Source organism: Prionailurus bengalensis, chromosome B3 (assembly GCF_016509475.1).
Source record: "Prionailurus bengalensis isolate Pbe53 chromosome B3, Fcat_Pben_1.1_paternal_pri, whole genome shotgun sequence".
Lineage (NCBI taxonomy): Eukaryota > Metazoa > Chordata > Mammalia > Carnivora > Felidae > Prionailurus > Prionailurus bengalensis.
The window spans coordinates 73,131,201-73,193,382 of record NC_057355.1 but is presented as its reverse complement, the minus strand read 5'-3'; the positions used below and the strand labels follow the sequence as shown (position 1 = coordinate 73,193,382).

Genomic DNA, 62,182 nt, shown 5'->3' with positions numbered 1-62,182 from the left:
GATAAACATGCCCTAACATATAAAGGGAGACCTATAAGACTCGTGACTGATCTCTCTTTTGACACTTGGCAGGCCAGAAAGGCATGGCAGGAGATCTTCAATGTGATGAACAGAAAAACATATGCAGCCGAGAATCCTTTATCCAGCAAGTCTGTCATTTAGAATAGAAGGAGAGATAAAGGTCTTCCCAAACAAGCAAAAACTGAAGGAATTCGTCACCACTAAACCAGCCATACAAGAGATCCTAAGGGGAATCCTGTGAGACAAAGTACCAGAGACATCGCTACAAGCATAAAACATACAGACATCACAATGATTCTAAACCCGTATCTTTCTATAATAACACTGAACATAAATGGACTAAATGCGCTAACCAAAAGACATAGGGTATCAGAATGGATAAAAAAACAAGACCCATCTATTTGCTGTCTACAAGAGACTCATTTTAGATCTGAGGACACCTTTAGATTGAGAGTGAGGGGATGGAGAACTATTTATCATGCTACTGGAAGCCAAAAGAAAGCTGGAGTAGCCATACTTATATCAGACAAACTAGACTTCAAATTAAAGGCTGTAACAAGAGATGAAGAAGGGCATTATATAATAATTACAGGGTCTATCCATCAGGAAGAGCTAACAGTTATAAATGTCTATGCACCGAATACAGGAGCCCCCAAATATATAAAACAATTACGCATGAACATAAGCAACCTTATTGATAAGAATGTGGTAATTGCAGGGGACTTTAACACTCCACTTAAAGAAATGGATAGATCATCTAGACACATGGTCAATAAAGAAACAAGGGCCCTGAATGATACATTGGGTCAGATGGACTTGACAGATATATTTAGAACTCTGCATCCCAAAGCAACAGAATATACTTTCTTCTCGAGTGCACATGGAACATTCTCCAAGACAGATCATATACTGGGTCACAAAACAGCCCTTCATGAGTATACAAGAATTGAAATTATACCATGCATACTTTCAGACCACAATGCTATGAAGCTTGAAATCAACCACAGGAAAAAGTCTGGAAAACCTCCAAAAGCATGGAGGTTAAAGAACACCCTACTAACGAATGAGTGGGTCAACCAGGCAATTAGAGAAGAAATTAAAAAATATATGGAAACAAACGAAAATGAAAATACAACCATCCAAACGCTTTGGGATGCAGCAAAGGCAGTCCTGAGAGGAAAATACATTGCAATCCAGGCCTATCTCAAGAAACAAGAAAAATCCCAAATACAAAATCTAACAGCACACCTAAATGAAATAGAAGCAGAACAGCAAAGGCAGCCTAAACCCAGCAGAAGAAGAGAAATAATAAAGATCAGAGCAGAAATAAACGATATAGAATCTAAAAAAACGGTAGAGCAGATCAACGAAACCAAGAGTTGGTTTTTTGAAAAATAAACAAAATTGACAAACCTCTAGCCAGGCTTCTCAAAAAGAAAAGGGAGATGACCCAAATAGATAAAATCATGAATGAAAATGGAATTATTACAACCAATCCCTCAGAGATACAAACAATTATCAGGGAATACTATGAAAACTTATATGCCAACAAATTGGACAACCTGGAAGAAATGGACAAATTCCTAAACACCCACACTCTTCCAAAACTCAATCAGGAGGAAATAGAAAGCTTGAACAGACCCATAACCAGCGAAGAAATTGAATCGGTTATCAAAAATCTCCCAACAAATAAGAGTCCAGGACCAGATGGCTTCCCAGGGGAGTTCTACCAAACGTTTAAAGCAGAGATAATACCTATCCTTCTCAAGCTATTCCAAGAAATAGAAAGGGAAGGAAAACTTCCAGAATCATTCTATGAAGCCAGTATTACTTTGATTCCCAAACCAGACAGAGACCCAGTAAAAAAAGAGAACTACAGGCCAATATCCCTGATGAATATGGATGCAAAAATTCTCAATAAGATACTAGCAAATCGAATTCAACGGCATATAAAAAGAATTATTCACCATGATCAAGTGGGATTCATTCCTGGGATGCAGGGCTGGTTCAACATTCGCAAATCAATCAACGTGATACATCATATTACTAAAAGAAAAGATAAGATCCATATGATCCTGTCAATCGATGCAGAAAAGGCCTTTGACAAAATTCAGCAACCTTTCTTAATAAAAACGCTTGACAAAGTCGGGATAGAAGGAACATACTTAAACATCATAAAAGCCATTTATTAAAAGTCCACAGCTAACATCATCCTCAATGGGCAAAAACTGAGAGCTTTTTCCCTGAGATCAGGAACACGACAGGGATGCCCACTCTCACCGCTGTTGTTTAACATAGTGTTGGAAGTTCTAGCATCAGCAAGAACTTTTTGTTCTTGTCCTTTTTGACGACAAAAGGAAATCAAAGGCATCAAAATTGGCAAAGATGAAGTCAAGCTTTCACTTTTTGCAGATGACATGATACTATACAAGGAAAATCCGATAGACTCCACCAAAAGTCTGCTAGAACTGATACATGAATTTAGCAAAGTTGCAGGATATAAAATCAATGTACAGAAATCAGTTGCATTCTTATACACTAACAATGAAGCAACAGAAAGACAAAGAAACTGATCCCATTCACAATTGCACCAAGAAGCATAAAATACCGAGGAATAAATCTAACCAAAGATGTAAAGGATCTGTATGCTGAAAACTATAGAAAGCTTATGAAGGAAATTGAAGAAGATTTAAAGAAATGGAAAGACATTCCCTGCTCATGGATTGGAAGAATAAATATTGTCAAAATGTCAATACTACCCAAAGCTATCTACACATTCAATGCAATCCCAATCAAAATTGCACCAGCATTCTTCTCGAAACTAGAATGAGCAATCCTAAAATTCATATGGAACCACAAAAGGCCCCGAATAGCCAAAGGAATTTTGAGGAAGAAGACCAAAGCAGGAGGCATCACAATCCCAGACTTTAGCCTCTACTACAAAGCTGTAATCATCAAGACAGCACGGTATTGGCACAAAAACAGACACATAGACCAATGGAATAGAATAGAAACCCCAGAACTAGACCCACAAACGTATGGCCAACTCATCTTTGACAAAGCAGGAAAGAACATCCAATGGAAAAAAAACAGTCTGTTTAACAAATGGTGCTGGGAGAACTGGACAGCAACATGCAGAAGGTTGAAACTAGACCACTTTCTCACACCATTCACAAAAATAAACTCAAAATGGATAAAGGACCTGAATGTGAGACAGGAAACCATCCAAACCCTAGAGGAGAAAGCAGGAAAAGACCTCTCTGACCTCAGCCGTAGCAATCTCTTACTTGACACATCCCCAAAGGCAAGGGAATTAAAAGCAAAAATGAATTACTGGGACCTTATGAAGATAAAAAGCTTCTGCACAGCAAAGGAAACAACCAACAAAACTAAAAGGCAACCAACGGAATGGGAAAAGATATTTGCAAATGACATATCAGACAAAGGGCTAGTATCCAAAATCTATAAAGAGCTCACCAAACTCCACACCCGAAAAACAAATAACCCAGTGAAGAAATGGGCAGAAAACATGAATAGACACTTCTCTAAAGAAGACATCCGGATGGCCAACAGGCACATGAAAAGATGCTCAACGTTGCTCCTCATCAGGGAAATACAAATCAAAACCACACTCAGATATCACCTCACGCCCGTCAGAGTGGTCAAAATGAACAAATCAGGAGACTATAGATACTGGAGAGGATGTAGAGAAACGGGAACCCTCTTGCACTGTTGGTGGGAATGCAAATTGCTGCAGCCACTCTGGAAAACAGTGTGGAGGTTCCTCAGAAAATTAAAAATAGACCTACCCTATGACCCAGCAATAGCACTGCTAGGAATTTACTCAAGGGATACAGGAGTACTGATGCATAGGGGCACTTGTAGCCCAATGTTTATAGCAGCACTCTCAACAATAGCCAAATTATGGAAAGAGCCTAAATGTCCATCAACTGATGAATGGATAAAGAAATTGTGGTTTATATACACAATGGAGTACTACAGGGCAATGAGAAAGAACGAAATATGGCCCTTTGTAGCAACGTGGATGGAACTGGAGAGTGTGATGCTAAGTGAAATAAGCCATACAGAGAAAGACAGATACCATATGGTTTCACTCTTATGTGGATCCTGAGAAACTTAACAGAAATCCATGGGGAAGGGGAAGGAAAAAAAAAAAGAGGTTAGAGTGGGAGAGAGCCAAAGCATAAGGGACTCTTAAAAACTGAGAACAAACTGAAGGTTGATGGGGGGTGGGAGGGAGGGGAGGGTGGGTGATGGGTATTGAGGAGGGCACCTTTTGGGATGAGCACTGGGTGTTGTATGGAAACCAATTTGACAATAAATTTCATATACTGAAAATAAAATAAAATAAAACTGCAAATCACATACCCACACCCAAAAAAAAAAGAAAAGAAAAGGATAGAAAGATATATCATGTGAACATTAATCAAAGGAAAAATGGCTACATCGGTACCAGATAAAGTGGATGGACTTCTGAACAAAGAAAATTACCAGAAACAGAGAGGAGCCTTACATACTGATAAAAAGGATAAATTTCCAAGAGGACATAGCAGTCCTAAATGTGTATGCACCAACCAACAGAGCTGAAGAATGAGTGGAACAAAAACTGACAGGACCAAAGGGAGAAATAGACAAATCTACAACTGTAGTTAGAGAGTTTAATACCCTCTCTCCACAAGTGAGAGAACAACTAGCCAGAAAATCAGCAAGCATGTAGAAGAACTCAATAACACCACAACCAGCCATATCTAGTAGCCAGCTCTACCCATCAACACCCTAGCCAATGATGGCAGAATACACATTGGTTTCAAGTGCCCATGAAGTACATACCAAGTAAGACTGTATCTTGAGCCATAAAGCAAACCTCAACAAACATGATGTAGAAGAATTAAAATCATAAAGAGCATGTTCTCTGACCACAGTGAAATAAAACTGTAAATAAATAACGGAAAGATAATAGGAAAATTTCCGAATACTTGGTAACTAAACAGCATACTTCTTTTGCTTTTTAATGTTTATTTATTTATTTTGAGAGAGAGAGAGAGTGAAAGTGCATGAGCCTGTGCATGGGAGGAGCAGAGAAAGAGGGAGAGAGAGAATCCCAAGCAGGCTCCAAATATCAACGTAAGAGCTGGACTCAGGGCTTGATCTCACAAATTGCAAAATCATGACCTGAGCTGAAATCAAGAGTTGGACGCTTAACTGACTGAGCCACCCAGGGGCCCTACAATACACTTCTTAATAATCTAAGGGTCACAGAGAATGTCTCAAAGAAAATCAAGTTTATACTGAATTGAATGAAAATGAAACTACAGCACATCAAAATCTGTGGGACATGGCCCAAGTAGTGCCAAGAGGGAAATTGATAGCACTAAATGCAAATATTAGAAAAGAATAAAAGTCTCAAATCAACCACCTAAGCACTCACCTCAAAAACCCAGAAAAAGAAGAGAAAAACTAATCCAAAACAAGCATAAGGAAGGAAATAATAAAGGCAAAAATTAGTGAAATTGAAAATGGAAAAACAGTAAAAAAAAAATCAATAAAACAAAGAGCTGGTTCTTTAAAAAGATCAGCAAAACTGACAACCTTCTAGCAAAACACGGAAAAAAATGGAGAAGACATGAACAAGTTAACTAAAGATAGGGCATCCTATGTGATTGGTTAGGGGTGAATATCTGCCTTTTTCCAGTTGGTCTCGTGTTGGATGGGCTTCCAGAACACGGTGCTAAGTGAAAGAAGCCAAGTATGAAGGGCTGTACAATTCCATTTATGTGAAATGAACAGAATAAATAAACCCATAGAGACAGACTGCAGGTGACCAGGGGTTGGGGGAGGGGAGAATGGTAAGCAACTGCTTAATGGGTATGTGGTTTCCTTTCCGGGTGATGACAAGGTTTTGAAACTAGATAGAGGTGGTGGTTGTACAACATAGTGGATGTACTAGATGCCATTTAATTATTCATTTTAAAAGAATGAATTGTTTGGCCTGTGAATTAATCTCAACAAAGCTATTATTGAAGTTGAAGTTGATAAAAATCTAAAGATCAAATGTAACTTCAGATACATATGTGCAGATACGTATATGTGCATATATATGTATACATACGCATAGATGTGCATATATACACATACATATGTGTGTGTACATATATAGATCAGGTTTTGCATAGTTAATTGCTTCTATCTGGGAAAAGAGTCAATTTAGAAAGCCCCTCGATGGAGAAAGATTCCTCAGCTTCAAGATAGGGCACGTGGGTGGAGCCCCAGCTGCAGAGTTTGGGTATTGGTGCCAGGAGCCTGTTGTGCACTGTGCCTCTATAGCACAGAGGTAGGTGGCCGAGTCGCTGGGCCGAGAAGCTGCAATGTATAAAGTACTGTGTTTTGACGGTTTATCCAGCGAGGCTTTAATTCTTCCACTTGTTTCTTCTCTCTGAGCTGACTGAATCAACAACAGAACTGTGAGTCCTTTGCCAGGGTCCTGCCTAAACCACTGAAGGGAATAAAAAGTGCTACCGGTGTAACTGCAGTTGAGAACCACGCTGTCTCCCTCTTGGACATTCAGAGCTTCCGGACTCTGCATCACCTCCTGTTTACTGCTCACCCCTGTTCAGAAAGAGAACACAGAGAGAGGGACGGGTTGGCGGCTAACTATTCCTGGGAAATTACTTCCCAGTTTACTTTTTCAGTCTACATAGAACATCACACCGGTACAGCCCCCTATCTTTCTTTCTCTTCCCTGAGGAGAAACGGCTCAGGATCTGTCTGTTCTTTGCCCATTTCCAAATCCCTTTCACTCACAGTCCAGTTGTAACCAAAGGATGAGCAAACTCAAGGATTTGTCCATTCCTTCTGTCACTTAGAGCCACTGAGAACTCGTTCTTGGGTCTGTAATACTGACAAGAGCTCAAAAGATAAAGAATCTGCTTTGCTACCTTATATGTTCAAGCATCTGTAGGAAACAGGGTGAGCCCAGCCAATCAGAGACAAGTCATATGCTCACACGCACACACACTCACCCGCACGCACACACACACTCACACGCACAGATCTGCCAAGAGTAGGAGGTGGAGATGGAAACAGTGCCATCTCAGGAGCCACCCCAGCATTGCCAGAGAAATAGTCATTTCTCCTCCTCTTCCTGAATGACAACAATGTTTTAAATATCAAATGCATCGACTGCAGCAAAATCCACGCATAGAGAAAAGTGTAGAGTATAAATGCTTATACCAGAAAAGAAGAAATCTAAGTTTTTACTATATAGTTGTAGCTGCTTTCTTCAGATTCCTATAACTGCTCCCTCCTCTTGCCACTTTAGTCCAGAAGTGCTGGTTGCCCTTAACTCACACTTTCTTGAAAAATCCTTTTATATCGTTTCTCGCCCATCAGATGGCAAAGAGTTAAGAATGATGAATAATATTAATATTTCGTGTGTGTGATAATGTCAGGAGGTGGGTACTCATCTCTCATAGCAGAACTGTAAACTAATTAAGGTTTACAAGGGTTATTTACCTATTACTGGATCCCAGAAATTCCACCTGCCTGAGAATTTTTTTCCAGAATCGCCCTTAAAAAAATATGTATAAAGTTGTATGCAGCAGCAAAAAAAGTAGAAAAATTTAAATATCCTTCACTACAACTAGTCAATACATTATGGCACATCTATATTAGGATACTATACAGTTACGGAAAGGGATTAAACTTAAATTTTCTGACTTGCAGAGAATTCTCTGATGTTCAGTCAAATGAGAGTATTTTACATCTAAGTGTGGTCCCATTTATGTTTTTAAACAGTATGTTTATTATGAATATGTATTTAAATGAGTTGAAGGAGTTGAAATGTGCTCACAAAATGTTCATAGTAATTGAGAACTTGTGAGGGACAAATCAAGGAGGGTCACTTTCTATTCTAAATGCATAAAGTTGCTTTAATATTTTTTAAAGTTTATTTATTTTGAGAGAGAGAGAGAGAGAGAGAGAGAGAGAGAGAGAGAGCATGAACAGGGGAAGGGCAGAGTGAGAGGGAGAGAGAATCCCAAGCAGGCTCCGTGCTATCAGTGCAAAGCCCCACGTGGGGCTCAAACTTGAAAACCACAAGATTGTGACCTGAGCTGAAACCAAGTCAGAGGCTTAACCACCTGAGCCACCCAGGCACCCAAGTTGCTTTAATATTTTAAACTATTAAATCTTCATTTATAACTTATTTAATCATAAAAATAGAGAACATAACAGCCGTCTAGAAAAATAAGGAAAACATTGAAATAAATATACCAATTGTTTCTTTTTAGCAAACTTTCAAAATTCATTCATTTCTGAAATGCATATGCTACAGTTGGAAAATTGAGGGAACCCAGAACCCTTCTTTTTCCTTATTTTTTGTCCTTTCCTTCTTCTTTTCTTTTCCATTTTCCTCCATGAAGCTCATGTTTTATGTGTAACGTCCTCTTTAAATAGAGGTTATCTCCCCTCCCCTGCCAGAGAAACAGGTATACAGCATTCTGTCCCACTGTGCATCTCTCACAATGCAGTAATCCACAGTGGTATCTTCCAGGGTAACCTGGTGCAGGTTCAGGGGACTGGAATTTCTGTCCACAGGGATGGGTGGTAAAGCTACTTTATTAGTCACATTGTTCTTTAAACCTGAAATCAGATACTATGGGCCTTGGTTCTAAAATTGTAAATATCAGATGATGTACTCTTTTCCTCTAATGGTGGGGTGGGAACAGAGAATGCTTACTTCTTGTCTTTCAGCACTTTCCAAGGAGTTGGGCTCCGTGGTCGTAACATTACATAATCCCTAGGAGTGGAAAAACATAAGATTGTCTCCACACCCCCAAGGCAGACTTTTAAGGTCCAGGTATGGTACCTCCTAGAAGTTTCCTCTATGAACCCCATTCTCTACTTCAACTTTCTCTCCTTTCCATCCTACAGAAAGAGCAAAATGTGGCAGGAATTATCTAGACTCACTTGTCAAGAGCCAGGATGCCATTGCTTTCTTCCATTTTCCTTTGGGCTCACTGAATATAAAAAATTCTTTACAGCAAAGAAATCTCTTATGTGATCACAGAGGGTTATGGGTTGAATTGTGTCAAAATTCATATGTTGAAGTCTTAATCCACAGAACCTCAACATGTGATTTTACTTAGGGTCTTTTCAGAGGTAATCAAATTAGAATAATGTCATCAAGATGAGCTCTAACCCAATATGGCTGGTATTTTTAGAAAAGGGGAAATTGTATGCGAAGACTTCATAGGGGAAAGATAAACGTGAAGAGACACAGAGAGAAGGTGGCCATCTACAAGCCATGAAGAGAGATCTAAAATGGACCCTTTCCCAACAGGCCTCAGAAGGAACCAACCCAGTAGACACCTTGCTTTCAGACTTCTAGCCTCCAAAACTGTGAAGCAACACATCTCTGTTGTGTAGGTCATCTGTGGTCCTTGTTATGACCGTCCTAGCAAACCGATATACTCGATATGACATAGCCCCTCATACTAAGGATGTGACTTCCTTACAGAGTATACAGATGTGATCTGACTCCTGCTCTAAGTATGGTTGAGTGAAGGACAGGAAGACAAGTGAAGGCGGCAGGCCCCTCTTCTAATTCCTTGGTTTCAAAGACCATTCTTTCCTAGGTTCAGGATCTGCAGCATAGACACATCCATCATCCTCAAACTTCAAGCGGACATGAGAGTCCAGGGCCTAGAGTTCAGCCTCTGTATTGGAACCTGGACTGGGGGAGATAGGAGGACAGACACTTAGCAGGTGTCACACTGAGGAATCCCAGACCATTGGTCAGCCAGTGAGAAAGTAGCTTGGTTGATACACTTCCCTGGTTTAGTTATGTCCCTGGAATAAGGGTGAAAACATGACACAGGCATCCACTCTCACCCAGGGTTTCCCTTGAGAAGTAGTTATGAATTTTCAACTCTAAAAGGATGAGTCAGAAAGAGGAAAATAAGAACTGTAAGGACAGCATCAACCCAGAATGCTTTTCTTACTGCGTTTTCACACTCCAAGAGAAATAATATGTTTTACCACTGATCTGATGAGCTGGGGAGCTCAAAGAGTTTTCTTTACATTCAGGAAAGCCACCAAGTAATAACTAGTTATGAGAGGACCGAGAAAGTTCATCTAAATGACAAGAATGAGTAAATTAGACTCTCATACAGAAAGTGACATGCTCAAAGTGACTGGACAGGTGTAAGATCAGAGCCTACTCTAGAAGCCAACTTTTCTCATTCTCTAGTCTCCTCAAATACTTCCAGGGATCATGTATCTGTAGGGGGCGGGGGTGGCATTTAGAGACTTCACATGTTGGTATAAACAAAACAAGACACATGGAATGGCACCCATCTTTATATTCCACAAACCCTGCTCAACCCCCCACCCCCACCCCATTCTCTGTGTGTATGTCTCTGGTCACTGACAGAGTTGACCTCAGAGAAGAACAGGAAGAAGAAAAAAGAATAAAGGCTCTGTAAGAAAGGAGAGAATGACCTTGATAACTTTTTCCTGTTATCTTCTCAAATTTAAGAGAACTGAATGAAACAGATTGAGTAAGATAATTTCCTTCCCACCAAATAAATAAATAAATTCTACTTTTCTCTAGCACTGTAAAAAATGGTCAAAAATAGATTATTTAGGCTTGAAAATGGCACAGCCACTTTCCCGTCCTCCTCTGTCATCCTATTTTGAGTGGAAAGAAAACGTTTCATAATGGGTTGGGACAAAGCCAGGAATCGCTGAACATTGGAGGCTATGCACAGACTGTTCTGCTTCTAATGAAGAGAATAAAATATATCATTTGTCACAGTTTTTGCAGAGCCTCAGTACTGAATGCTAACCAACCACTTTCTGCCCCAACTGATCAGGGATGTTATTGACAATGGAACATCCTCCTCTTGTGACTAAAGACATGAAGGCCTTCTTCCCATGCCGGGCAAGTCCACCAATCTGCTCTAGTAAAGTCACTTTACAGACGTGGACGAGGATTGCTTAGATGTGCTTATGACATCACAGGAGAACTTCAATTTTGGTCATTTGTGGTTTCAGAATGGTCTCCACGTGGGACAGGACGGTTTTTGCAATATTAACAGAGTTTTTGCCTTTGTTCATTTTTAAAAAACCACATGATCTTTCCTCCATTCAGGCAGTGGGGTGACTGGCTCATCACGTCAAGAACAGGACATACAGCTGGAAAAAGAAAATAAAGATGCCTTTCTTGCCACTTAATTGCAACAGTTTCAGCCCTATAGGCATGTGAAAGGATCTGGCATCGACTGTAGATTTAGGGGATGATACGATGATATAACACAAGTTTACCTACTGAGACAAAATCAACATTTTCTAGGTGGAGCAAACATTTTTCTAAGGGGAGAGGAAAGAGTATCAAAGACTAGCAAAGAGGCTTAAATCTGGATGGGTGCTTTGGAGGGATGCTGGATCTTATTCCCTTAAAGACATCATGGAAAGAACCCAGCAAAGCCTCTGGGCCATTTTCAGTTATTAAATCAAAGTGCAGCCTTGTTTATATCTTCCATTGTCATCTCTCCTTTGCTCTCTGAACTTGAGTCTTGACCCCTGGCTACTAGAAGGTCAGCTTGGCCTGCTCTGTTCACTTCCTCCTGCTTTTTCCAGATGCCCTCCATGGGGGGTGGGCAGGCATCTGGATGGAAAACACCAGGGAACCCCGAGGGGCCTCCTCAAGGCGGGGCTCTCCCCTCCCTGAGGGTCCCCACTCAGAGGCGCTCTCAGTAGCCTCTTGCTCTCTCTTCTCTCCTGGCTGGAGCACTGGCAGGACAGCTCAGGCCCTGCTGCCTTCAGCAGCGTTACTTGCTCAGGAGAGCACTCACTCCTCCTTACCGTGCCTAATGGAGAAACTCAGGCAGCCCCACTGACGCTCCTCCTCAGTCCACCATCTTTCTCCAATTTTCTTATCTTCTTTTTAGGCAGGTGTAAAAATAGATCACAATCTGCTTCAGAAGCAGATATCCAAAGACAGAATGTCATGCAATTTTCCTCTTTATTTATTTATTTTTTTCAGGTGACTTTGTTTTTAATAGTCATTTTAGGCGGGGATCTTGACTCCTCAAGTGACTTTTGGGGAAAGGGGAACACTTTTTCTCGTCTTGGCTCTTCCCATTCTTCACATCAGCTAAGTGGGGGAAGATTGGGGGTTGGAGGGTACACAGACTGTTTGCTTTCTGCTTAAATCCTAGAGGGAGTGTATGGCTGCAAGCCTTTCTTAATAGAAAATGGTGGTGGATGCGTAGTGCTTTTTTTTAATTTAATTTTTTTAATGTTTATTATTGAGAGACAGAGAGACACAGAGCCTGAGCAGGGGAGGGGCAGAGAGAGGGGGAGACACAGAATCTGAAGCAAACTCTAGGCTCTGAGCTGTCAGCACAGAGCCCAACGCGGGGCTCAAACTCACAAACCATGAGATCATGACCTGAGTCGAAGTCGGACGCTTAACTGACTGAGCCACCCACGTGCCCTAATGCTTCTTGGTCCTTAGTTGTTGTTGTTGTTTAATTTTTTTAATGTTTATTTATTTTTGAGAAGAAGAGAGAGAGAGAGAGCGCGAGTGGGGGAGGGGCAGAGAGAGAGGGAGACATAGAATCCGAAGCAGGCTCCAGGCTCTGAGCTGTCAGCACAGAGCCCAATGTGGGGCTGGAACTCATGAGCCATGAGATCATGACCTAAGCTGAAGTCAGATGCTTAAGTGACTGATCCACCTGGGTGCCCCCCCTTGGTCCTTAGTTTTGGGTCCTAGTTGCCACATTCGTGACAATGGAGAATGCCCTACATTCCTCTAACTGGAAAAAGGATATTTAATTCTATAGGTGACTCTAAATAAAGATTTCTCATTCTTCAAAAGACAACATGAAAATATATACTCATATAGTCCTATAATTATATTTTATATAAATATATAATATTTAGGGGCGCCTGGGTGGCTCAGTCGGTTAAGCGTCCGACTTCAGCCAGGTCACGATCTCGCGGTCCGTGGGTTCGAGCCCCGCGTTGGGCTCTGGGCTGATGGCTCAGAGCCTGGAGCCTGTTTCCGATTCTGTGTCTCCCTCTCTCTCTGACCCTCCCCCGTTCATGCTCTGTCTCTCTCTGTCCCAAAAATAAATAAACGTTGAAAAAATAAAATAAAATAAAATAAATAAATAAATATATCATATTTAACCTATAGATTATAAATATATAAATATATATTATATATTCCAATAATATTAGGAATAGTAAGAATGTTCCATTACTATTAGGTAAGTTTCAGAGACAAAATTAAATAATAGGCCTCACACCAACCAAAATTCACCATGAATATCAGAAAGGAAAGCCAGGCTAAGAGGATATAGCAGAAGATTAAACATGGTCATGAAATGATTATGAGTCATTTTGTGGTCTCTACTGGAAATTATTAGGAGAACTCTAAAGGCAGACATTAGAGAACTATTGTGCTATGTTTGGTAATAAGCATGTCTTTATCAGTGTTGTAACCAGCTTTCTTCAATGTGAAGTTAAAATGTTGTAAAGAATCCTGAGAGAGTAAAATGATTAGAATAAATAAAATATATTTAAATTTTGGAACAAAGGAGAAAATATTAAGGAATTATGGCCTTTAAGATATAGAAGGATTTTAATTTTTAAGTAAAAAGAAAGAATGAATAAACTTTTATCCATGATGGAGAGTGGAATAAGTTGTGGCCTTTTTTTCTGGTTAAGTCGACAACCAAAGGCTTGTCTATGTCTTAACTCTTCTCTGCTGCTTTTTAAACCATGGATGAATTTCCTTTTGTTGTTGCAAAAAGTTACTACTTTTTTTATCATTAAAAAAGAGATGATCTGCTAACTAAAATAGGGTATGGTTTCATCAGAAATAAGGTGTTAGCTGCATTCAGGCATTCCAAGGTGGGGTTCGATATTCCCTAAGCACCTCTCCTCTAAGTAAACCCCCAATACTTGCAGGTCTGCATCACCCATCCTCCTGAAATCCAGCAGTCACCCAACTGCAGTGTTTTTCAAAGCAAGATCTCCAGTCATTTGAACCCAAATCATCTGTGACTCCCTAAAAAAAGTGGCCCCCAACCTCATGCCAGACATATTTACTCCAAATCTATTGATCAGAATCAGATCTGTATGAACTGAGAGATCATGACCTGGGCCGAAATCAAGAGTCGGCTGCTCAACCAACTGAGCCACCCACGTGCCTCCAGATCTGCATTTTTGAAATAGAGTCTCCGTGTGATTCTTAAATGTACAGAAGATTTGAGAAGTACTGTCCAGTTGGTCAACAGTGGAGCTTTTACTTTTTTATTTTTTCATCTCATTTTACGAGGCCTGAAACATTTACTTTATATCAGAAATTTCTTCATCTTTAAACATACCTAAGCCTCAGTTTCTTCATCCAAGGATGCATTCATTTTACTTCATGGGTTTTGGATTATTAAATGAGTAAGTAGAGTGCTGGGCAATGGACTTGGCATATGTTAAGCATTCAATAAGTGATAATTAAGATGCTGGTGACAATGGGGATGACAAAATGAGGGCAGGTTGAAACAAGCATCCCGTCGTACTTTCCCGATTTCTTTACCTGAATACGTTGGGCAAACTGGAAAGCTATAAATACATCAGGCTAAAATTGAACAAAACCAGGTGATGTGGATAAAAGAACACTTCTGTCTCTCTCCCTAGATCAGGAAGCTTCCACTTCTGCCTCCCTTGTTTCTGGGCCTTCCCTCATCCCCTCCACACAAAGGAGCTAATTCTGTCATTCACAGTCCATTTATGAGAAGGACATTAGTCATTGCTCTAGCTTACTTTTTTTAATTTTTTAATTTTTATTTTATTTTTAGAGAGAGAGAGAGAGGGAGAGAGAGTGTGTGAACTGGGGAGAGGGCAGAGAGAGAGAGAAAATCCTAAGCAGGCTCCATGCTCACTGTGGAGTGGGATATGGGGCTCAATCTCATGACCCTGGTGGGATCATGACCTGAGCCAAAATCAAGAGTCAATCACTCAAGGGGCGCCTGGTGGCTCAGTCGGTTGGGCGTCCGACTTCAGCTCAGGTCAGGATCTCGCGGTCTGTGAATTCGAGCCCCGCGTCGGGCTCTGTGCTGACAGCTCAGAGCCTGGAGCCTGTTTCAGATTCTGTGTCTCCCTCTCTCTCTGACCTTCCCCCGTCCATGCTCTGTCTCTCTCTGTCTCAAAAATGAATAAATGTTAAAAAAATTAAAAAAAAAAAAGAGTCAATCACTCAAGAGACTGGGCCACCTAGGCACCCCATCATTGGTCTAACTTAAAAGGCAGGCCCCCAAACTCCACTCATTCTGTTTATGTCCCTTGCATTTTTAAATCTTTGCCTACCAGTAATAATAAACAGATCTAAGTATTCCCAGGAAGCCAACCCTGCCCCTAAGGCTGGCAAATAAGTCAAGGAAAGTAAATAATAAAGACTGTAAAAAAGAAAAGAAAGAAAGAAAGAAAGAAAGAAAGAAAGAAAGAAAGAAAGAAAGAAAGAAAACTTTCTTCTTGGAGGCAGCATGATAATGGATGTAGAAAATCCAAACAAATTCAGAAATGATTAGAATTAACTACTTCATTTAGCAAGTTCAGTGAATCTAAGGTCAATGCATAAAAACCAGCTGTATTTCTATACATTAGCAACAATTGGAAAATAAAATTTTTTAAATTGCATGGAATCTCTTATACCTGAGTGTAAATCTGACATAGGGAGTGCAAGATCACGGCATTAAAAATTAAAACCATTGCTTAGAGAAATTGAAGTTGACCAAAATAAATTGATAGTCTATATTTATGACATGAAACTCAATATGGCTAAGATATCAATTCTCCCCAAATTGATCTCATAGAATTTAATGCAATACCAACCAAAATTGCAACAGAAATTTTGTGGAAATTGAAAAGGAGTTAGAATATAGGAATTGATTCTAAAGTTTGTGTGGAATTGCAAAGGACCCAGAATAGATAAAATAATGTGGAGAAGAACAAAGATGACGGGAAAACACAACGAGCTTCAAATCTTCCCATAAAACTACACTAATGAACACATTATCATATAGGTAGAATGATGATAGACAGTGCAGGAATAGACCTAAACATGTATGGTCACTTGATATGTGACAAAAATGCGACTGCAGTTCTATTAAGAGAAAGGATGATCTTTTCACTTAATGGTTATGAAGCAATAGGAACCTTGACACCTATTGCATATTATTACAAACATTGATTTGAGTTGGAATAGGTACCTAAATGAAAAAAACATGTCCAGGGGCACCTGGGTGGCTCAGTCGGTTAAGCCTCTGACTTCAGCCTAGGATCATGATCTCACAGTTCGTGAGTTTGAGCCCCACATCAGGCTCTCTGGTGTCAGCACAGAACCCACCTCAGATCCTCTGTCTCCCTTTGTCTCTGCCCCTCCCCCACTCCTTCTCTCTCTCTCTCTCTCTCTCTCTCTCTCTCTCTGTCTCTCAAAATAAATAAATAAACTTAAAAAAATGTCCATGCCTTGAAATAGGCAAAGATTTTTCAACAGGGCACACACAAAAAAATGCTAACCAATATAAGAAAAAATGATTAGCTGGACTTTATTGAAATTAGGAACTTCTGTACATTAAAGGACATCATTATGAAAGTGAATAATCAAGCAGTGGGTTAGGAGAGAATCCAAGGTATATAATTTTGACAGGAGCTCATAGCCAGACTATATAAAGAATGCATGTACATGGATAATAAACATACAAATGAGCAAAAGACTTGGATAGATACTGGACAGAAAAGAACATCCAGATGGCCAATGAGCATATAAAAAGTGCTTAGCATCATTCTTCAGGAAAAGCAAATTAAAACCACATTTTTATGAGATATCACTATATCTCACCAGAATGACTTAAATTAAACATATAAAGAAAACTCATACTACTTCTTGGTGAGAATATGGAGAACCTAGAACTTTCATACTTCATACTTCACTCATAAGATTTTAAGTTGCTTCAATCCTTTGGAAAAATGTTTGCCAACACTAAAGCTAATTATATGCCTACTCTATGACCCAGTAAGTCCATTCCAGTGGAATTACACAAAAATAATAAGTTCATATGTCCACCAAAAGACATTTAAATGAGTATTTCTAGGGGTGCCTGGGTGGCTCAGTCGGTTGAGCATCCAAGTATTGATTTTGGCTCAGGTCACAATCCCAGGGTCATAGGATCGAGTCCCACATCAGGCTGCAGGCTGAGCATGGAGCCTGCTTAAGATTCTCCTTCTGCCCTCTCCCTCACTCACTCTATTTCTCTCTCTAAAACAAAGAAAACTTAAAAATTAAAAAAATAAATGAATATTTCTAGCAGACTTTTTCATAATGGCACCAAAGTATAAACAGTCCAAACAACCTGAATGTCTATTTCAAGGAGAATGGATAAATACATTGTTGTATATTCATACAAAGAAGCTACCCATCAATAAAAAAGAACAAACAACTGGGCACGCAGGGCAACATCAATGAATTGCAAAGACATTATGTTGAGTGAAGGAAACCAGATTTGAGAACATATACTGCATGATGCTGTATGATTCGAGTCATGTGAAGTTCAGGAATAGATGACAGAAATCAGAATAGCGGTTACCCAGGGCAGAGAGTAGGAAGAAGGGCTGTTGAATTTGCAAAGGGCAGGTGAAAATCTTCTGGAGTAACAGCAATGTTTGATATGTAGATCTGGATGGTATTACATAGATATAAACAAGTGTAAAGTCTCCTTGAGCTATAGGTTGGAGTTTTGTGCACTTTATTATATGTGTTACACCTCAATTACAGAGAGAGAGAGAGAACAAAGTAACAGCATTTTAAAATATTGAAGTAAATGTCAGTACCAGCCCTTGAGAATTAAAAGGTCCATCAAGGAGGCAGGACTGAAGTATGTGGAGGAGTGTTTTTGATTTCGTAAATATATGAAGTATGATTTTGTTTTAAAAAATAACACTTATTTTTAAAAATAAGGGAAGAGAGACTGCTGAGAATTTCAGACAAGATGAGGACTGGAAACCAACCACTGGTTTTATCAATATCAAAGCCACGGACATGAAAGCAAGAGTTTCTCTTGGAGTGATGCTAACAGAGGCCAGATTCAAGTGGAGGTGAAGAATTGGCATTGAGGAAATGGACGTAGTCAGTACGAACAATTCTTTCCATTAAGTTGGTTATTAAGGAGAAGAGAAATGTAGAAATGTGGCTGGTGGAGATGTGGCCTTCAAGAAAACTATATTAAAATGGGAAAGATATGGGGCGCCTGGGTGGTTCAGTCAGTTGAATGCCTGACTTTTGATTTTGGCTCATGATCTCAGGGTCCTGGAGTTTGAGCTCCGCGTGGGGCCCAGTGCTGCCATTGAGGAGCCTGCTTGGGATTCTCTCTCCCTCTCTCTGCCCCTCCCCTGCTCATACACATGCACTTTCCCTCTCTCACTCTCTCTCTATCTCTCAATAAATAAACTTAAAGAAACTAAAAGGAAAAGCTTCGCTAATAGAGATTGACCAAATAAATTATTATAAGAGAATATAAAACTTTTTTTTTTTAATTTGGGGGAAGAGTGTGTATTCCTGGACAGGTTCTTTTCAAGTGACCCAAGACTGGAAACCAAGGCCATCCATATCACAGCTGTCCCTTCTGTATCCATGTGAGGGAAGCTTCAGGCTGTTATAAAGAGCAGACAGACCCAGGAACACACAAAGGGGACTGTCCAGGATACCAGGACAGAATGAACAGTCATCTGTGCCATCTGGCTACATCAAGAGATTTTGTTCTCCATAGGACCACTTGGAAAGGCTGTGAGTTCTAAGTAGGTACTTCTTCGAGGAAGAAAACCAACAGAGATGTGTTGATGTCCAGAGCTCAACTGCAGGTTTCTGGTTCAGGCTGCAGGTGCCTGGGAGCACGGTGTCTCCACAGCACAGAGTGGCTGAATCTTCAGGTTTAGAGGCTGTGATGTGCAGAGAACTTCCCTGCTTTAATACTGTGGCTTTTAATCTTTCTTTCGGCTTTTCCTCGCTAACTGAATACAGGAGGAAGAGGAGTTCAGGGCCTTTCCCAGGATTCTGCCTAAGCCACTGGAGCCCTGTAAACAAGCTGACCGTGTAACTGCAGTTGAGGCTGACACTGTCTCCCTCCCGAAGTCTCAAGGTCTGAGGGCTCTGCTTCACCCGGTCTTCTCCACACAACCCTGTTCAGGAAAACAAAATCAGAAGCGATGCAATGCCTTTGGTACAGTAGTTTTGAAAAATTCCGACAACACACCTGTGTGAGCTAAGACTGAACCCCTATCGCTTCCCCCCGGCTTTGGATAAACGTGTCCCTGTGGTTCTCGCCTCTTGCCCTCCAACTTACAGCCAAGCTGAAGCCACAAAACTATGAATGCACACTCCAGCACGTTCCCCATCCTGACATCTATCTGAGTCTTGGTACAATCCGTAACGATTCCAAACCTTCTCTGAGGTGCTGTCTCTGGGTCTTGGCTCTTGTTCTCTGATGCAGGAGAGAGCCTTTCTGTTGGTGGCTTAGCCAATCAAAACTCAGTTTCATGCTTTTGAAGTTTCAAGAATTCAGGAAATGAGAAGAATGGAACCACCGCCGCCTCCTGGTCACAGACAGAATCTTACAGTACCCGCCTCATACTGCCCTACAAAGAAAAGATTGACGGAAAGATTATATTCAACGGGCATAGTGTCTATGAGGCTCAACATTATAGTCAGAAAAGCCATCTCTTGGGGCGCCTGGGTGGCGCAGTCGGTTAAGCGTCCGACTTCAGCCAGGTCACGATCTCGCGGCCCGTGAGTTCGAGCCCCGCGTCAGGCTCTGGGCTGATGGCTCAGAGCCTGGAGCCTGTTTCCGATTCTGTGTCTCCCTCTCTCTCTGCCCCTCCCCCGTTCATGCTCTGTCTCTCTCTGTCCCAAAAATAAATAAATGTTGAAAAAAAATTTTTTTTAATAAAAAAAAAAGAAAAGCCATCTCTTATTTACACTTTAAAAAGATTTTTTAATGTTTATTTTTATTTATTTTGAAAGTGAGAGAGAGAGCGTGTGCGTGGGCACACAAGAGTTGGGGAGGGACAGAGAGAGAGGCTGAGAGAGAATCCCGAGCAGGTTTCAGGCTGTCAACACGGAGCCCAACTCAGGGCTTGAACTCAGGAACTGTGAGAACGTGACCTGAGCTGAAACCAAGAATCCAGTGGCTTAACCAACTGAACCACTCAAGACGCTCCTCTTGTTTACACTTTTAATTGTTTCATTGTTTCTTGAATGGCCTTTAAAGCTAAACTGGTACCAGAGGCTATAAAAGAGTTGGTCCTACATGTAACAGATTGTGTTTCTCTTTAACATACACAAGAAACTCAGCAGGTGACACTTTAAAAGGACTAGAGCTGAAAAGAGGGAGATCAAATAGGGTGTAGCTTCATCTGGAAATCCCACTGAATGGAAATAGGGAATATAAGAAATCCACGTCTTCAAATAATTTTATGCCTAGCTACAGGGACCAGGTGTGACCAAAATTCACAGTCACAAACATGGTAGATCTTTGGAGGGTGGGAAGGAAAACGTAACATGGGGAAAAAAGACCTCTCCACTTCTAGACCTCAAAGGGATCAGAAAGTCACTGCGTGTGTGTTGGGAGAGAGTAACTATTATTTATGTACAGCACATTTTATATAAGTAAATAACATACAGTAAAAGTAAGTCTTCCTTCCTCACTTATCTTTCAGTACCACAGTTCATCCATACAGGTGGGTATTCCTACGATACACATGCATTCACTATTTTTAGAAAAACCTATATACTCCATGCCCTGCTTTGTTTATTTTCCTGCTGGAGTCCAGCTCCAGCAGGTCCAGGGGTTCCCGAAGGATGAACAGTGTGGGCGAAAAAATGAAAATAAACTAAAACAAAAATAAAAATGGACACAGACAACAGGAGTGTGTTGGACTGCCCGCTTTATTGTGGCAAACGTGGCATTATATTTGCTAGCAATTTCCTTATAGTGTGCGTCATCTGTGTTTTCTGGCATTGCCTAATTCTAAAATTGTTCCTTTGTGTAATCACCCATTAAGGAATAACATGATTGTTTTCTTGTAATGTTCCCTCTTGCCCTTTGCTTATTGATTAACTTCTCTCATTGTTTTCATTATGTATCTATGTTTATCTACAATCTATAAAGCATCTGCTTTGCTGTTTTCATGAAAGCTCATTTATCTCTCAACACCTCAAGTGGAACAGTTGCAGGGACATGACCTCTTAGTTGTTTCCCTGAACGATTCGTGGCTTGAAGAACAAAAGTGTTCGCCTCTGTCTGAGGTTCCAGGAGGGGGCCAAGAGGGCCTTAGAAACCCATACCTTATACATTCTCAGAGAGACAATGCACCTAGGAACTAATGAACCATTCTGTACCTTAACCAACTAGGTTCAATCATCATCTGGAATGCCTCCTGGGGGCCAAGTGGGCCTAGGGGTTGGAGTGACCTGTGCCCATAGATACACTCCTTAGTTACCAGAGTGGGGCTTTCAAATCCATTTGTTCCTTCCTTGGCTGGGAAACATATGACGCTATCCTTCCTTTAGGTAGAGGAGTCTTCATAGGGGGTGGCAAAGGCTAAATGTAGGGCCGCACAATTTCCTTGTGGAACCTTATTTCTTTCCCCAATGGTTCTTTTCCCAGGGGGCCTGTCGAGGGCAATTCCCCAACAGACAACTCCCCAGGTACTTTTATTAAGGCCAAATTACATAAAAGCGGGAGTACAAGAAGCTTCACTGTCCGTGGGCCGCCCTGCAGTCCCGATCGTCCACCGCCCGGGCCCTGCCATCAGGCTGGTTGGATAGCTCGGCTTCCAGCATTTTCTCCCATGCAAAATGGCTACATAGCATACCCTTGCACAGACAAATCATATTTTACTTAAGCAGTTTTGTATTTTTGCAAGTTTAGATGATTTCCAGTCTTTTACTGTCACAGATTTTGCTGAAATGAATTTCCTCAAAGAGGTTTGCCAGCATGATCCAGTATATCAATAAAAATTATTGAAAGTTATAAAAGCTACGAAAAAAAATCCATGCATCTTTCATTTAGTAAGTATTGCCAAGACGCCTTTAAATAAGCAGTAGTAATTTACATAGTTACAATGTATCAGCATCTGTTTCTCCATTCCCTTGCCAGCACCTTATATAACTAAACTGTTTTATCTTTCTTAATTTAATAAGTGAAAAATGCTAATTCAGAGTACCATCTTTAATTGCTCTATTATTAGTGAAACTGGGATTTTCAAAATAATTTTAAAATCTGTTCGCATGTCTGACTTTGAAAACTCTATTCAAAATTTGTTCCTTCTGAAGTCAGAACAACAGGAATCAAACTCCAGGTCTATAGTTTATTTGCTGTGAGATTTTGAACACGTTTCTTACTGACTCTGTTACTTAGTTTTCTCAACTGAAAAATGGAGAAACAATAGTCATACCTTCTAGAATTGCTGTATCATATGCATTGATATAGATTACATATATGTTTATACAGTTATAAACATATAAAATCAAATAATGGCTAGTGTTAGGATGTCCTTGGAACCACAGTAGAGGGGACAGCCATCTTGCCAGGGCAACCCAACGAAAAGCCCCTAGTAGCTGCCAGAACGAATTGGAGGTCAACCAATCACCAAGCCACAGCACGACCTGATGCGAAAAAGGCCCACCTGGACCTAAACCCGGAACCGCTGCAGCTTAAAAGCTCCACCCCACCACACCTGGGGGCGCCTTCCCTGATCTCGATCTCTCTCTCTCTCTCTCTCTCTCTCTCTCTCTCTCTCTCTCAGTCACGGAACCTCGCCCGAGACCTTAGTTCCCAAATAAAGCCTTCGAGTGCTAAAATTTTTTAGCCTCTGACTCCTCTCTTTACCCTTACGCCTTCAGCCTTACGCCTGACCCTAACATTTGGTGCCGAAACCCGGGGGGAGGTAGTAGCTCGCCTCCCTTGGCTGAGCTCCCTCCTTGCCAAGCCAGAGGCCAACCGCCCTACTCTCAAGCGCCTACAGGAGCCGGTAAGTAGGAGCGACCCCTCCTTCCCTCCTCCAACCACGGCTGACACCCACGAGAGACGTCTCGCAAGTCAGTCTCCATTCCTCCGCACGCCTCAAGGCCCGCTCGCCAATAGGCCCTTATTGCAGCGTGAGGGACGCCTCGCCCTGCCACGCCAATGGCGAGTAACGAGTCTAAACCTCCTCCGTCTCTTATCCCCCCGCCCAATGTCTGTTAAAAAACTTCTGGCTCCTGGGCTTAAAAGGCGAACTTCGTCGTAGCCGACTCACCCGCCTTTGCACTGTAGTCTGGCCTCAGTACAAATTAGATAATGATCCTCAATGGCCTCCCGAGGGGTCTTTACAATACCAAATCTTAACTGATCTGGACAATTTCTGCTAGCGGCTGGGAAAATGGGGAGAAATACCCTACGTCATGGCCTTTTGGGATCTCAGGTCTCGCCCCAACCTATGTTCCTCCTGCCCCTCTGCATGCATGCTCCTTGCCCGCCCACAACCCCCCAACGACGCCACCTCACCAACTTCCCCGATCTCCAACCCCTTAGAGGATCTAGCCCCGCCACCCACCGGCCCTCACCCCCCTCCTTACTCCCAACCCCCAGCTGTCCCGCCCTCGCCTCCCATATCATCCCGAACTCGTGCTCAGGCCCCTCCCAGCAAACAGACCCCAGCAGCCATCTTACCTTCTCCGAGGTGGCAGGACCTGAAGGCCTAGTTCGTGTTCACGTCCCCTTCTCCCTCCAAGACTTATCCGCCATTGAAAAGCAGCTAGGGTCATTCTCGGCTGACCCCACCCAATACACTAAGGAATTCCAATACCTTGCCCAAGCCTACAGTCTCACATGGCATGACATCCATGTAATCCTCACCTCTACCCTCACCCCTGAGGAGAGGGAGCGAATCCAGGCTGCAGCCAGGGAACATGCAGACCAAACCCACATGACCGACCCCGCTATGCCTGTAGGGGCCAATGCTGTCCCCGCGGCCGACCCCAACTGGAACTACCAACTTGCAGGCAATGGTCACTGGCGCCAGGACCAGATGATCCAGTGCCTACTAGCAGGCATGAGGGCAACCTCAAACAAATCAGTAAATTTTAACAAACTTAAAGAAATATACAGGACCCTGATGAAAACCCCGCAGCCTTCCTTAGCCGGCTCACAGAGGCACTTACCCAGTATACAAGACTAGACCCTATCACCCCCCCCCCCCCGGGGCCACAGTATTGGCCACCTATTTTATTTTCCAATCAGCCCCTGATATTCAAAAAAAACTAAAAAAGGCCGAAGATGGTCCTCAAACCCCTATGGCCGACCTGGTAAAGATGGCTTTTAAAGTTTTTAATGGCCGAGAGGAAGCTCAAGAACAACGGCGACAGGCTGGTCTCCAACAAAAGGTACAATTACAGACCCAAGCCTTGGTAGCTGCCCTGAGGCCAGCCACAATAAAGCCCTCTGGACCACGGCCCCCTCCGGGGCCATGCTTTAAATGTGGCCAAGAAGGCCATTGGTCTCGTCAGTGTCCCCATCCCATAAAGCCTACCAGTCCATGCCCATTGTGCCAGCAAATGGGCCATTGGAAATCTGATTGTCCTCACCCAGGGGACGACAGACTCGCAAGGCCCCCACGTGGCGAGGCTTCACCCCGATTGGACTCTGCCTTCCAACTGCTGGAGATGGAGAATGACGAGTGACAAGGCCCAGACTCAGTAACTCCAGTGACCGACGCTGAGCCCAGGGTAAAACTCCAGGTAGCGGATAAGTCCATCTCCTTTCTGTTGGACACGGGGGCTACCTATTCCGTCCTGCCGAGCTATTCCGGCCCCACCACGCCGTCCTCTGTTTCGGTCATGGGCATAAATGGCACCCCCTCCGTTCCCCCATGCACACCGGTACTCACCTGCTGCCTGGATGGCTTCCACTTCTCCCACTCCTTCCTAGTCATCCCCTCCTGCCCCGTCCCCCGTTGGGCCGAGACATCCTCAATAAATTAGAAGCCTCAGCCACCTCCCTATCCGCCTTACAAAGGCAGATCAACTCCCTAGCACAGGTCACTCTACAAAACCGACGAGCCCTAGATCTCCTGACAGCAGAAAAAGGGGGAACATGCCTGTTCCTGAGGGAGGAATGTTGCTACTACCTCAATGAATCAGGCTTAGTTGAAACCAATATAGAACACCTAAAGGAAATCCAAAAAACTCTATCCACCCACCCAGGATCCTCAGACCCCCTAACCTCCTGGTGGCAATCACCCCTCCTAACTTGGCTCCTCACCATAGTCACCCCACTAGTTGCTATCTGTATAATACTTATGCTCTTACCTTGTTTTCTCCGTTTTGTACAAAAACGAATTCATGAAGTTTCCCAGGTGGTCCAGCCATATTCCCGCATTCCAACCTCAGACCCCACATACCATGACGTCGCCCTTACACCCGCAGGAAGCAGCCAGATCAGATCCGTCGCCCGTTATCACCAATAAGAGGTTGGAATGTTAGGATGTCCTTGGAACCACAGCAGAGGGGACGGCCATCTTGCCAGGGCAACCCAACAAAAAGCCCCGAGCAGCGCGCCAGAATGAATTGGAGGTCAACCAATCACCAAGCGACAGTAAGACCTGACACAAAAAAGGCCCACCCAGACCTAAACCCGGAACTTAAAAACCCCACCCCACCACACCTGGGGGCGACTTCCCTGACTTCTTTCTCTCTCTCTCCCTGAGTCACAGAACCTCGCCTGAGACCTTAGTTCCCAAATACAGCCTTTGACTGCTAAAATTTTTTAGCCTCTGACTCCTATCTTTACCCTACCTTACGCCTGAACCTAACAGCTAGAACATAGCAAATAGTTGATTAATATTAGCTATTATTGATGCAATTTTCTTTTGGCGAGTTAATCTACTTACTGATTTTAAAAAGCTCTATATTTTAAAGTTACATTTTCCCTGTTTTTGAATCTTTTTATTCCATTTTGGCATTTGCATTTGGCTTTTTAATGGTGTTTTTCCCATGTAGAAATGTTTGCTTTCATGTGCTCTTATTTATTGCTTACTTATCATTTTGCCTGAAATTTGAAGTTTGAGTCACGCTTAGAAAGTCTTGATTCATGCCAAAATTGTTTTTTAAAAGTCCTGAAATTTTCTATTATGTTTGAATTTTACTATTTTCAGGCTACCTCTTGGGATTACTTTGATCTAGGGAGTAAGGTTACGGGTCAGGTTTTTTTTCAAATGGCTGGTCAATTGCCCCAACATTATCTGCTGATCCATTGTCTTCTACTTGATACAAATTACCTTTGTGGTATAGTAATTTCCCATTCAGAATTTGCTTCTATTTCTGTCTTCTCTCTTCTCCTCCATAGTCTCTCTTGTTCTACATTTGCTAGTACCATTTTTAATTATTCCAGCTTTGTAACATTATTTGATGTGTGATACAGCTTTGACATCACCACAATCCCATTATTCTTCTGTTTCCAAATTGTTTCTGATTTTCTGCATATTTGTCTTCACTTGAATTTTAGAAATAGCATGTCTTGTTTCAAATTTCACAAATAAATATGTAAAAGTTTCATAGTAACATATTATAGACAGTCTCATATTACTACAAAAATAAGAGCTATTGAATTTAGAGAGTAGCTAATAATATTTCAATACTGATATTGAAATTACTAACACTAGAGTAAGGTATCTATGGCAAAACTAGTATTACCTAATTTGTTTGATTCTATGACACTCCATTGGATTTTGTCATTGAAGATGTGTTTACCTTGGTGAGTTACCACCATTTGTGTGAGTTGTCCTCAGACTTGTCCAAACAGCATGCTTTGCTCTCTGTTAGCTACAACCCAGAAAGAAAAGCATCAACTCTCAGATGCACAGCTTTGATGTTGTTACTCCATCCATTCTCTTACATAGTAACCAGAAAATATAAGCTACCCAGAATTTGTAGTACTAACAGTACAACGTTCACTGCTTTTTGGCTTTTTCTTTGCGAATTAGGTAATTTCTTTTTTTTTTTTTTTATTTAAAATTTTTTTTCAACGTTTATTTATTTTTTGGGGGACAGAGAGAGACAGAGCATGAACGGGGGAGGGGCAGAGAGAGAGGGAGACACAGAATCAGAAACAGGCTCCAGGCTCTGAGCCATCAGCCCAGAGCCTGACGCGGGGCTCGAACTCACGGACCGTGACATCATGACCTGGCTGAAGTCGGACGCTTAACCGACTGCGCCACCCAGGCGCCCCAGCAAATTAGGTAATTTCTCAGTGATCTAAAAATCATTGTGCTAACTTGTATACTATTTATTATTTACTGATATGATTTATTCTAGCCACACTTAGCAAACTCTGACTGCTATAAATCATATTTCACAGGCAGTTTTTCTCTGTCACTGAGTGTGTGTATCTCAGAAAGAAGGTGAGAAAGGTAACTGCAAGATTAGTGCAGGAGCTCTGTGCAGGAAAGGAACTACTAGAATGGAGCAGCTGAATTGGTGATGTGTAACAGAGCCAAAGGAGACAACTCAGTTGTGAGTTTGATGAGAATTTTAACTTTGATGAGTTCAATTTTAAAAATACTTTTAACTTGAAATGATTATAGATTCATGGAAGCTTCAAAAAAACATATAGGGAGTGTTATGCCCAGAATTCGTGATCCCCAAAGACCACTGGGAGCCGAGTCCAATGCAAAAGCAAAAGAGCCTTTATTCGAGCTAGCTCGAGCTCAGTCCCCGCAGCGGTGAGATACCGGAGAGAGAGAGCGAGTTACAAAAGCACAAAGGTTTTATAGAGGTCTAGGGGCAGTTGGTGAGGTAATGGCTGTGGCCTCAGCCGATTGGCTGGGGAAGGGTCGGAGTCCTGTTACGCAGGTTGCTGGGCGTGTTTTGATCAGGAAGTTTGAACGGGTGAGCTGGAGGTTACTCAAGGGGAGGAGGCGCGGTCTGAGGTTTCTGCGATTTTCCCGGAAAAGGGGTCATGTTGGGGACATAGTCACTCAAGGTGGAGAACACAGAACAAGGTGGAGTCCGCCAGCGTAGGCCCGCCCTTTCAGGGAGGTCACACATACTCTTTACCCAGTCTACTCCAATGATACCTAAATCAGGAAACTAACATTGGTACAATCCACAGAGCCTACTTAGATTTCCACAGTATTGTTTGTACTTGTGTGTGTGTGTGTGTGTGTGTGTGTGTGTGTGTGTGTGTGTGTACTGTGCAATTTTATATATGTACAGAGACATGAATTCATGTGTATTATATGTATAGATCCTCTGTCACAATCAAGATGCAAAACCAAAGCTTCCTCATGCTACCCCTTTGTAGCATGGCATCATTAAGCTCTGACAATCACTAATCTATTCTTCATATCTACTATTTTATTTCAATAATGCTGTGTAAATAGAATTGTATAGTCAGAGCATATTGAGATTTTTTTTTTCATTCCACATGAGTACAAAAGCATAAAATCTCTCCAAATTATTGGATATATATATAATCTGTTGGTTCTTTTTTATTTCTGAGTAGTATTCCATGGTATGGATGTGCCACAGTTTGCTTAACCAGTCACTTATTGAAGCACATTTGGGTTCTTTCCAGACTTTGTCTGTTAGAAATAAAGTTGCTATGAATATTCACATACAGGTTTTGTGTGAATATAAACTTTCATTTCTCTAGGATAAGTGCCCAAGTATGCAATTGCTGGATCATATGGTAAGGCATATCTAGTTTTTAAGAAACTACCAAACTATTTTCCAGAGTGCTTTACCATTTTACATCCCCACTTGTGATTTGTAAATGATCCAGTTTCCCCACAGGTTTGTCAGCGTTTGGTATTATCACTAATTTTTATTTTAGCCATTGGGATATGTGTGTAATGATATTTCATTGTGGTTTTATTTGTTTATTGCTTATTTATTTATTTTAAGAGAGGGGAATGGTAGAGAGGAAGGGAGTGGGAGAATCCCACGCAGGCTCCACACAGTCAGTGCAGAGCACAGCATGAGGCTTGATCTCACAAACTGAAAGATCATGACCTGAGCCAAGATCAAGAGTCAGACGCTCAACTGACTGAACAACCTAGGTGCCCTTCATTGTGGTTTTAATTTGCATTTGTCTGATGAATAATCACATTGAACATCTTTTCATGTGCTTATTTGAAAGATAAGCTTATCTTTTCATTTTCTTTACAGGGTCTTTTGCAGAGGGCAAGTTTTTAATTTTGAAGTAGTCCAGTGTGTGTGTGTGTGTGTGTGTGTGTGTGTGTGTGCACGTGCACATGCGTGCATGCGCTTGTGCAATGCTTTTAGTGTCAGATCTAAGAACTTTAGTGTCAGATTTAGCTCCGGGTCATGAAGATTTTCTCCTATGTTTTCTTTTAAAAGGTTTATAGTTTTACTTTTTGTGTTTAAGTCCACAATTCATGTTGAGTTAATTTTTTATAATTGTCTTTAAAGATTTTTTTTTTAAAAAGAGGAATGTGTATTATCTTTGTCTTAAGCTTTACCTATTTGCTGTGATCAGGTAACTAGCTCAAAACAGCACAACCAAAACGTAAGCTGAAGACTTCTTACAGAGGAGTGAGCCTGCAAATTTTTATACTTACTGTGATTTCTCTACCTAAAAAGTAAATTTAAAAACATGGTACCCAAACCAAAATCTTCTCAACTCATCAGTCTCAGGAATGTTTTCTAGTATAGATTTACAAAGTGATTACATCTATGTTATGACAAAGGATGACTGTAATATTTCCTAACATTCACATTTATTTATTTATTTATTTATTTATTTATTTAAAATTTTTAACGTTTATTTATTTTTGAAACAGAAAGAGACAGAGCATGAACGGGGGAGGGTCAGAGAGAGGGAGACACAGAATCTGAAACAGGCTCCAGGCTCTGAGCTGTCAGCACAGAGCCTGACGCGGGGCTTGAACTCACTGACCGTGAGATCATGACCTGAGCTGAAGTCGGCCACCCAACTGACTGAGCCACCCAGGCGCCCCAGACATTCTTTTAAACTTTAAAATTCTCTGAGAAAAATTCCCATCCACCATCTTTAAATCTGAACTTTAAATTGAACTAAAAAGTTAGTTAAGAAAGTTAAATTGAACTTAAATTTTTCTTAAGGGCTAAGAATCCAGGAGCTTTAAAGGATTCTTGACTGAAATAATTCAGGCCTTGGAACTAGAATCAGGAAATTAGAAAAACAGTCTCATTTTCCTTAAGTCTCAGGCTAGGACTTCCAACAATAGGAATATCTACCCAAAAGCTAAGTAAATCAACTAAGTCACTGGACTTGAAGGAAAAGATACAAAGAAGCAGTGCAATCAATGACAATGGTAAAGACACAAGGCAATGGATAGTTTGACCGTATCCAGCTATACATAGGGGCAGCATCTAGTGTATGGCGAAAATCTACTGTGTAAAGGTCATTTAATTTGTGTTTCAGAAATTAGTATTAAATGGAGAAGTGTGGGGGTACAGAGAGAACTCAGTTAACTGATTTTCTTTCAACCTGGATGACCTCGCGCTCTGCCATTATCACCCCTAACTTTACAGGATTCATATCTCCAGCCACAGTAAATACTTGAGGCTCAAATCCTAAGACAAAAATCCTGGAGATCAAATCAGAAAAGATATAAAACTGAGGGATGTCCTCAGTAGCTGAAACCAAGAGGAATCAGCATACATACATGAGGGACATCCAAATTCACAAGAAACTGAATCAGACATAAACCTTATAGTCTCACTCAGGTGATGAAGATGCCTCCATCTATACCAACAATATAGACACCATCTAAATTGCAAACCTGGAAATAGCACCATACAAGGAAAATCTGTAGAAACAGAAAAGGAATCTATGGCACATGCAAACAGAAAGAGTATTCTCATGGTCACGAGGAAAGGGCAAATACAAGAAATAATTGACCCATACTTATCTTACAACATCCAAAGGATTGAAGTTCAGTATCTGTTGATGTTATCAATGTATTCTTCAATCAACAAATACTCAATGTGCAACCACTGTGTGCCAAATACTGTGTAATGATAATACATACAGGTTTCCTGACCCTGTGGAGCTTACAGTTATAGACATATCAGGCATTTTTTAAAAATTTATACATAAATATAGATACAGATGTCAATATGTAGAAGTATATTAGTTACAATGTTTCTTTTTGTCTTGGTCTTTGGAAAAAGCCCTGAATACACAAGAACATGTATAGAGAAACAACAACATGTGCTTGGGGATGCTCACAAAACATATATAAAACCCAGCTTTTAAACTTTCCTTGGCCTATTACCCAGACACATGAGATACATGAGATAAAGATATCTGAGAAAACTGAGAAATTCTCTAAGGAGCTGGAGATCACAGGAGTGAGTCTGTGGTGTTGTGGTATTTCCAGTCTGCTCACAGAGTCTGCAGTGAGCATCACGGAGTTCAGAGGAGTTAGAAATCACGCTAGGTTGCATGACAATTTCTCTCACTTTGCTATGTTTATGTATAGAATGCTGACTATTGTGTTATTTTTACCTGTGTATGTACATGGCCACCAGGTGACATACTTTTTTAATTGAGTAGAAGTAAGAAAAGTATATGTCAACTAACTTGAATTTAAATAAAATCTTGAAAGAAAAAAAAAACTCAGAGAAAGTAGATCGTGAGGCCTGGCACAGAGATATAACTATGTGAGTCATATAGGCATGAATAAAATGTCATATAGAGAGGAGGAAAAACATAAGGAGAGGTGTGGAGTTATTTCTAGAGAAGGTTTTGTAAGCCCTAGGAAAGTGAATGGAATCATTGTTGAAATGTCAGTGAAGTTCTGTTCTCAAGACTGTTGAATGTGATAGCACTATGAGAACAGAACCCTATGATCTCCCAGGAGCCTGTTAGGGAACAGACCCACTGTAACTGTTTAGCAGCCCTTGAAACTGTACATCTTCCCTACAGGCTTTCCCATAAACACCAGATGTGTGTTTGGTCTATGTCTGGAGGCTCCTTGTGTATTCCTCCCATGCTTTAACATTCTTTGATGTTTATGCCTGGCGAACATGAAACAAAGACTATGTGCCGTTTGCTGCTACTGCTGTTTTGCTGCCAGAGGCAGTCCTGCGTGTCCACTCAATCTAAGTGTCTGAGAACTTTCTCTTAAGTGTGAGGCTACAGAGAGGGCTTGGCCCAGGGCTAGCTAACCCTCGAGGACTTCCAACAGCTAGTGACTGGAAGGGAGATGAAAGTGTGCACAGGAGTCAAGGTGGCTCATCAGGGGAAAGGAAAAGAGAGCTTTAAGAGTAAGTGGTCACAACTAATGTGTCAAAAGTTTCTGAGAGGTCAACTATGGGGATACCTGAAAATTTCTGTTGATCTACAACACAGAGGTCATTAGTAGTCTTTTTGAGGGCTTAACTAGTGGAGGAATTCAAGCCAGATCAATCTATACTCTTTAATCCAGAAATTCCAATGGATAAGCGCAATAGCAGTGTATAATTGCATTCACCAAAGAACATGTATAAGAATATTCATGCAGGGCACCTGGGTGGCTCAGCAGGTTGAGCGACTGACTCTTTATTTCAGCTCAGGTCATGATCCCATGGTTCATGGGTTCGAGCTCTGCAGCAGGCTCTGTGCTGACAGTGCTGAGCCTGCTTGGGATCCTCTCTCTCCCTCTCTTTCTGCATCTCCCCTGTTTGTGCGTGCTCTCTCTCTCTCTCTCTCTCTCTCTCTCTCTCTCAAAATAAATAAATACACCTAAAAAAAAAAGAATATTTATGCAACACTGCAAATGAACAGGCAAACAGGCAAAACGAATCTATCTATGGGATTGTGGTTTCCCCGGAAGAGCAGGTAGTGACCAGAAGGGGACATACGGGACGGCCATACATGACAGAGCAGCAGACGTAGCTTCAGTCTCTGGAAGATACTAAATCCTTCAAAGGAAGCCTCCTAAGAGTCCCTTTTACACGAGGACAGATCTGGGCTTTGACGCTACAGGCTGAAGCAACTTTGGCACTACAGGTCAACACAGGGAAGCCATTTAGATTTTGGGTCTTCTGCTTTAATGTAATCATCACAAACCACTTTAAAAAAATCTTTTGTGAAATGTCTACTGCGAGGTAAAGAATTGAAGATAAAGATGCTTTTGATGAATGACACTGTTTGATATGTTCTCTGAGCCAGAGAAATAGCATTTTCCTTAGAGTGAAGCATCCACCTGAAAACCCCCACTGCCTCAGGCACAGCCCCCCGCTTCTTCCTTCCACACCGCCGCTCTCCCTGGTGTCCATAGCTGGGGGATGCCTGAGATCTGAGGTTTTTGTGGGGCTCCCACAGGTGCTGCATCACTGTGGTGTCTCTCAGAGCACAGAAATACACTGCTGAGTCCCTGAGTTGTAATGCTGTGATGGTGAGGCTGATGGATCTGTCTGGTTTCTGGAAGTTCAGAGAATACCGCCCCTCTGTTGCATTCTGTTCACTGTAGGACTCCTGATAAATAAGGAGAATCATTTCCCCACTTGGTGGTTGTTTGTACCAGAATAGATAATAAGTATAACCACTGGCTTCGTATACACAATCCAAGGTCACAGCCTCCTTCTCTGGCATTGAAATTGCAGGTTGGGCTTGAGTTACCTTCTGTGCCATGCTGGCTCCTGCAAAAAGAGAAGAGAGAGTTAGGCTCATTCTCCTGGTAGTGGCCCTAGGGTCTTAGGGAACTCAGGTAGGACTGAGAGTTCTGATTCCCCTGCCCGTTATTCTACTCTCCTAAACCCCAGCAGACAATGATAACCTGTGTCTACCCCTGAACTTGGGACTCGGCACAGCCTGTCTGTGCTTGTGGCTGTCCTTACTAGCCCTACCAAGGCAGATGGAGGCTGTGACTATTCTCAGCAGGCTGGGGAGCAGCATGTTGGAGGCTCTTCCTGTGAGTGAAATGTGCCGTGTTCCATCTCAAATTCAGGTCTAAATGCCTGCCCTGTGCCTCAGAGAGCACACACACACACACACACACACACACACACACACACACAGTGACTAAGCTGTAAGATGCTACCGTGCCAGAACAGGAAATGTAGTTTGCTATCAGTTTGCTTGTGTTGAGCTGTGGCTTTGTTGACATGGTGGGAAAGTCTAACTTGCCTATTAAGTCTTTTTCTAATTTAATTCACAACAATGATATGTATAGGAGTTAAGCTGAATTGTAGGACACTGATGGTAGAACCATTTGCCATATTCAGCCAATGCATCTATGATGGACTGGTAAATCTGAAAAGAAATACAATTTATTATGATTATGGTGACTTCTGAGAGCAAATAGTCATCCATCTTTTTGCGCAGTGTATGCTTCTTTTTGTCCCCAGCCAAAATCTACAGTGAAATATACTCACAGATTTTTCTTCTGGACAAGAAGATAAAACTATTCATTCTCAGTCATCATAACTTTTCTTCTTACACTGCAAGGCATTGGTTTCTGAGGAATTTTCCATTGGATAAAGCTCTTTGTCTGTTTAATGCTACCACAGCAAGTTTCCTGATTGACAAAATTTGGCTAACTGCACATGCCTAATAGCAATCAATAGGAAGTCTGTTAGAAAACTCTTGCTTTGGAGGTGCCTGGGTGGCTCAATCGGTTAAGCATCTGATTTCAGCTAAGGTCACGGTCTTGACTTCGGCTCAGGTCATGATCTCAGGGTTGGTGGTGACAGCTCAGAGCCTGGAGCCTGCTTCAGATTCTGTCTCCCTCTTTCTGCCCCTCTCCCACTTGTTCTCTCTCTCTCTCTCTCTCTCTCCCTCCCTCCCTCCCTCTCTCTCTCTCTCTCTTTCTCTCTCTCTCAAAAATAAATATTTTTTTTAAAAAGAAAAAAAAAGAAAAATCTTGCTTTTGAATATTGCTCCCTCCAGTCATAATAAGGTCAAATTCACCAGGTCATGCATTCTTATTTTCTTATATCAAAAGTGTAGCCTTTCAAAAATTGCAAATATCACTTCTCTCTGTTGCAGCAGCTGTGGCTCAGAGGCTCTCACTGGACTCAGTCCCTCAATAGCTTCATGACTTAGCAACACGGAAGTTGGTGTCTGATTTGCTTGGCATCAATGTGCTGATTTATGACTGTGATTCAGTTGACTGCAGCTTTTAATTGCCTATTTATTTTCTCATCCCTAAGTGAATATATCAATTTACTGGCATCTAACGTCCATGTTATATAATGAGAAAACAGAATTTTTTAGAAGTCCAGGATGGTTCAACTATCAGAAAAATGTTGTCTCTAAGAGGCGGGATTTGACTGGAAAGAGGCACGAGGGGACTTCTGAGGTGAAGGATAATTTCAAGACACACTGAACAGAACATGTAAGATCTTGCATTTCCTTGTAGAAAAAATGATACCTCAATAAAAAAGTGAACCACAATAAAATAAAATATACAGAGAAAATTAATTCGTCCAGCTTTCTGTAGGTGTTGCAGAAATTTATTTATACTTTTTAATTGCTACGGAAGAGCTGTAGTCTGCTGTGATCACAGCCCAATTCCAACCCTTCTGACAACCACTCGAGACCAGGAAGCAACAAAGACTAGCGGGACATTAATATGCTGAGAGGCTAAATATACACAAAAGAAATGATTAAACAAAATGGAATACCATGCAGCTCTCAGAATCAAGGTCCACACAGCTACACATAATTATACAAATAAATCTCGCAAAGGTAAGATTGTCTAAAAGAAACCAGCTACGAAAGTACATGCTAAATGATTCCGTTTACATACAGTACAAAAGCAGAGAAAACTATTCTGTGAGCTGATGTCAGCATAGTGATTACTGGGGGTGGTAGACACAGGAAGCAGGGACAAGAGTGGCCTGGCACAGGGGTAATGTCCTGCTTTTCAACGTGGGTGCTGGCTCCAATATGTGGCAGTTCATCTAGCTCTGTAATTATTCAGGTCCACATTCTCTGCCTGTAAGTTATTTTATTTATTTTGGTTCCTTTTTATTGAAGTATAATTTATCTGCAATACAATGCATGGTCCCTATATGTTCATTTCAGTGAGCTTAAGTATTTTATGTACTTGTGTAATCACCACCCAAACAAAATCAAGAACATTTACCTAACCCCAGGAGTCCCCTTGTGACCCTCTCCAGTCAAATCTTCGTCCCCAGAAGGAACCGCTTTCTACTTTTAACTAAGCTTAGTTTTTTCTGTTCTTGAATTTCATGCTAATGGAGTCATACTGCATTTGGCAGGAAGGGTCTGGCTTCTGGCAGTTACCAGAGATTTTAGAGATCCATCCTATTATTGTACATATTGGTAGGTGCTTCGTTCCTTTTGATTGCAGAGTGATATTCCTTATATACCATTAATTATTTACATACTCTCCCGTTTGTGGACATTTTGGGTCGTTTCCAGTTTGTGGTAAATATGAGTACACCTGCTACAAACATGTTTGTGTGTCATTTGTGGGTCTGTATTTTCATTTCTCTTCGGTAAATACCTATTCATGGACTTGGTAGGCCACAGCAGTTTCCCAAAGTGATGGCACCAGTTTCCTTTTTACCAGCAGGGCACGGAAGGTCCAGTTGCTCCATGTATTTGCCGATATTTGAGGTTGTTACCTGATTTGTTGGTAGGCCTTCTAGTGGAGGTGAATGACATCTGAATGTGAATTTAATTAGCATCTCCCTAATGATTAATAGTGTTGAGTGTATTTTATATACTTATTAGTCATCCTATTTAAGTATTTTATTATTGTTTTATCTTTCTATTGTTGGCTTATGAGAGTTCTTTATATTTTCTGGAAACAATCCTTTTCCAAATATTCCTTTCTAGCATACTTCTGCCTAGACTTTAGATTGCTTATTGATTTTCTTTCTTTCTTTTTTTAATGTTTATTTATTTTTGAGAGAGACAGAGCGTGAGCAAGGGAGGGGCAGAGAAAGAGGGAGATACAGAATCTGAAGCAGGCTCCGGGCTCGAACTCAGGAAATGTGAGTTCATGACCTGAGCCAAAGTTGGACAGTTAACCAGGTGAGCCACCCAGGTGCCCCAAGATTGCTTATTGGTTTTCTTAAAATTGTTTTTTGTTGAGTAGAAATCTTAAATGTTGCTCATGTCCTATTTATTAATTTTCTTTTATGGTTAGTATATTTTGTACCATGTCAAGAACTCTCTTCCTACTCTGAGGTCTCAAAGATATTCTCTACTGTTTTGGGCTATTTTTAGTAGTAGCATCTGAAATTAAATTAAGCATCTTAATTTATCCTAGCTTGATTTCAAATAATATTATTTCCCTTTATGAAGAAAATGTTTTTTATTGCATCTGGATATGCTGTAATACCACAACACATTGTTTTTATGTTGCCTTAAAGAAACAGTGGCTTTTTAAAGTAAGTGAAGTTATTAAAATTACTAACAAAACTTAAAAATGTCCACTCAGGCATCTACCCTTTCTGGTATTCTTTGTGTCTTTTTGTGAATCTGAGTTTCCATGTGATATTATTTCCTGATAGCATGAAGACTTTCAGCATCTCTTGTACTGCAAGTCAGGTGGAGACAAATAATCTTTGATTTTGTCTCTTTGAAAATATATTTAGGGGCACCTGGGCGGGTCAGTCAGTTAAGTGTCCGACTTAAGCTCAGGTCATGATCTTATGGTTTGTGAACTCAAGCCCCGCATTGGGCTCTGTGCCGACAGCTCAGAGACTGGAACCTGCTTCGGATTCTGTGTCTCCCTCTCTCTCTGCCCCTTACCCACTCGTGCTTTGCCTCTCTTCCTCTCTCAAAAAAAGTAAATCAACATTACAAAAAAATTTTTAAAGAAAATATATTTATATTGCTTTTATTTAAGGGTATTTTGGCAAGTGATGGAATTCTAGGTGGTCATATTTTTTTCTTTCAGTATTTTGAAAGTGTTTTATTGTCTTCTTCTTACTACTGTTTTTGGTAGTAAGTCAGTTATCATTTGTATTTTTATTCCTGCGTGCATGTAGTGTGGCTATCTTTTTCCTTTGACTGCTTTTTAAAATTTTTTAAATTAAGTTTATGTATTTACTTAGAGAGAGAGAGAGAGAGCAATCTGGGGAGGGACAGAGAGAGGGAGAGAGGAAGAATCCCAAGCAGGCTCCACACTGCCAGTGTGGAGACTGATGTAGGGCTTGAACTTACAAACTCTGAGATTGTAACCCGAACCAAAATCTAGAGTTGGATACTTAACTGACTAAGCCACCCAGGAGCCCTTTCCTTGGACCACTTTTTAAAAGCTGATCTTTATTTAATTTTTTTTTTTTTTCAGAATTTTGACTGTGACGTGCCTAGATGGGGCCTCCTTTGTGTTTATCATCCTTGGGATTCTCTGAACTTGTTTAATCTGTCCATTAAGAATTTTCTTCAAATGTGAAAGTTCTCAGCCATTATCTCTTTTTGTGTGTATATATAAATATATGTGCATGTGTGTGTGTGTGTATATACACCATATATATATATATATATATATATATATATATCCATTTTTCCCCTTCCTTATGGGAATTTTCAATCATTAATATGTTAGACCATTTGCTATTGTCCCTCAGATCTCAAAAACTTGTTCTGTTTGTTTATTCTTACCATTTTACCTTTTATTGAAGTTGACCTGCCTTCAGCTTCACTGAGCTTTTCCTCTATTATCACCAGGTTTCTCTTTGGCTTATTTTTATCACTTCCTTTACATATATATATATATATATATATATATATATAACATATATATGTTATATATATAAGTTATATGTGTAACTTATATATATAAAAAATTTAATATAATTTTATATATAATTTTTATAAAATTATATATATAATTTATATATATACAAGTTATATATAAGTATATATATATATATGTATATATATAACTTAATTATATAATACATTATATATATAAGTTCCCTAATCTCTCCTAAACTTCTACATCTCGGCATGCATATTGTTTACATTTTCTGTTAAGTCCTTTGGCATTTTTACCATAGTATTTTGTAGTACATGTCTGACAATTCCAACACCTGGGTCGTCTTTTTGTGTCTGCTTCTATTAACTGTTATCTTTTTGACCATGGGTCACATTATTGTTTGTTTATATGTTTATTTGCTGCTTCTTTGGGTATCTCATAATATTTTATTATATTCCAGGTGATTTATATAAACTAGAAATAGAAACTGAAATAAATAAAATTTCTCCCCCCAAATTCATGCCCTTCTTCTTCCTGCTGTTAAGGTGTATGTGTGGTAGGGGTAGAGTCTGAATCAATCTGATTTATGGTTCAGAGTCTTAAAGAAAATAGAATCCAACTTATGTTTGAAAACTTTTGTAGCTTCAGGTTTGGTATTTGTTGCAGCATTAGTTTCATTCAGGGTAAGGTCAGGACTTTCCATCAAAGGGTTTGGTATCAGCACACTGGAAAAATTCCAGATATCTCTTCATGCTTTCCTACCAGATCTGCCTACTTTCTCACCTATTGGAAGTCTCTCTCTTGCTTTATAGTCTGGGGGCCTGCTTTTGAGTCACCAGGGAGTTCTTTATGTTTGTTTGTTTGTTTGTTTGTTTACTTATTTTGAGATGGGGAGGGGCAGAAAGAGAAGGGGAGAGAGAGGGAGAATCCTAAGCAGGCGCTGCACTGACAGTGCAGAGCTCAATGCTGCATTCAGTCATGGCCTGAAGTCAGATGCTTAACTGACTGAGCCACCCAGGTGCCCCTAGGGACTTCTTACTGATTCCCAGCCCTGGACTTGGCTTTTTGCTCCCTGAGCAAATTCTTTCTCCCCTGCTGCCTGTTCCAGTCTTCAGAGAGCTCTTGATCTATACTATATAAAAGCCCAAAATGTCTCAGAGGATTTTCTCCCCACTCTCAGCTTTTTCCCATGGCTTCAGCATGTTACCTATGCACCCTGTGAAGACCCATGGAGAAGGATTGGTGGATGGGTGTACACTTAGCAGTAGCTGGGGCTCTTCAGAATTCTGATATGTCTTAGCAGCCACCACATGGCCCTTAGAGGTTCCTTAAACATTTGATTAATTTCCCCTTGTCCCTCTCTATAAAAGATTCCTTCTTTTTTTTTTTTAATTTTTTTTTCAACGTTTATTTATTTTTGGGACAGAGAGAGACAGAGCATGAACGGGAGAGGGGCAGAGAGAGAGGGAGACACAGAATCGGAAACAGGCTCCAGGCTCTGAGCCATCAGCCCAGAGCCCGACCCGGGGCTCGAACCCACGGACCGCGAGATCGTGACCTGGCTGAAGTCGGACGCTTAACCGACTGCGCCACCCAGGCGCCCCAAGATTCCTTCTTCTTCCGCTATTTCAACAGTGATGAAAGTTGCCACTTTCTGGAATTGAGTTCATTTAGGTTTCTTTGCATCCTCAACTTTCTGACAGTTATTTGTTTTAAGCTAATTGGAAGCAGAGATTCACATATGTATTTTACATTAATAACAAGTTTTACTTTTTTTTAAATCAGAGGGATCAAATTTCTAATCTAATATTAACCATCAACGGCCTCTCCAAATCTCAGTTTTCATGGGAATAATAGTAGTACTTGCCGTAAGGCAGTACTATAACAGAAAAATATAAGGGCACGTGCCTGGTATGTGTTAGTGCTTAGAAAGTTTAATAACTAGGAAGTATTGTTATTATTCCATAATACAATTCATATTTTTTATAACAATGTGAGAGTGATGTGATAGTAAAATAACGTTCTTTTTTTTTTATTTGGATTTGTGCAGATTTGGAAGATATATATTTTTTAAGTGAGTTCCACACCCAGTGTGGGGGCTTGAACTCATGACCCTGAGATCAAGAGTCACATGTTCCACAAACAGAACCAGCCAGGTGCCCCAATTTTTGGAGAGTATCTTTAAAGCACAAGACTCTTAGCTCACCAAAGAAAAGGCTTGTGTACTTTGTAATAGCCCCAGAACCTAGCAAACTGCCTCTGTATAGCATTTCTTAAATAGATTCATTAACAAATGGGAATAATAGCATCCTACAATTGTATAATTCATTATTGCTTAAATGATATTTCTACTTGTATATTCTATATATATATATATATATATATATATGTGTATGTAACATTTTTGGAGAATATTTTTAAAGCACAAGACACACACATACACATGTATACATGCATACACAACATATATATATATATATATATACATAATATATACACATATATGTTTTATATTAAACAGGTTATATTTATATATGACACTTATATATAAATATAAGTGTATATATATAATTTATGGTATATATAACTGGAGAGGCTTAAGTTAATGACATTTAAAATTTCAGTTCTGAACTTGGTGAAGGGGATTAGAGAGAAGTTGCCTCTGTCAGAACGGACTAAGAAGATTAAGACAGGCAGATCTAGAAACACAACCATAAACGATGTACTTAATGCAAGCATACAAAGTGGATACAGGCTGATGGACAGGGCTCACAGGATCCCACAACACTAGGAACTTTAGATCACAGTAGAGAACTTACCCTGGGTGAGGAGGTTGAGGGGAATGAGTCAGGATCAGATCCTAACAGAAACATAATCCAAATAAAATTCAAAAGTCTTTGTATCCCCTCCCTGAAATGGTCTCCTTAGGGGTATCTGGACCATACTTGAATGACAACAGCCTCACCCCTTACGAGGGCACACTTATTTATGTAACTTGGTTCCTGAAATACCATCCTTCTATTTCTTGTCACATCATTGTTTTAATCCAGCTAAGTATTTTCTTCTAGAAAGCCAGATTTAGATGCTTAACATGCTTAGCCAGGTTCTCTTCATTCCAGAGGCATGTTGGTATTTAGCTGCCTCCTGTTGTATTGTTTTATTAGAGAATTCAGGAATCTCAGCTAAGGGTTCCGTGTCGGTTGGCTTGTTTGTCTAGTTTCCTTTGTAATTATTTGTGCTGGTGAAACAGCACAGATGTAAAAGGGTCATTTCCATAGCTTGTTATATCTCTATTTGTCTAGATTGGGTTTACTTTATGCAAAGTAAGATTGTGTTATAGTAAGAAGTCAAAACATTATAATTTTAAAGCGTTGGGATATTATTATTACAGACAACTGTGACATTTTCTTATGTAGGCTCTAAAGGATAGTGTCTTCAATACAATGACACTTGCTATGACCAAAACAGCTGAACACAAGAATCATCTTCTGATGACACAAATTCACCTTGAATAGATTTTCCTACCTATTGCAATGAACTTTGTTTTAACTCTTATTAAAATTAGGGTCTTGAGTAGAGATAGGCTGGCAAGGTTCTCCAGCTAAGCATATTACCTAGCTGCCCTTAAACTACTGTGCATGTTCAGGAATCCCTAAGCTCAAGCATTCACTCTGGAAATCTACAGTTATCTATGATGTGCAAAACTCTGTAAAAAGCACATAAACCAAAACAAGATATGATTTCTATCTCAAATTGCTTTCAGTTGGCAAGGATCAGATAAGTGGAGCAAATTCCATTTCCTGCCTATACTCCCTGTAGCCCAGGCCCAGGCAGGTGGAATTAGGAATCAGACAGGAAATAGATAGCTGAGGCATTTATCATTGAGCAAATAAACCCTGTTTGAATATCTTATTTCTAGTGTTTAGATTTATTTTTGCTGTTCCATCTCCCTCTCCCTTTCTTAGACCTGTTTATCAAGATGTTTAACCTGCACTGCTCAGGTATCTAACACCCGGTGTGAAGGAGTCCAAAATGTTAAGGAAGAAGGCAGTATTTACCTTCAGGGTTGGGTGCCCAGACATTCGCCTAGAACTTTCTTCTTTCTCATTTCATCACATTAGTTCTCTGACTTGCTTCAAGAAAGATTTAGTATTATCAAGCCTTGGAATAAATAAAATTAAGTTCTTTATTGATATATCTTAAATCTTATACACTGAGTTTCAGAATCAAAAAGTTCTCCATTTTGCCTGACATTTGAGTTATTTGAGAAATGATCTCTGGAATGTGATCAAATTGAAATTTATTTTACTGTGATTAATTAAATGGAGGTTCTTGAAGCTCATTGCCACTGCCTCTGCTGGCTTCCTTTGAACCTTTTTTTATTTTTGTCTTTTTTTTTTTTTCAATTTTGAGGCTAGGGTATGAAGGTAAAATTAAGGTTGCCCTGGCCTTGGAAGGGCCCTTTTCTCCCTACTCCCCAAGGTAAATAGTTTGGAGGTGAAGTGATGTGTTTCTTCAGCTTTTACTACAGGAATCTCATAGAGCCAAAGTAATATGCTTTTATCAGTCCTTGAGCTGAGTGGGGACAATGTAGAAATAAAATAACTTAGCTTTGCAGAGTGCCCTAAACACCTTGTCCAGTACTTGAGGGATACAAAGTGTAAGCACATTTTAAAAATGTATAATCTTTTGGGGGGGTGGTATTATAGCCATTCCTCATAGCCAGATAATTAATTCTGTGTAGAAAGCTTGGATGAGCCTGGGCTGTACCCTTTGCCAAGTGCACTGGTTTAAGTCACCTCACCTCTCTGAACCTTTGGGGTTTTCATCTATGAAGTGAGATTAACTCTCTGTATTTGGCTTGCTCACATGATGAGGAGGAGCAAATGGGATAACGCATATGAAAGTGCATTGCAAAATTAGGTGGTACAACTGAAATACTTTAAAAAATGTTAGGTAACTTATCAAAGGCAATAATTAGTGGCGGGGCTTTTCACAGAAAGGGAGAGATCACTCTGGGCTGGAATGACCAGAACATTCTTCAGGAGGAATGGTCTGAGATGGTCTCCAGGATTGGGAGGAGAAATGACGGTAAGTACTCAGGTCGAGGTGATTATGGGAGCAACGGGCTGTAGGCAGGGCTATTTAAGGAGGACAGCGATTCCTCCCCAACTTCATTCTTAAAATTTTTTTTTTAATGTTTATTTAATTTTGAGACAGAGAGAGACACAGCCTGAGCAGGGAAGGGGCAGAGAGAGAGGTAGACACAGAATGTGAAGCAGGCTCCAGGCTCTGAGCTGTCAGCACAGAGCCCAATGCGGGGCTCGAACTCACAAACTGTGAGATCATGACCTGAGCCGAAGTCGGACACTTAACCGACTGAGCCACCCAGATGCCCGCCCAACTTCATTCTTGAGTCAGACTTGATCTGCTGAAGCAGAAAGTTCCTGAGAAAACTGTAGAGGCCATTGAGATCCACAAAAAGAGCTTTAACCTTATTACCATAAACAAAGGGTGGTCACTGAAGGTTGTTAAACAGTGGATTGATGTGATTGATGCTGTTTTTGTTTTGTTTTGTTTTGTTTTAAAGAAATTCTTCACTGGGATATGGAGTAGGATCCAGGGAGGAGACGTTGGTAGTAAGGAGGCTAGTTAAAAGGCTGTTACAGAAAACCAGATGTGAGACGCTGAGGGTCTCATCTTGGGGCAGTTGTAGAGAGAAGCAAGCACTAGAAGGACGTTCAAGGCCACCTGGCAGCATGTTGTATTCCTGGAACTGGGAGCAGAGAATATTGCAATTATGTATCAGAAATAGCTAAGTCCTTTATTGAGCAAATATTTATGAAGACTCTGTTAAATGAGGGCACAGTGTGAGGGACAATGGGGATATGAAAATAGATTGTGAGTTGTGTTCTCAGAATTCAGTTAATGGGGTAAATAATGTATAATTTTTAAAACCTTATTAAGGTATGATACACATAAATATATAAAAATTAAGTGTAGAACTTGGTGAATTCTCTCAAAGTGAACTCACCCATATTACTAGCACCTTCATTGAGAAATAGAGCATTATCAACATCCCAGAAATCTCCCTTGTTCAATCTCCCGTCTATCTACTCGTAAAGATAACCACTATCTCTACTCTCTCTCAACTTAAGATTTCATAGATTAGTCTTATTTATTTTTGAACTCCTTTTGTGTCTGCCATATTTCACTCAGTCATATTTGTGGGATTCCTTCTATACAGCGAATATGGCAAGTTTATTCATTCTCTTGCTGTGTAGTCTGTTATCAGAATTTATCCTTGAAATTGAGGATGGATATTTGGGTTGCTTTCTAGCTTTAGGGTATTACAATTACTGATGCTATACATGTTCTTACTCTTGTACATTCCTTGTGAATGCGCAGGGGTCACATTTTGGGCGGGGGTATATACCTGCAAGTATAATTGCTGGACCTTAGGTTATGCATATGCTCAGCTTTAGGAGCTATTGCCAAATGTTTTCAGTTCACCAATTTACATGGCCTCTGGTGGTACCTGAGAATGTTGCCCCACGTTCTTACAGACACTTGGTGTCATCTGTCTTCTTCATTTTACCCATTCTGTTTTCTGGTGTTGTTATAGGTGTGAATTTTCAGGACCACAATACAAAGTATCAAGTGGCAAGAGCCAGGAAGGGTTAAAGAGTGACTGGAACGTTTAGAGGAGGGATTACATCTATTGTGTTTGATAGGAGAGCAAGGCCTTGTAAGGTCAGAATGATGACTATATATTCTCCAGGACCACTCTACATTTAAATAATCATGCTGAGAAATTATGAAATAGCAATGACTCGGTGCCTAGGCCACATCTCCCAGCAGCAAAATAGATCTCTTTCTCACCTGCTGTGCTCCACATTTTCCTTCCAGAAAATATGATCACAGGAGGTATAGCCAGGTTGCCAGCCACAGAGATGCAGAGCAGATGCCCTGTGCAATTGCAACAATGGATCAATGACCAAAGTAGCATCCATATTCCTGTTGATGAGCAGAGGAGAAAAAGGGTGTCTCGTGCTTTGGGAGTGGGTGATACTTTCTCCTAGTTTCTTGGAGCAGATTAGAAAGCTCATCCCACTCTCAAGAAAGCTTGCATTTTAACTGGATACAGGATGAGAGCATCCTGTTTGCTAACAATGACCTCATCTCAGGGAAAATTCATCCACCAGTCATATTTTATGTATATCAAAAGGTATTTACATACTCTTAAAATAAGAGGGGAAAAAAACCCCACCATAACCTGTAGAGATTTAGTGCCTCACAACTTATCTGTTAGCTGCATATTTGCTCAGAGGAAAAAAAATGCCATTTTCTTGTTAGCTTTTATCTTGACATGTGGAAGTTTCCTGGCTGTTCATTCCAGTAGCACTCAAGGTTGAAACCAAATCAGTTTGAAGGCTGGTGTGACTATTGCTCATGTCTTAGAGCATTTCTTCTTTGGGTGTCAGCAAATGCGAGGAAATATACCTGAAATTGTTTAGGTAGGGGGATAAAGTGGCCCTGCCTACCCCTGAGTAGACATAGGAGCTACTGTCCAGAAAGTTCTACTCAGTCCCTAAGTATAGGAATTTCCGTTGTGACTCAATACACATATTTCTGAAATACCTCCTGCTCTTCCAAACCACATACATTAATTACGGTGGAAATAGGGAAAACCCTAAAAAGTACAACTCTAGTCAAAGCATTACCAAAAACAATAGAAATCCCATTAAAAAAATACCAGCAGAGTGCAGTACCCGTTAGCACTTGCCCTTTTCATCACACTCAGGAAATTCTTTGAAGCCTTAAATATTGGGACTTGTGTTTTGCCTCTCTAGATATAGGTCCACGAGAACATGTGTTGCCGGTAAGATCAGGTTCACCAATATTTTTAATGCCATTATTCTTCATAAATCAGCAGGAGAGGCAAAGACAGCCGCATGATCTTTTTATCCTCACTCTCAGTTTCATCAGGTAGCTTTACCTTGAAAACCCTAGAAATTCTTGAAGCCACTAAAACAAACTCGGCTAACACTAAAGTAGAGCTGAGGCCTTTTTTTATAGTGAGAAATTTGTCCCCAATAGTTCTTTGATTTGAAATTATTATTAAGGTGCTTAGAAAAATCCATGAGAATAAATAAAACTTCCACATCATATTGACATTATACTGGTATTTACTAAATACATGAAAAGAGTTTGTTTTAATGAGATATATGCTGTAGCAAAACCAAAAATGTTGTGTCCGGCACTCTCAGTGAGTAGACATATTTGCTATATGAAAAATATTTGTTTGTATTTGGAAAATATAATCCCCATTTCGATGGCAAGTACCTGTATGTCTCCTGAAACAGCCACTGGGGCTCAGCTGTGGCTCTTCAAATATGAGAGCTGTATTCAATCAGAGAGCATATGAGCAACTTCAGGGTTCAAGAACATAAAAGATGGTGACTGGGTTTTTTGGCTTCAATATGTAGATATATATATATATATATATATATATATATATATATATATATAGACTTCCGTGGTTGCCAAATGAGTAAACTGCAGCTTTTAATATTGCATTGGGTTCTTCTTCAAATGAAAACATCAACAATTATGAAATCGAAGATTACAGTTGAATTCTGGTAAAAAAGAAGACAGATTTCTAGAATGTTCAAATAGTTAAAATATTGGTCACACGTCAGATTTGGGTCTGGCCAACTTCTGCTCCCAGCTGGTTATGTAACCTTGAATAAGTCACTTAACATCACTAAACCTCAATTTCGTCATCTGTCAAATGAGAATTTGGTAGTATCTAGGAGGGGGGGAATTTAAAGTGCTTAGCCCAGTGCCCATAAAACTATAAGCACCATAGGGGCGCTTGGGCAGCTCAGTTGGCTGAGTGACCGACTCTTGATTTTGGCTCAGGTCATGATCCCAGGGTCATGAGATTGAGCCCCATGTCAGGCTCTGCACTAAGTGTGGAGCCTGCTTAAGATTCCTCTCCCTCTCTCTCTCTCTCTCTCTCTCTCTCTCTTTGTGTCTCTCTCCCCCAGTCACTCTTGTCCTAAAAAACAACAACAGCAACAACACCACCACCACCAAAAACCCAAAAAGCAAAACTGTAAGCACCACAAATATTTAGGAACACAGTTCAATAAATGAATAAAATGATTTGTTTAAAAAAAAGCATAATTTTAAGACTTGTGTGGTATTTTAATGCACTATGTTATAAAATCCTAAAGGAGGAGACTCTGTTACCTAAACTATATTCCCAATACTTATTAAAATGACTGGCACATATGAGTAGGTGCCAAATTTTCTTGAATGAATATATATATAGCTTAGAATAATATCTTACTTTAGTATGTCATTATTTGTAAGGTGCATTTTCTCATATTTATTCAATTGCATATCCACAAAGAAACGTTAGTCCCAAATAAAGCAAAAAACAAAACGAAAAAATACCCAGAAATCTCTAACTTAAAATATATTCAAGTTTGAAAGAGCAGAGCTCCTGTACATGAGTGTTTTCACAAAAAGTGGAAACAACCAAAATGCCCATCAACTGATGAATGGACAAAGAAAATATAGGGTAGCCATACAATGGATTATTGCGCAGCCACAGAAGTACTAAAGTACTGATACATGGATACACCTTGAAAAGGTGATGCTGTGTGAAAGAAACCAGACACAAAAGGCCATTGACTATAGGATTCTATGTATAGGCATAATGATAATCTAAGTTTTCACCTACATTGCCTCCTTCCATTCCTAGCTCGAAGTAAAACTCGGGGTGCCTGAGGGTGGAGGCATCAGGTATCTGTTCCCTGGGGGCCGCGCCCAGCACAAGACTCTAACTAGAGAGAAATCATCATTCTCCCCTCCCAGGCTGCTCACATCCAGGGCCCTCCTGCCCCCCTCTGGGTTTGTGCTCGGCTCCCCCTGCAGGCGATCTCACTGTGCCTCCTAGGACGCAGTAGTACACAGCGGAGTCTGACATTCTCACAGAGCGTTTCTGCAGGTGGAAGGAGCCATCACTCTTAACAAGACTGGCGTGAAAACCGTGATGCTCTGCCCTCTGGTTTTCTGATAAGCTTTTCAGGAGCAATTGAGGAGCTTTGTTTTGGTACTGGACATACCAGAAAACAAAAACTGTGTAGCTACTCTGGTAAGTGCAATTCAGGGTCAAAGGTGTCCCCTCAAAGAGGGTAACAGAACCTTCTGTCTGGGTCACTGAGTCTCCATTGATCCCTCCTGGAAAAAAAAAAAGTTAAAGACTTTGTTATATTGATAATGTAAGGATAGTCTCCAGTTTGGCAGGGGTTAAAAGTCATCCTATAATCAAGGACTAGAACATCTTAGGAATTTTGAATAAATGTTACTTACTCAATATCAGCAAGATTGAAAGTCCTAAGTAGGAAGCAGACGGCATGGCCTGTGGAGAAGCAGTGGAAGGTTTCATTTGGGAATACACCCAAAGCTGAGAGGGTTGTTCCTCCAGTTTCTTGATCCTTTGGTGGAATCGCCTAGGAAATCTTGACTCCCGTGTGAAGCAAGCCAAACGGCCCTGCAAGGTCATATCACAGGCTCTAAAGAAAGACATATGTGCTCAGAAACACACGACGAATGTGTGATGAATTTGTGTCAAATGACTAACTGAAGGGAGCAGCGCCTCCCTGTGGTTCCTCTCTGACCTTGCAGGCTTCTTTACAGCTGTATTTACCCTGGAATGGAGTTTGAGCTGCAGGCATAGAAGGGAAATAGGTGTCTGGGGTGAGGGGTAGGCCTCCAGGAAGCAAACACCAAACACTTTTTGTAGACTTCAAGGTGGTGCCTGAGGCTGAGACAGTGGGTAATCCTCTGTCACCCTCTTTAAGACACAGGGCAATATGGCTCCTTAAATCTCCCTAATCCCAGCATCTAATGTCTGTTCTTGCTGAGTATTAAGCTAGGTTTAGGGTATCCTGAAAGCATATAAAAGAGCATGATTTGAGATGTTTGTTTGACATATTCCTCCGCTGTTCCCCTTGAACCAAGGGATTCTCTGCTGAGAATGTCCTCCCTTCTCTCTCCTACCTTTGCGTAAGTAACTTCTATTCATTCTTTAAGAACCAGTTCACAGGGAGGGGTGGGTAGCTCAGTAGGTTAAGCATCCGACTTTGATTCAGGTCATGATCTCATGGTCTGTGAGTTTGAGCCCTGTGGCAGGCTGACAGCTCAGAGCCTGCTTCAGATTCTGTGTCTCCCCCTCTGTCTCTCTCTCTCTCCCTCAAAAATGATTTTTTTTAAATGGATTTTAAGTGTTTTTTTTTTAAAGAACCAATTTACACACCATCTCCCTGGGAAAGGACTCCCCTGGATCTGCTAGGGCACTCTTAGTGCCCCCTTCTTTTCCCACTATACCTTGCACACATATCTACACTGTCAATACTGCACCAGATTAGAATCATTTGCGTGTTTTTTTTTTTTTTTTCAAACTAGACTTGGTGCTCCTGAGGTCACGAACTTAATCTTATTAGTCTCAGCAGCCAGTTTCTCAAACTATACAGGCCATTAGGAGATGCTCAAAAAATATCTGAAGAACGAACGAATAAATGAATGTGTGGATATGTTCGGTAGATACACTTTACTATGAAGTATAGTCTCTCGGGGCGCCTGGGTGGCTCAGTCGGTTAAGCGTCCGACTTCAGCCAGGTCACGATCTCGCGGTCCGTGAGTTCGAGCCCCACGTTGGGCTCTGGGCTGATGGCTCGGAGCCTGGAGCCTGCTTCCGATTCTGTGTCTCCCTCTCTCTCTGCCCCTCCCCCGTTCATGCTCTGTCTCTCTCTGTCTCAAAAATAAACAAAAACCTTAAAAAATTAAAAAAAAAAAAAGAAGTATAGTCTCTATGAGGGCATATGACTCAGTCCTCTGGTGTGATCAGCTTCTTCCAGAGTCAGACCCCAGACCTGAAAATCAGGTTCTCAGTATTTCTCAACGTTGAGTAAAGTACAGCTCTTCATATAAGGAGCCACTCTTATACTATTTTTTTAATATTAGGATGGCTTAATATAAAGCAAAATGAAATTAAATACAAATGTTTTCAGCTCCTAGGTCTCACGATTACAACACCAAACAAAAAAAATGCAAGCAAAATGTACAATTGATCAAATTCAAATTAAAAGAATGTGAAGGATCATATTTGCCCAAAACTAAAGGGTTGCTGGAGGCTGATTAAAAGAATACTATAGATTGTGTAGTTCAATAACTTACTTGATTGAAATGATTCGGAGCTTAATATACTATTGTCTAAATTATTATGTTTAGATATTACTAGTATATTTACTTTTCTATTCAAAATATCCGTTTAACCTGCCATTTTACCAATGCAAAATGACTGAATGTAATAAAACACCCCCAAAAAATCAGCGCTGAAAAAAAAATTTGCATTTACTGCTACTCTTACATCTACTGTATTGTGTGTTGATACATCTAAACAAGAAATGTGACTGATACACCCTCTTCCAATGGAAACATTGCGGTAACTGTGGGAACAGGTTCTTGGGAGTTGGGCCTGTCTGCAGTACCATGTGCCATATCATAACCAAACTTTCCTAAATAGTTTTCTCCATTTAAACAACTGTGGTGCCTTTATTTGTAGAATGCCATTAGTCCATTTGTCTTTCATGTAGTGCAAGTGACATAAAGAGCACAAAAGTATCAAAACCAAGGGGAGTATTCTAAGTTGGTCACACAGATTATTAGAAATATGCCATTATTGTTTTGTTTTCATCAAACAGAGATCTCCAAATCTAAAAATTCTCATGTAACTCCTATCTCCCAGGGGTTGGCAAACTTTTTCCTGTAAAGGGTCAAATAGTAACTACTTTAGGCTTTGAAGTCATATCTCAGCTCAACTTTGCTGTTCTAGTACAAACGGCCATAGCCAATGCATACATAAGTGGGCATGGCTGTTTTTCCAATAAAACTTCATTTACAAAGACAGGTGGTAGACAGCTTTGACCTATGGGCTATGCCAACCCCTGCTACATCCCAGGCATTTACCCATAAACTTGCAAAGATCCACGGATTACAGTCTGAAACACTCAGCCACACGTTCTTATTTGTGCCTTCACTGCAATATTATCAATATTGTCTTTGAGGAGGCTTAAAATAAAGGAAGAATATTAAATAAGTTAATGGATAGAAAGGAGGACGAAGGAGAGTTGATGACCTTGATGCCTAAGATGTTTTGGTGCTGCAGATTCAGGAGTGAGAAACACAGCTATGGCCCCTGCTGTTAAGGACCTCATGGAGTAGTAGTGGAAATGGCTTTTAATCAACTAATCAAAGAAATAAAGGAAAAACTGCAAGTCTGTAAAGTCAGAGGACTGTGATTCTGAAAGTACACATTGAGCTTTCCTCAGGTAATGACCCTTCGGTAGATGTACAAGAAAGAGCAGGCATGTGCTAGTTTTTACTCTTTTGAAGGGAGGGAAAAGAATTTTAAGAAAGGTAAAAAGAATAAGAATATCACCCAAAATTGCTTTGAAAGGGTCATAGAGGAGAAACAAAGTGCTTTTATGGGACTTAAATAAGACAAGTATTCGTGAAGACAGAGACAGACAGAAAAAGAGAGTATGAAAGGAAGGGAGAGAGATGAGAGCATATTGTGGAATGAGGCTGGAGAGGTAGCAAGATCCTAAGTTATGCAAGGTTTTGTAGGTCTTGTCAAGAATAAAGAATTTTTCCAGGTGATTGACACGGTCAAATTTTCGCTCTGACAAGATAGGACAAAGGACTACATTGAGTCATGAGGTCAAATGTCAAATGTGCCAGAAGCAGAGGAGCAAGGGATTAAGGTGGATTTTTTTTTAAGTTTGTTTACTTATTTTGAGAGAAAGAGAAAGTAGGGGAGGGGCAGAGAGAGAGGAGAGAGCAGAGCAGGCTCCATGCCATCAGCCCAGAGCCCAGTGGGAGCTCAAACCCAGGAGCCATCTGAGATCAAAGCGAGAGTCAGACACTTAACTGACGAGTCACCAAGTCACCCCTAAGGTGGATTTTCAATTAGGATTGCGGCTGTAAACTGGGTTGTGGGCATTGTGATGTCTTCTGGAAGACTTTGAGGAGCCAAATTCAACAGACCTGGGAGATAGATTGGATTTGGTATTTCAAAAATAAATAATAGTGAATAGTTTAAAAGCATGTGAGTTCTAATATACCCTAAAGTGAGGGTGTGGCAGAAACTGCTAGGTCCCAATATGATGCCCGTTGTCTCCTCTTTCTTACTAATAGAATCCCAATTTTAACAAGGGTGGCAACATGTTAAGATAAAAAATAGCCCCGATATCTCAGCCTCGTTTGCAGGTGGGAGAGAGGTTGAGACATTAAATAACACTGAGGTAAATGAAATGCAAGTAGAAGCCATTGGCTGTAGTTTCTGGAAAACGCTGACTCGGCCATCATGTGCCCATTTACCCTATTGACTTTCTCTTTGTTTCTGCGTGGAAGATGTATAGAGTGGACAGATTTCTAACAGTTTCTTTAAAGTATAAAACCAACAGTGACACCTTAAGGATGAGAGACAGTGAGCTACAAAGACCCTCGGTCCTTCACAACATGATGAAGCTGGCATACCAACCTTTCATATACTAGATCTTCTTTCTATAAGAGGCAATAAATTCCATCCTGTTAAAAAGATGATAATTTGAATTTTCTGTAACCAATCCCTAAACTAATCCAGATCATGTTCATTAAAAACACAAATTCATTGTTTTTTCAGATTGAGTGAGTAAGCCGGGATAGAGCCAATAATGCAGATCTTCAGAGGTGCTCTAGATGATTCTGATACAGGTGGTGTTGGTAGTTTAAGGTGTGGCATTTGAGAACCACTGCCTTGTATAACTTTTCCCCTACCATCCCCCACCTTTTTCACCAAAATGTATACAAGTACAAATGCCCCAATAGTCCCCACAAACACATTTTCAGCAGTATCAAACTTCATTAAGAAAACTACATTCACACCATATGATCGCGTACTTGCACTACTGGGTATTCACCCAAAGGAAAAGAAAACACTAATTTGAAAAGATACATGCACCTTATGTTTACAGTAGCATTATTTACGATAGCTAAAATATAGAAGCAGCCCAAGTGTCCATCAATTGATGAGTGGATAAAGAGGATGTGATATAGATGTGTACCTATAGATAGAGATATAAATATACACAATGGAATATTACTCAGCCATAAAAAAGAATGAAATCTTGCCATTTGCAATACCATGGATGGATCTAGAGGGTATTGTGCTAAGTGAAATAAGTCAGTCAGAGAAAGACAAATTCCATATGATTTCACTCATATTTGGAATTTTCAAAAGAAAACAAATGAAGAAAAAATAGATAAACACATAAAACCATATTTAACTATAGAGAACAAACTGATGGTTACCAGAGAGGAGGTGGGTGGGGTAATGGAGGAAATAGGTGGAGGGGATTAAGAGTACCCTTATCATGACAAACACTAAGTTATGCATAGAATCACTGAATTACTATATTGTACACCTGAAACTAATGCAACACTGTATGTTCATGTACTTGAATTGTACTTGAAAACTATATTCAACATCTCTTTACCTTTCTAGGAACAAGATATAAATGAATGAAAAGCTACTGTGTATTTGATACTTTTTAAAAACAAAATTTCAGAGCCTGAACATACGTCTCTCACTTGGATGGGGGAAAATTATGACTTTCTTATATGTTCTCATTTTATTAATGGAGAGATTGAAGCTTGGAAATCACACAACTAATAAATGGCAGAATGAGATTTGGATCTTTGTCTCTATCAGTCCTCAGCTTTAAAATGAACAGTTTGGCTGAAAGAGTTCTAAGATCCTTTCTGATTCTCTTTTCTCTGCAGGAATTAGAGGAATGTAAAAATCATCTCACGCATCTCAAACACCCATGTAGGTCACCAGGAGGTTGCCCATATAAGACCTTCTAATACTGAGAAGTCCTTCCTCATCCTCCACAAGTGTGCAGTGCTTAGCTTTTTCCCTAATAAAATTGGAACTTGAAGGGTCTTTTGGGCTCATCTATCCAAATCCTTCTTTTCAAGTAAAGGAAATTGAAGGCTGCTACACCGATGATGTGCCCAAAGCCATATAGCCTGGATTGGCAGATCTGAACCTGGCATTTCAGTTTCTCTTTCTAAACTTCATATCCTTTGCCCTGGTACAAAATGTTTCCCCCCAAAAAATCATGAATGTGAGAGGGTTCACCTTGCATCTTGCCTGTTCTTTGTAGACTCTCCTTCTTGGGAAGACATAACCACTAATGCTACCCACTATAGGGCTGCTAAGAGGCAGCTCTGGGGGAGTTTGTGGAGAGGCTGCAGGTGCTTGGTGAACACTGTGCGTCCGTTGCACAGAAGTATGTGGCAGTGTCTGCCGTCTGGGAAGCCGTGATGGACAATGAACTGCTTTTGAGGGAGGTGTTCAGCGTGACTCGTAGTCTTCCACTGTTTTTCTCTCTTTCATTTAAACGTATTAAAATCAGTAGGACAAGGCCTCTACCTGAGTCTTGTTTATACCACTGTAAGTAGTTTATACTAGTTTTATAACTGCAGTTCATGGTGGCCTTTTCACCCTCCTGGATACTTAGGGTCTGATGATCCTGTTCCTGTTGGCTGTTCACCCCTAGGCAGAAACAGAAAGCCAAACGCCAGACATTAGTCACTGTATGTTCACTCTCTGCTGTTTACATTTCCTTCCCTGACTTTCTGGTACATTTTCAACTTAACAAGAAGACTTTGTCCCTCAGTCTTGAGGGCTCTGAACTTTGGTCACTCTGTTCCCACCACTGTGGTCACCCCTGTTTCTATTACCAAGAGCCCAACTCACTGGCCAGTTGAAGCCATAGAATCATCAAAGACACTTCCAGGAGTTTCTCCATTCTTCTTCCTTACTGGGATCACAGAAGACTCGGTTCTGGGGCCTGAAGTGCAGCCAGGAACCTCAAGCAAAAGAGTTATGGGGTATATTTATCTATTCCCTCAGGAACCCAGAGTCTCGCCGAGCCAATCAGAGGCAAGCCCAGTCCTTTGCTTTCAGTACCTACCGACTGATCTCAAAGGAACGGAGTCTGAGGAAGAGTACTGCCATCTTGTGGTAGCAACATCATCTTGTAATAGAATGTGCTCTGGAAACATAAAGAATGCCATTCAGAAAAAATTACAAAGCAATGATGCCCACCTTGCCAGCATGTCCTCATATCTTCCTCCCTCTGTGTGTGTGTGTGTGTTGTCCGAACCTAACCTCTCCTCGTAAGGACACCAGTCATATTGGATTAGGGCCTGCTGTAACGATCCCACTTTAACTTAATTGCCTCTTTAATAACGCTATCTCCAAATACAGTCACATTTTTTATCAGTATATGAAGTTTATTGTCAAATTGGTTTCCATATAACACCCAGTGCTCATCACAAAAGGTGCCCTCCTCAATAGCCATCACCCATCCTCCTCTCCCTCCCACCCCCCATCAACCCTCAGTTTGTTCTCAGTTTTTAAGAGTTTCTTATGGGGCGCCTGGGTGGCTTGGTTGGTTAAGCGTCTGACTTTGGCTCGGGTTACGATCTCGCGGTCTATGAGTTCGAGCCTCGCGTCGGGCTCTGTGCTGACTGCTCAGAGCCTAGAGCCTGTTTCAGATTCTGTGTCTCCCTCTCTCTCTGCCCCTCCCCTGTTCATGCTCTGTCTCTCTCTGTCTCAAAAATAAATAAACGTTAAAAAAATTTTTTTTAAAAAGAGTCTCATGCTTTGGCTCTCTCCCACTCTAACCTCTTTTTTTTTTTTCCCCTTCCCCTCTCCCATGGGTTTCTGTTAAGTTTCTCAGGATCCACATAAGAGTGAAAACATATGGTATCTGTCTTTCTCTGTATGACTTATTTCACTTAGCATCACACTCTCCAGTTCCATCCACGTTGCTACAAAGGGCCATATTTCATTCTTTCTCATTGCCACGTAGTGCTCCATTGTGTATATAAACCACAATTTTTTTATCCATTCATCAGTTGATGGACATTTAGGCTCTTTCCATAATTTGGCTATTGTTGAGAGTGCTGCTATAAACATTGGGGTACAAGTGCCCCTATGCCTCAGTACTCCTGTATCCCTTGGGTAAATTCCTAGCAGTGCTACTGCTGGGTCATAGGGTAGGTCGATTTTTAATGTTTTGAGGAACCTCCACACTGTTTTCCAGAGTGGCTGCACCAATTTGCATTCCCACCAACAGTGCAAGAGGGTTCCCGTTTCTCTGCATCCTCTCCAGCATCTATAGTCTCCTGATTTGTTCATTTTGGCGACTCTGACTGGCGTGAGGTGATATCTGAGTGTGGTTTTGATTCAAATACAGTCACATTTTGAAGTATTGGGGGTTAGAGCTTCAACATGCAAACTGGGGTGGGGAGACCATTCATCTCATAACAATGAACATCTGATATTTCTGTTTCTATGGCAAGAGGCAGTAGTGTACAAGAAGAGAACAAACTTGGCAGTCAGGCCATTGAGGTCAAGTTTAGATCTACCCATTCAGTAGCTGTTTATATCATGTGTGTCTATATTCTCCTGACTATAAAATATAACTATGGATGGTGAGTAATAATACTACCTTTTTAGAGTTTTGAAATCCTTGATGAGAAAATAAAATGCTATTTAGAGCACAGCCTGATGCTTACTAAGGACTAAAAAATTATTGTTGTTACAAGAAAATGGGTCCTCATGCTGAGCAGTCAAAAGGAATGGGAGAGTATTAGATAAATGTTTTCAAGGATGGATTTTAAGATCTTTTGTGTGTGAAATAGAGACGGGGGAAGAGGGGAAAGAAAATATATAAAGAAGGAAGGGAAGAAAGGAAGAGTTGTGGGCTGGAAAATGGGGAGTGCTAGGAGGTACTTCTAGAAGGTTTGTGTTGGGTGACTACCCTCTTTGTCACTATGAGATAAAGAAATAGTAAAGCTTTTGAGCAAGGAACTGATGTTATTTAAGAAGTTTACATAAGCAGCACTCTCAACAATAGCCAAATTATGGAAAGAGCCTAAATGTCCATCAACTGATGAATGGATAAAAAAATTGTGGTTTATATACACAATGGAATATTACGTGGCAATGAGAAAAAATGAAATATGGCCTTTTGTAGCAACGTGGATGGAACTGGAGAGTGTGATGCTAAGTGAAATAAGCCACACAGAGAAAGACAGATACCATATGGTTTCACTCTTATGTGGATCCTGAGAAACTTAACAGGAACCCATGGGGGAGGGGAAGGAAAAAAAAAAAAAAAGAGGTTAGAATGGGAGAGAGCCAAAGCATAAGAGACTGTTAAAAACTGAGAACAAACTGAGGGTTGATGGGGGGTGGGAGGGAGGAGAGGGTGGGTGATGGGTATTGAGGAGGGCACCTTTTGGGATGAGCACTGGGTGTTGTATGGAAACCAATTTGTCAATAAATTTCATTAAAAAAAAGAAGTTTACATATTAGTCTGTCTTCTCTCTGCTACATAGTTTTGGAAGAATTTGTGAGGAAATTTTTGACTAGTGGTTAAAAAGATGACCCCTGGATCTAAGAAATTAAGGGACTTATCCACTGCCTCACAAGAGTCCTAGTTCTCTTATTATTTGTATCTATTTGGCTGTATACATAAAAAGTCTATGGAGAAGCAGAAAAAGGGAACAGAGACATTGCTGTCCTCTGGGGAGAACTGTGAGGTTAGTTAGTGATAGGGAAACATTTCATTGTAAGTGTTAATGGAAAACTACAGCAACAAATGAAAAGGAAGGATTGTTGAAGACTCAGACCCTTTGAGAATGAAGGTTTGGGTCACACCACAAGGCAAATAACCACAATCCAGCGACATTATGTCTGAGGCCAGGAGAAATATAAAATGGGTAGTAACATGGGGAACCTGGGTGGTTCAGTCAGTTAAGTGTCTGACTCTTGATTTCAGTTCGGTCATGATCTCATGATTCGTGAGTTTGAGCCTGGCATTGAGCTCTGCACTGACAGTGCAGAGCCTGCTTGGGATTCTCTCACCGTCTCTCTTTGCCCCTCCCCTGCTCGCTCTCTCTCTCTCTCTCTCTCTCTCTCTCTCAAACTAAATAAATAAACATTTTAAAAATGGGTAGTAACAAAAAAGAGTTGTCTGTGTCAGCTGTGGCCTCATGAACAAATCTGGAATCAAACAATGTAGTAGCTTTCTATATGTTCTCTTTGTTCTTTATACATGTGTGTCCTTTTGTATATGCTGCCATTTCTTTTTCTCTCTTCTCATCATTATTTCATATATATAAATTGTCAAAGGTTAACTTTATGATTTAGTCTGTATATAACAGCATATTCAGTGGCATTTCCTCTGAATTTTAGAAATGATTAATGTAGCAAGAGATATATAGTAAGTATAGGTCTCCTCATTTTGGGGAAAGGGTAAGAACTTCTCTTGTTCAAGGACAGCTTTAGCTTGTTAGATGGAAATATAGTCATTTCGTTGTTGGAAGTTCAAATGTGTGTGCAGAGGTACGTATGAAAGATCAGTAACCAGAGGGATAAAGTGTGTCAGTTATCAACTTATTGCCTTTCTCTCTTATTGCCAAATCCCCCTTCAGTGCCCCAATTGTAATACTGGCCCCAGATCCTGTGACCATCTCTCCTTCACCGGCTGGCATGATATCAAGCTACGTCAAGCTCCCCGGAAGGGCCCTCCAGGAGGAAGAAGCTTCTCTTCTTGGTGCTGGTATGTCTTCACATTTCTTGTTCCTGCAGTTCTTGGCCAGCCTGTGGGACACCCAGCGACATTCACCTGCAGCAAGGTTCAGCCACAGCCCTCATTGGGCTTTCTGGCAAGTTTCACGAGTGCCCCAAGCAAATTCAGCAGCCAGCTTCCTATAAATTTTGTTGGGACCCTGGTCGGTGTTTTCCTGCTTGCCAGCCTTTTTCTCTGGCACCTTAGCAAAATTCTCCACCATCCAGCAGGCTACAGCCATGCATTCCCCAAAGAGACATGAATTCCTGGGGAGTATGTATTACAATATGTCACTTACTTGGGAACTCTGGCTTAGTCCTAAGATAAGAACTTCCCTCTGCATATGTTATTCCTATGTTCTTTAGAGTTCTTTTTATTCATTGGTAGTTCATTCTCTATTATCAATTGATAAATATTTGTATTAAATTTTCCTTGTTCAGATTACCGTGGGTGTTTTTCCTTCTGATTAGACCCTGGTTGAGATAGTAGGAGTCCGTGAAGTGCATGAGAGGAAAGGCGTTATGTAGTAGGGTCAGCAATCACAAGTCATGAAATGATATAGTTACTTTTAAAGAGCCGTGCTTAGGTACATGGTGATGAACACATGTGGGTGGAATGGGGCAGCAGAGAAGAGGTGAAACCTAACCACTGGAGAGTGGATGTAGACCAAGAAAAAAAATGTTTTTTATGCTCTGTTACATAATCTATATTTCAAAAGTATTTTTTCCAGGTACTACTAGACAGAATAAATACACTTACATCTTTAAAACTAATTAGAGTAGGTAATTGGAATTTCCTTGGACAAATTTTTGAGGTTAATCTATAGCTAACTGACAACTGATGATATTATATCTAAGAGGTAAACTCAATGTCAATGTCCAGAGAAAGAACGCCCCCCTATGATGATATAGAGAACTTACACAGAAATATTTTCTGTAACTCCTAAAGGGTTTGTGCTCTGCTTCTGTTATGAAACCAGTTACTGTGTCACCCAGAACACAGTAATACATGGCTGAGTCTTCCTCTTGAGCTGATGGTTTCTTCAGATGGAAAGACATCTCACCCTGGTTGAGACTGGCCGTGAAACCTTTGACACTCCCGCCTGAGATGTGTTTCAGGAGTAACTGGAGGCCTTGTTTGGGGTACTGGACATACCAGAATAGCACAGGACTCCCAGAATATGAATAATTGCACTTGACCTGCACTGGGTCCCCTGTGAAGACAGAGAGGTGGTCCTCAGGCTGGGTCACTGTCTGGGCTCTTGTTCCTCCTGTAACACCAATTCAGGATCAGAGAGAGTCTTGTAGATGAGGAGAATATTTCTTTCAACTGATTCGAAATCAGAAGACTACAGAAAGAGAATAAAAAGGGACTGTACTCACTGAGTATGAATATCGTCACAAATATAGAGAGGAGGATGGCCATCGTATCTGAGCTGTCGAGAAACAGGAGGCTCTTTTCTGGAAACAAGTCCGCTACACGGACGTTGACAGAACTGTGAGTTTACCAGCGTGTAAAGCAAAAGCTCTTCCTCAAAGAGCTGGTTGCTTTCTGGCTTTCTACCAAGTTCAATTTATGTAACATCTTCCTCTAGAGGCCAAATTGGATACAGCAGGTAATCTTGGTCTTCAGGAAGCCTTGAAATTCTAAAACAGAATGAAGAGGGATTTTCCTCCACAGTTAATAAGACAAAGTATAAAGCTATGCTAATTGAAAAAGCATGTTCCTATAAAAGTCCAGATAGAGTGGGGCGCCTGGGTGGCGCAGTCGGTTAAGCGTCCGACTTCAGCCAGGTCACGATCTCGCGGTCCGTGAGTTCGAGCCCCGCGTCGGGCTCTGGGCTGATGGCTCAGAGCCTGGAGCCTGTTTCCGATTCTGTGTCTCCCTCTCTCTCTGCCCCTCGCCTGTTCATGCTCTGCCTCTCTCTGTCCCAAAAATAAATAAACGTTGAAAAAAAAGTATAAAAAAAAAAAAAGTCCAGATAGAGAGATCAATGGAATGGAATAGAAAGTTCAAACGTACAAATTACTTATGGAAATTTAGTTACAATAAAAATGAGGAAAAGATAAATTAAAAAATTAAATGTGACTTCAGAAATGGAGAGTGATTTAGAAATTAATAAATAAATATGGATGTCTACTTTAATATCTGTTACAAAATAAATTCCAGGGGCGCCTGGGTGGCGCAGTCGGTTAAGCGTCCGACTTCAGCCAGGTCACGATCTCACGGTCCGTGAGTTCGAGCCCCGCGCCAGGCTCTAGGCTGATGGCTCGGAGCCTGGAGCCTGTTTCCGATTCTGTGTTTCCCTCTCTCTCTCGCCCTCCCCTGTTCATGCTCTGTCTCTCTCTGTCCCAAAAATAAAAAAAAAGTTGAAAAAAAAATTTAAAAACAAAATAAATTCCAAGTGAAAGAATATTTAATATTTTAAAATAAAAGATAAGTTATTTTGTACAAATTTAGGATGATCATAGATTGTTTAAGCGTGACAGAAAGCATAAGAGATAAATTACATTTCATAGAAATTTAAACTTCTCTACAAGTATGCTAATGAAATGTTTAAACATTACCAGATCAAGTTATTTTCCATCCGGCAT

At 40.7% G+C, this 62,182-nt stretch overlaps 6 gene segments (V, D, J or C); all 6 read right to left on the bottom strand.

The window, feature by feature from the left end:
* Window positions 1–5,667: 5,667 nt before the first annotated feature.
* LOC122468853 lies at window positions 5,668–7,253 on the bottom strand. The segment is given in 2 exon segments: window positions 5,668–6,648; window positions 6,844–7,253. Coding segments are annotated over 2 exon segments (453 nt in total).
* An 11,250-nt stretch (window positions 7,254–18,503) lies between these two features.
* LOC122468850 lies at window positions 18,504–19,814 on the bottom strand. The segment is given in 2 exon segments: window positions 18,504–19,284; window positions 19,547–19,814. Coding segments are annotated over 2 exon segments (534 nt in total).
* Window positions 19,815–30,870: 11,056 nt separating this feature from the next.
* Window positions 30,871–34,090, bottom strand: LOC122468076. The segment is given in 3 exon segments: window positions 30,871–30,930; window positions 33,354–33,775; window positions 33,983–34,090. Coding segments are annotated over 3 exon segments (531 nt in total).
* A 13,847-nt stretch (window positions 34,091–47,937) lies between these two features.
* On the bottom strand, window positions 47,938–49,433 carry LOC122468847. The segment is given in 2 exon segments: window positions 47,938–49,071; window positions 49,204–49,433. Coding segments are annotated over 2 exon segments (600 nt in total).
* A 5,538-nt stretch (window positions 49,434–54,971) lies between these two features.
* On the bottom strand, window positions 54,972–55,813 carry LOC122468858. The segment is given in 2 exon segments: window positions 54,972–55,495; window positions 55,700–55,813. Coding segments are annotated over 2 exon segments (393 nt in total).
* A 3,712-nt stretch (window positions 55,814–59,525) lies between these two features.
* Window positions 59,526–61,132, bottom strand: LOC122468075. The segment is given in 3 exon segments: window positions 59,526–59,645; window positions 60,572–60,858; window positions 60,971–61,132. Coding segments are annotated over 3 exon segments (450 nt in total).
* Window positions 61,133–62,182: the final 1,050 nt, after the last annotated feature.